This window comes from Parasteatoda tepidariorum, chromosome 8, assembly GCF_043381705.1.
Source record: "Parasteatoda tepidariorum isolate YZ-2023 chromosome 8, CAS_Ptep_4.0, whole genome shotgun sequence".
NCBI classification, from domain to species: Eukaryota; Metazoa; Arthropoda; class Arachnida; order Araneae; family Theridiidae; genus Parasteatoda; species Parasteatoda tepidariorum.
Genome location: NC_092211.1, coordinates 11,572,411 through 11,644,499, shown reverse-complemented (window position 1 = coordinate 11,644,499; position 72,089 = coordinate 11,572,411). Strand labels below are relative to the sequence as shown.

The 72,089-nt window shown below is 30.5% G+C and overlaps 3 protein-coding genes across 5 annotated transcripts in view; all 3 read left to right on the top strand.

Moving 5' to 3' along the window:
* Positions 1-4,207, top strand: part of LOC122269681 (neurotrimin-like) — a 340,405-nt gene extending 336,198 nt beyond the window's left edge. Inside the window, exon 10 of the mRNA XM_071184496.1 lies at positions 1-4,207. This exon is cut by the window's left edge and continues 1,091 nt beyond it. The gene's annotated coding sequence lies outside the window, so the exon portion shown is untranslated.
* A 23,628-nt stretch (positions 4,208-27,835) lies between these two features.
* On the top strand, positions 27,836-56,024 carry LOC107453935 (FAST kinase domain-containing protein 2, mitochondrial). Of its 3 annotated transcripts, none has more exons than XM_043043865.2 (9): positions 27,836-28,119; positions 31,844-32,024; positions 33,300-33,429; positions 36,563-36,962; positions 41,442-42,078; positions 44,183-44,413; positions 47,258-47,390; positions 51,802-51,916; positions 55,854-56,024. In XM_043043865.2, exons 2-9 carry the CDS (start codon positions 31,853-31,855, stop codon positions 55,959-55,961), a joined length of 1,926 nt encoding a protein of 641 aa, XP_042899799.1. In that variant the 5' UTR covers positions 27,836-28,119; positions 31,844-31,852; the 3' UTR covers positions 55,962-56,024. The 3 variants fall into 3 exon arrangements, with proteins under 3 accessions (XP_042899799.1, XP_042899798.1, XP_071040824.1); XM_043043864.2 differs by lacking the exon at positions 27,836-28,119 and adding an exon at positions 28,400-28,723; XM_071184723.1 differs by lacking the exon at positions 27,836-28,119 and adding an exon at positions 28,913-28,990.
* An 8,444-nt stretch (positions 56,025-64,468) lies between these two features.
* Positions 64,469-72,089, top strand: part of LOC107453929 (uncharacterized) — a 13,911-nt gene continuing 6,290 nt past the window's right edge. The window contains exons 1-2 of the mRNA XM_071184495.1: positions 64,469-64,730; positions 67,651-67,920. Of these exons, the coding sequence (XP_071040596.1) occupies positions 64,469-64,730; positions 67,651-67,920 (532 nt within the window). The remainder of the gene's footprint in view (positions 64,731-67,650; positions 67,921-72,089) is intronic.

Below are 72,089 nucleotides of genomic sequence, written 5' to 3'. Positions count from 1 at the left end.
TTCTGTGAGAATTATATTCAAATCTGTGAAAAAATATATTAAAGAATTGAAATTTAACAAGCAAAAAATTATTATAAAGATTTAAAACTGCAATAAGTATAATTTTTTTAAAAAACGAAACTCATTATTTACGGACACCAGTAACAAATTCATGCCTCTTAAAATAAATTGCATACATACAGCAATCTAATAAATAAAATTACGTTAGAAACTTAAAATAATCCGCATGCTTCACCCGTAAAAAAAACGCTTCTAAATAATAAAAAAATGAGCATTTTTAATAAATTAGAAAAAAAATAATCATATTTTAAGCTACAAATCCTTTTTTTCCCAGTTAACTTATCGCTTTTGAATTTTTAAATTAAACATTATAAAGATTTAATTCCCTAATTGGATTAGTGATTCTTAAAAATGTAAAAAGCATGATAATTTGTAAGCAAACTAAATTCTTAATTAGTTCAAAGAATGAAAGTACGCGAAATTAAAACCCAAACAATAGTTTTTTTAAGCAAGAATTATAAGTTAATTCTGCTTTAATGCCATCGTTGTGAAAAATATATGTATATTTGCATTGAAAATTTGTTTTTGAATTTAAAAAAAAATGTCTTATGTACATTCTTATTCATTTTATTGACTTACTCTAATCTAGTAAATTACAAAACACACATTCTCAAATTTATTCAAACTTTAAAATTTGAAGGAATCTTGTTATCTAATAATGACTGCATAATTCCTATAAACACTCATTGAGAACTTTTTACGTATTCATTGCTCGCAGTTACGCTTATTTCTCGGAAATAAAACTTTATTCCTTTGCAGGTTTTTTTTTATGGCGAAACAACATCGAAGAACCCATTTAAAACTAATGGCCAAAAGGCACAAAGACGAAATATTCTCAGAGAAAAAGAAAAACATTAATTTGACATTTCTGAGAAAGCTATTACAGCGTTTATTACAAATTCAAGAGCTTTCGCTAAATTTAATACTATTTTTTTTTCCTATTCCCCCCCCCCCCAATATCAAATTTTTATTTTCTTCTCAATTATTAAAAACATTTTTTTATATTCCCCGTTCAAGTGGTACAAGGAAAATCTTCAATTGAAAGTGACGAACTATTTTCAGATCTTTTTTCTTTACTACTTTAATTCTCGAGAACAGTTTTCGCAAATTTATTACGAAAAAAGAAAGTAATTGAACGCTTTTTTTTTCTTCTTAATTTCACGAAGCTATTACTCATTTCAATAGATGCTTTTTCAAAAAATTCGTATTTAAATATTCTAAAACCGAAAGTTGTTTCATGCAAAATTTAAATCAATACTTTTTTTCTAATTTAATTATACATTTCAATAAATCCAATTTTTATTAAATTTGAGAGTATTCCTTGCAGTTAACCAAATAAAATACGACTTTTATTCATCAATGAAATTCTTCCTTTTTTTTATCAAAAAAATAATTCTAATTTTAAGATTTTTATAAACGGAAAAAAGGATTTAACTCTGAACTAAAATAATATGTAATTCATTGAAATGTGTTCTTACTTCGATCTAGAACAGTAATTTGTAAGAATGTATTTTGAACGAAAACAATTATAATGATAATACTGTTACGTTTAACAAAAACAAATATTTGAAATAATATTAAATTAAGAAACATTTATAATAATTTAAAAGTATATAAATGTACAGATTTATTGCAAATATTTTAAGTATTTATACTCAAAAGTACGAGAGACGATCTAGAACAGTTATATGCAAGAATAATGCATGTACTCTGAACGATCATAACAATAATACTGTTACGTTTAACAAAAACAATAATTTGAAATAATGCTAATTTAAGAAGCATTTTTAATAATTTAAAAGTTTAACAATGTACAGAACTATTTAAAATATTTTGAGTATTTAATTGCCACACGAAATCAAAAATTATGTAATATGCCACCGAACAGCCTTTTCTTACTGTACTGGTGGCAGCTCGTGTTCATATGATCTAGTACTTTCATCTGTCTAAATTGTTATAATTTTATGTTTTCTTTTGTTTCTATTATTGTTATTATCATTATTATTATGTTTATCTTTTTTTTAACGAAACTTACGTAAAAATAGACACAACAAAACTAGCTGTTTTGTCGAGCTTGACAGACTCGGCAAACGGGTCGCCAAATCCTAAAGTATACTGAGTACGTCTAAGTAAGTATCCTTAAATAATAGCCAATGTGTGCCGATTTAGAGGGGGGCAAAAGATGTTAAGTATCCTTAGATTTTTAAGTAACCTTAAATAATAGCCGATAAGCTTCAATTTAGAGGGGGTAAAAGATTTTAAGTATCCTTTGATTTTTTAAGTACCCTTAAATAAATAGTATGCCGATTAAAGTGGGCAAATGATTTTAAGTATCCTTAGATTCTTTAAGTATCCTTAAATAATGTCCAATTTAGAAGGTGATGCATTCTTTTGTCAGCGGGATAATTCAACGCGAGCTCTATGTAAAGAGGATGACCTTGCAATATGTAAAAATGACTTGTAACAAATGATGTATCAATATTTAGCAAAACTGTAATTAATCTTCTATGTGAGCTGATATTTTATGGAAACGACCGATTGTGTCCTCCCCCCTTCTCCTGCGGATGGTTGACTGAATGTAAACAATAACAAGCTTCCTAAAAACCAGAAGAAATTTAGAAAAACTTCCGGTGTATCCCTCCGCTCGTGTTAGGCTTAGGAGGTGATGTGTGAACAGGCTTAGCGTTCTAGGACGATTTATTTTTTGTAATTTGGATTTAAATTTACGCGTAATTTTATCATTCATAAGGATTTTCTGTAATTATTAAAGTCTAACAGTTAGTGAGCCTACAACAAATTTAACAAAATTAATATCACGGCATAAATAAAGTGTAGCCATGTTGTGAGTTTTATTGGCTATGTTTGTGTAAAATAACACCGTTTGTTATTTTTTAGGTAGCATTATAGTAAGTTCGCGGAATCTTCCAAATTTATTACCCATTGGCAAAATGGGTCTCGTTTTGAGTTTGTTGGTGTTATCACACTTTTCAACTGTGAGTTGAAACAGCGTGAGTTTGATGGTTTGGACATAATCACACTGTGTTCAAGAGTAATAGTAGACAGCGCTCATGCGTCATCATTGCATGCGCTGCTATGGCAACCGCTGCTGTTTGATAGAATTATTTTTTTCACTTTTAATTTTATTATGCATTAAGTTGATGAGTTTATTTTTGAGATATGGGACCAGAGAGATCCCATAAATACTTCTTGAGTTGTGAATAAAAGAGAATTTCATCATTTGAACGATATTTTTGTTTTTATCGTTTTAATGAAGAATCAGAAATTCTAACGTACAGTTCAAACTGGATCGTGTTCAATACTAATTCAGGCGAACATCACAAATAAAGAGGGTCCCAAATTGATTGACCCGGTCCCAAACGTTAGAGTTGAAACAAGAAGAAAATATCGATGCCAAGACCTTAACTTTCCGGAACTGAAAAAGCTAAAGCCAAAGAACGTAAACAGAATTCTTACTGGAAAAAAAATTAGACAACAACCATTTTGCCATTGGGTAACCTGTAATCGCATTTCGGCGATCAATTATTTTTATTTTTCATAATGAATCTAGTTATGATTTCCTGGACAAAGAAAGACTGTTGAAAGAAAGTGTAATTGAAATCTTTACAAGTATAATAATATTGTTATGATCCCTTTTTTAAGCTTAGGCTTAAGAATCATTCGAAAGTAGTAACCGGGATGTCTTAACCTCTAGCGCCATCTGCGCTGAGCTTTACACAGTCAACCATCCATACTACTTACATATATATCACAAGTTAAAAACCTTTTGAATACCTCTATCTTCCTCCTTCCTGTGCATATTTTTTAAAACTTTTTACTTACATTGTGATACCTATAACCATAATCGTATCTTTCTGTAGAATAAACTTTTTAAGCTTTTTTAAAACGTTCGATTTCCCTCTTCCCTTCATATCCTCTATACTTCATGTTTGTTCTATATCATCAACTTGTTCTGAAAACGACCTTCTTTCTTGTGATAAATAATTAAGAAAACCTTCATGTACAATAAATAATCAGAATTTTATGTTTCTGTCTTTTTCTTTTTGTGTTCGATCAAAGGTGCTACTGTAATAATAAACGAACATTTGCTTGTGCTGTAATAAATGCTGCATATGCTGACGCAAACAAACTTTATTGACTGTATCCTTTCATTCATAATTCCAATACATCTTGGATAAGTCAGAACAATGTGTAAAGGGTGTCGCATATATGTTACGATTCATTTCTAGGGTAGGTAGAACACATTAAAGAACAAAGGTTCAGTGCCTGCTGTTATTTGAAAAAAAGTCTAAGCTTTCTTTTGAATTTGAACTGTAACTTCTGCTTTTATTATACATAATACAGTCAAACCCCGCTATAGTGAACACGGTTTATAGTGAACGAAATGTTCGGCCCCGTGCCTTGTTATACACGTATAACGTTATTTTTTGTGGATATAGTGAACCAAAAAAGTGAGGAAGTTGGATATAAGAACTTTTTTCTGTCTTCGACTGACTTTTTCTTCGTTTTTTTTTGTAATAATTTTAAAATTTCTATTTCAAAATAAATACATATACCGATTTTTAAAATCATCTATAGCGCGGAATGTAGCGATAAGCATTTTTTCTTGTTTGCTTCTTTTATCTCACTTTCCCATCCCTAAACAAACCATGCAGATGTTTCCAACCCTTGGACACTAATATGTGTTGATAAGGCCCCCATTTCAACTCCTTTTTGTTATGTCCGTTAAAAAAATCCTGCAAACAAGAGTCTCAAATTTAACTATGGCGAGCTGTAAACGTAAAACGTTCTTCATTGATGATAAAATGGGCATAATCAGAAAAATTGAAAATGGATGCAATCAAGCTGATATTTTCAGAGAATATTAACTATCCAAATCTGTAGTTTGTAACATATGAAAAAATAGGCAGTTAATAATTTCTTCTCATGAAAAAAATACAGATGCCAGAAAAAAGTTGAGAAAAGCAGATCACAAGATCTTGAAGAAGCATTACTGAAGTGGTTCAGCATTAGAAGAAACAGCAATCTCTCAGTATCTAAACAAATGTCGATGAATTTGCTTAGCGATTTTATGAGACTACTTTGATGTGCTAAAATAGCAGTAGGCAGGTTTGAAAAACGGAATAACAGAAATTCAGGAAAAATTATCTGAGAGTCGGGAAGTGTTTCCATATCTGATGTTGAGGATTGCTCATCAGCTAAAGATTACTAATTTTTATTTGTACGCAAGACGAAGAATAATGAAAAAAATAACACATTTTCTGTATAATATTTTTAAGTCATTTATTTGAATAATGTGTAATAAAAGGGAGGATTTAAGGTACCTTAGTTAAATTGTTTGTGTAACGGATATAGTGAACTCCCGGTTATATTGAACCAAAATGTCGGTCCCTTGAAGGTTCACTATAGCGGGGTTTGACTGTATCATCATTATTCTTATCATTTCTAACTCGATTACTTTTTATTCAAAAATCTCACTTTTAAATAATTTTACATGTTTTCTTTTATTTTTTGAAAGAATATATAAATCGCCAAAATAAGAGTGGCACTCAATTGTAAACTTATACCTTATTTATTTTCTATCTCTAAAATCCGTATTTGTAGGCGGTGTCTGCAGATCACAATGCATAATAAATTAACGAACAATCACACGTACTGAGTGTTTCATAAGGATCAATTGTTGTTGACAATTTCATTCTCAGACAGTTGATAAGCGTCGATGATTATAAGCAATTGATTTGTACACAATTGATAACCATCACCACCCAGTTTGGAAATGGATTTTCAGCTTCTTCTTCAATCTGAAAATTTAGCTGTGTCCCACAGTGGACTGATCGTTAAGACACGGTTCCCAGCAGGTCACCGAAGTCAAGTATCACTGGCTGCGGTCAGTGTGCGGTTGGGTGACCACTTGGATCAGCCTGCGTAGGGACCGAGGGTGTGCGGTATTGGTCCTCGTTAAACTGTTCTATCGTAAAGTGCTCGACTTCGCGTACAGGTCGTTGNTAAAGAGTGTCGCATATATGTTACGACTAATTTCTAGGGTAGGTAGAACACATTAAAGAACAAAAGTTCAGTGCCTGCTGTTATTTGAAAAAAAGTCTAAGCTTTCTTTTGAATTTGAACTGTAACTTCTGCTTTTATTGTATATAAAATCATCATTATTCTTATCATATCTAACTCGATTACTTTTTATTCAAAAATCTCACCTTTTAAGTAACTTTACATGTTTTTTTTTATTTTATTTTTTGAAAGAATATATAAATCGCCAAAATAAGAGGGGCACTGAATTGTAAACTTTTACCATATTTATTTTCTAACTCTAAAATCTGTATTTGTAGGCGGTGTCTGCAGATCTCAGTGCATAATAAATTAACGAACAATCACACCTACTGAGTGTTCCATAAGGATCAATTGTTGTTGACAATTCATTCTCAGACAATTGATAAACATCATCACCCAGTTTGGGAATGAATTTTCAGCTTCTCCTTCAATCTGTAAATTTAGCTGTAAAACCACCGAATCAAATGTTGTCTTATTGGCAGGTAAATAAGTCTTATATTTGCTAGAAATGTTGCTCAACAAAGCGCATACGTGAAAATGTTTTTATCGCCAAGCTTCGGAGACTCGCCAAGGGGATCCCAGCGCACGATGATTTCTAAATACGCTGACCTGAAATATCACATTAAAGTCCTATTATAAACTGTATATACGTGTGCCTTTGAACACGTGCTTTTATCTATCTAAAATTACATTATTTCATGTTGAGTTCATGTTCTCTAATAATTGATATCGAAAATTTTAGTTCAAATAGATTCAAAAGTATTTCATTTTCGTAATTGAATTATTTGGTGAGCTTGACAAATCATTAAATTACAATAAAACAATTAATATCGAACGTTTTTGACGCTAAATGTTAGGAAACATAAAAATTAAGATAATTTAGATAAATGAAAGTACCTGATCAAGTTTAATGCGATATTTTTGGGTTACACTGTATATTTTTGAGAATATATCTTATGCATAGCAATCAATAATAAGAGCAACGTAATTATAAATTCCAACACAAGGTAAACGTTGAAATAAGTAGAGTAAAATTTTTAAAATTACATTTTAAGTTCCTAAATTACTTTGTTATTATTGTTAATAAAAGGGATTAATTATTATTTTCAAGTACAATGGAGAGCAAATAAAAAACTGCATCACTTGTGGAAAAGTGATTAAGTATTGTTTTTTAGGAATATATGCTGTTGTTTCTTTAAGATTATCTGTATATTGTTATGATAAACTAAAGTTGTGGGTAAGCTAGTTGTGATAAAACTTGTGGAGCAGTTATGGATCTCAGCGGAATTTATTTAGTCCTTTTCGATTGCAGCCAATTTTATTAAGCAATCACTAATGCTGACTAACTAAACCAAGAGTTGTACAATTTCTTTCCATGCGGAATCAACTTTTTAATTGTTTTAAAGAACGAGACAATTATTTAGTTTTTTAGACTAAGCCAAAAACTTACAGCTTGCCCTATATCGATATAGCACCTCCTATCTAAGTGGAATTAAGTTACGTAACACGGGTAGTAAAAAAAAAATTATGAATAAGATTTTTTAACGAAACTTAGATACTTTCACATCGCTGATTTCAAATCAGCAATCGATTTTTCACTTTAGGCTACAGATCTTATACCGTTTTTAATTATATAATCTGAATCAGCTTGTGCGACTATTTAGTATCCTCACTTCTTTTCTACGTAGGTTATGGCAGGAAAAAGGAGACAATGCTTTTCAGTTTATGATGAAACACGCTGTCACTTTTTTGTCTTATGTGTCAAAACAATAGACAATTGTACATGTATGAATATAAACCTAGCTGTTCTACGAAACCTCGTACATCCGAGCTATAATGGCTCCGGAGATAGAGCGTTCGGCTTCCAATGAAGTGAAACGGGTTCGAATCCCACCGATGGCTGGTCTATACGAATCCGCATCCAGCTTGCTCTAACCACAGTGCTGAATTGAACTATCGTCAGTGATAAGACGGATCATAGGTTTGAGTCCCTTTGCCGTCTGGCTAACAGTTGGAGATTCTGGTGGTCATCCTCCCCATGTAACACAAATAAGGTTTGGTTCCATCAAAAAGTCCTCCACGAAGGCAAATTGCTCCCAATACTTGATCCTGGAAAACCCTTTGTCTTCTGGATTGGGTTCAAAATGACAAGGCTACGGAGTTGAACATTAGTAGTCGTAAACCTGAATATTGGGTCGGCTGTTCATCGATGGTTATAAAATAAAATATAACTTGAAAGTGGGTGTAAAAATGTACAAGGAGTACGATGTACGAAACCAAGTACGGATACCAAGACGTGTGCTTCTAAATGTTGAAAATCAAAAACAAATTTAGCAACAATTTTATTTTATTTTATAAACGTCCTGGAACAGTCTACCCAATTCTGAGTTCACATTAGCCTTAAAATTTTGAAACCAACCTAGAAGACAAGGGTAATCCTGGATTTAGGCAAACTAGCCTTTGAAGAGGACTTTTTGATGGAACTACTCAACATGGAGAGGAGGACAACGAAAACCTTTCAGGATTAGCCGGATAACAAGAAGATTCTCACCCATCAACCACTGAGGACATTTTAACTCATCACTTAGGGCAGTGAGAGCCGCGGGCAAAATTCGTACCAACCAGCAACTGCTGGGATTTGAACTTGGGTCTCCTCAATGGAAGGCAAACGTCACGTAAGTCACTGCGGCTCATATTACAGCAATTATAGAAAATATTCAATCATTTTAACGCTCATTATCTCAAAACTTTGCATTTGTGAAAATCATATCAGTATAAATCAAAATACGGCTATATTTCTGTTTATTCAAACAATCTAAAAATATTCATTTAATAAAAAAAAAACACTAGCGTCTCTACTTTCAAACAATTTAAAACGAGAATTGGATTTATTTACATATTTTTTTCTTTAAGTTATCTCTCAGAATTTAAAATACTTTTACTTACTTAAAACGTTAATGAAAGACCCCAGACAGAATATCAGAGGAAAATACAGGAAATATTCGATACGTAACATTTGATTTCCTTATTACAATTGCATTATAACTCTGATTCATTAATATATTCTCAATATATTCAATTGGTACTGAATAAAAAAATTTTCATATATATTTTTGAATACCTTAGACCAGTGGTTTCCAATATTTTTTTCTATTATTATACGGCATGGTACTTACGTCACACTAGAGCAGAGCAATGGACTACTGGCCAAGGTCTGAGAAACATCCCTGAGGATAATCTGGAGACAAAATACGTACGTCACCTCCCGTTTTGCAAGGAAAACACATCCATCCGTAATTTTGATCTGAAAAAGAACACGATCCATCATCCCCAGAGGTATTAATTTGTTACGGGAACATGGATGAATTTGTGACCCCGTTAGATTTAGTGTCATCATTTTGTACATGGAGGCTATCGAACTCACAACCTCTCCAACAAGGGCCCAACGCCTTACCAGGTTATCCCGGCCCTTTCAGCTTCAGAATCTTTCGATGGAGTACCGGCTTTATAACTAATACAAAGACAATCGAGAACGTATTTACCAATAGAACATTTTTAGTTGTTTTAAATATATATAATGAGAAGAATGAAAATATTTTTTATATTTTATAATTTATTTTATATCCGGTTGTTGAACTCGTAAGTCTAGTCTAGTGTATTTATTTGACTTTAAGAGTATGCGTTAGCTGAAAAATGAATGAAATAAGCCGCAATGTCGTTTTTATTGAAATAAAGAAAAATTATTTTTAACATTGAAAATGGATATTTTAAGAACATATTTCTTCAGTGACAAATTTATTTATTTTATTTGGATTTGAGAAGTGCGAAAGTAATTTTGTATAAATGTTTTGTTGTCGTCGGCCATTAAGGCAGAAGGGCTACAATGTTCTTGTTTTCCAGTGACGCCGTCTATAGTCAAGAATTCAACTTGTGCCACACCCGTTTTATAGGGTGGACCCATTCATTCAACCACAATTCGCAATTTTGACCTGAACCGGAGAAAGATCAGTCTCCAATTCAGTACCCCCGGAGGTATAATTTGTTATGGGAATATGGAGTACTTTGTGACCCGACAGATTTAACAATCCCCAGTCCCCATTTACTACAAGAAGAGTCTTCGGCCATCTGGATTTAAACTCCCATTCTCATGAACGTGAGTACTGCGCCCTGCCAACCAAGCTATCCCGATCACAATAACAGGTAGTCGAATTGTTTATTTTTTAGGAGATAGAGCGCTAGCCGCCCAGGTGACTCAGATTCAAATATTAGCACTGGCTGCATGATTAAATTTATCACGTAAAGTATGCCCTTTCTTTGAAGTAATGGATGTCAATCCCCTCCCCTTGGATGAGTATCGAGTTTAAAAACTGAAAATAAAATAAAGAATTTAATCTATATCAGTTTTTTTCAATGATTCCCATTAGACTAACATTACGTAAGATCATATACATCAACTCATGGTTTTCATAAGTTTAAATGCAATTTTAAACCAATGTTAACTCTATAAAAGCTGAAGAAAGCTTTTATGTCTGGCGTGTAATGCCTTAACCAGAAACCAGCATCGATTTTAGGTTAACCCTTCAATTCTGAATTACTGCCCTAGGGGAAGTTTTTTAAAAAAAAGGGAAATTAGGAATCGCTAACACGGCTGCTGGTTTTTAGAAAGACACAACAGACAAAACTTATTTTAAATTTCTTAATTTATAAATTGAAAATAAACATTTATTTTTTAATATTGAAATGCACTCAAAAGTAAAACTGGCGTATTCTGTAAAGATTTTTTTTTATTTAATATGATTGCATATATTCGTTCAGTTTTTAAGTAGTCGAGATATTTTTTAGGTACTAGCTCTTAATTTTTATTTTAAAAAAAAGAACATTAGTGTTGGATAAACCAGGAAGCCTAACTCCAAACTGTATAATTTACGATGCACTGGGCATCTTTAATGGAGCAAAATTTTGCCTGCAGGTTATTTGGCGAAGATATTTGACTCGCGCAAGCATAACAGCTATCAAAACAAAGATGACGATTAACTAAAAGTAATTGAACAGAATCTTAGCGTCTAAGTGTACACGAAAACTAACAATTTGTGAACAAAATATGTAATAAATGAATTCATTTTATTTAGCTTTATACGCATATCATACTTCTATTTAAAGAGATTATGGCGACAGAAATATCTAAACAACAAAATTGGGATATGCACGATGACAAGTACGTTTTTTTATTTTTACTTTATTCTTATTTTACATTTATTTTAATATTAACAGTTTATTTTTAATATTAATGGAAAGTTCGTTAGTACGTTAATATTAATAGATTCATTTTAACTTAGCTTTTATTAGTATTGTGGGGGCGGAGTTATCGACCATGCCAACCTTCATCTATCAAAAGGTACATCATGATTGAATCAAGTTAGCATGTCTTATATACCAGTTAATTTATGTTTAATTTTCGTAGTGGTAGTTACACCCCAATACTCCCCCACCAGAATTTTATCAGGGACAGAATTCGATGAAATGATACCACTAGTTGCTGTACTTGTGAAAGACCGGGAGAGCTGGTTTTAAGGTCACCGGGTTTTTGAGTGCTGAATGTGAGAGGTGTATTAACTTCACAGTCGTAGTCGCTCTTGTATTGCCATTAGCAGTCGAGTGTATGCAGGCAGACGTTGGGTTTAATCGAGACGAGACTGAGTAGCAACAGCGTGAGGAGGTGGATAAGGTCGCAGTCACAAGTTGCAAGTCAACTGTTCAATGCGGACCATCCAACGAAGTAGGCGTTACCAGATTGAAGTGGGCATTACTGCGTGTTCAAATCACGTCCGAAGGTCACCAATGTGGGGGGGCGGAGTTATTCGACCATGCCAACCGTCATCTATCAAAAGGTACCTCATGATTGAATCAAGTCTTGTCTTGTCTTGTTGGTTGGCCGGGGTGCCTGAGGCCGGAACGGCCCTTTACCCCTTCATCATGAGATGAGTTCCTGGAGGTGTTTCCTTCTGGTACTGTGAATCTAAAATTGAAAGTAGATTGAATTAAGTTAGCATGTCTTATATACCAGTGAATTGATGTTTAATTTTCGTAGTGGTAGTTATGCCACAGTATTACTGTTAAACAATCTAGCTTTCCAATAAAATGCAAGTAAAGTGTAAACTATTAAATGTGTTTTGTGTATAAATTGATAGTTTGAATTTGATATGTAATTTATTTTTATATATTTCTTAAATTTCATCAGCTTCTAAGCTCTGTTTTTTTTTCTTGAAAATTAAAAAATGAAAACAGTTTATAAGCATGTGAGAAAATTTTTCATTATGAATATCATTTTTGTTTAATACCCCTAAATAAGTATCATTTCTTTCATTTTAATAAAAATATGAATATAGCATTGCATATCAAATATTACTGCATGTGTAGTTTTAGTTAAAATAAAAAAAATCCTTATAATATTTGTACTGATATCCAAATTATATAAAAGTTGTGTTTTTGGAAAATAAAATGAGAGCTAAGATTTTTATGGGAATGAATAATTTTGAAAAGCCCAGCATTTTACGTAAGATTAAACTATCTGAATTATTCCTTAATTTTAAATGTTTATAATTTTTTTTTTCAAATGCATCCAAATATCCGTAAAAAGGATATATAAATAAAGCTTAAATCTTTCTTAAACTGAAGTGCTACGAATATCCTGACAAATTTATTGTGCATAAACAACTTAATATGGTGTTCTGTTTCACTAATTTATGCATCGCAATTCAAAAGATGTGATACGTTTCTCCAAGTCATATATTTGACTCCTAAACCTGACCCAAGTGACTCCTAAAATGATACATTTCTCCTAGAGATTTGACCCAACTTTTATTCAACGTCGACTTCCAAAAGCGGCAAAACGGTGAAGACCCACTTTTTTTTTGGACTGAGGACTTCTCACATAGTCTCGCTTGTTTTCTTTCACTTTTGTTTGGGGGTTAGAAAGCATTTATCAAACATTTACCCTTTGGAATGCATTTTCTTCCAACACCCATTCAATATTTTCCCTTTTAAGACATAAATAAAGTGCAACGCAAACACAGGAAGTAACAGAATGTTTTCGAACCTATCAAGTCCAAAGTTTATGATCAAAAAATATTTCCTTTTCTGACATCAGAAATATGCCTTTTGACCGAAAAGGCTTTTCGGCGAAACTTAACAAATCGGCGAGCAGTTTAGCTTCCTTTACAATGATATCCGTCCTCCCATTGGCGAATCAATGAAAACTAGTTTTCATATATATTTTTTGTCGCCAACTTTTTTCTTTATCGGTTGCTCCCAATGGAGATCTGAAACATCTTTCATCCCCGGCCAGAGAACGTTTCATACCAGTCTGCGGACATTTTCTTCGATCCATTCAAGAAGCTTCTTTTTTTTTTTCTTTATCCCGTTTTTTTTTCCCTCTCCCTTTGTGTTATTATCCTTCTTCATTCAATTTTTGCCGAATTTCACTCCCGCTCCTCCCTTTATCCCGTTTTTTCTCTGTTCCGGAGTTCCATTTTTCTACCTTTCAAGACGTGGAATATCCTGCAATTATTCTCACAGGACTTGAAAAGTTGGGTAGAAGTGAGCTTTCCGTTTCCCTATGAGCCATGTGGAGGGGTGTGGGAGTGTAGACAAATCAAACTTTCCATTTCTCTTTTCATCCTTTCTTGTGTCATTCCAATCTCGCTGTTTGGGACTCAAAGTATCTTCACACGCTGAGGAATCAGAAAGTGTTACATCAGTGAGAAAAGTTTAGAAAAAAAAAGGGTTCGAAATGTCTGTCAGTTCAGTGCTGTTACCTACAGATTTGTTCATACATTCGTCTAAAAGAAAATTCAATTTTTTTTTGTCTGTTTGATTTGATTTTTCGGTCTTCGATTTGTTTAAGAAAGAGAAACTTTTTGAGTGGGGTGAGTTTACGATAAGCAAATGGGCGAGATGGGTGTGTATACAGTACCTGGCCAAATTATAAGAGCCACTCTAAGATTCTATGTATAATCTTTATTATCACGTGATACTATACAGCTTTATTGTTTTTATGTAACTGGAATCGATTTACACTTGTTTGCGTTCGTGTATCATTTGGTTCAATTAGATGATACATAATATAAATTCGATGATTCGATATATTAAACGATATACAGGGTGTTTATAAAGTCCCGAACCCATTTTGATGTTTAATAACTCATAAAATAATAAAGATAGATTAAAATTAATAACATAAATGGTTAGATAGACTCAAAAAGTTTCATGACCCTTGTCAATGACGTGTGCCCCCTTCGTCGCATGGAGAATATCAAGTCGATAGTCAATTTCGCGCCAGGTAGCGGCAAGCATGAGTTTATTAAACATCAAAATGGTTCCGGGACTTTATAAACACTCTGTATTTTATAACTAATCAAGAATTATATTAGTATATTGTAGTAATTATACCAGATTATTAGACGCATTGTAGGTTTTTAATGATGACATGTTTTGCACGATTTTATAGGCCATACAAAAACAAACATGTAAGGATATTTAAACAAGGGAATTTTATAGGATATTAAGTAATGGTAAGGATATTTTATAGGATATTTAAACAAACATGTAATGGGTTTTTATTCAGGAAATCTTTTTATATGCTTCCCATTTGTGTTTATTTTTAACGTAAAGCATTATTATGTTAACCAATTGATACACCAACCTAAACAAGTGAAAAGCGGTTTGAGTCACGTAAAAACAATAAAGCTGTATAGTATTACATAAAATCTATACTGCGTCTAATAATTTGGCCAGAGACTGTACCTCCATATTTACCATTTCACATTTTGAGAAGTAGCATAGTGGTCTAAACAGTGAAAACACTTGCATAGACTGACAGGCAGAAGAAAAAAAACTTCATGAGAAACAAAACATGACTGTTCTGAACGAAATTGCGAAATTCTTATGAATTCCATATCAATTTATTTTGTTGCAGTGAAATTCGGTAGTGTACAAACAACAAAGTGTAGTTGGATTTTCAGACTGCTAATTGGGGAAATATGCCGCGTGGAAATCTAATTCTGTTTTAGCAGGCAATCACATATTCATTGATTTTTTTTTTAATAACCGTTGTTGAACAGCTGACCCAATTTTAGGGTTTATGACTACTGATGTTCAACTCCATTGCCTTGAACCCAAGCAGGAAGATAAAGGAACTCCTAGATCAAGTATTGCAAGAAATTTGCCTTCTTGAAGGACTTCTTGATAGAATTAACCAGCATTTGCGTCACATGGAGAGGAAAACCTCCCACAGTTAGCCTGACGGCAAGGGGACTGTAACCCATGATCCGTCTACCACTGAGGATGTTGTGCGTCAGCACTGTGGTCGGTGCAAGCCAGTTGCAAAATTCGTATCGACCAGCCATCGATGGGATTCGAACCCGGTTCACCTGATTGGAAAGCGAACTCTCTATCCCCTGAGCCATCACGGCTCCAAAGCCCAACGGATTACTAAAAACGAGAAATTCGATCCTTTATTTGTCCAAACGAAAAGTTTTGTCTACGATAAGGACTCCTCCCGTTACAAAGTGTGAGTCCGGCATTCTGTTGCTATGGAAACAAGAATAGCTCTCCCGATCCGAGTCAAACCTTGTCCTAAACAGTGACCCCACACCCCTACTTGAAATAGTTATGCTTCATTTCTATATTTTATTTTATCTTATGTCGATCGTTGAATAGCCGACCCAGTTTTTTTGGGTTTACGACTACTAATGTTCAACTCCGTAGCCTTGTAATTTTGAATCAATCCAGAAGACAAGGAAATTCTTGGATCAGTATCCCCAGAGGTATTGATTTTTTATGGGAACATGGAGGACTTTGTGAATCGACAGATTTAACGTGCATCAGTCACCATTTAGTACACGGGGAGTCTTCGGGCGGCGAGGATCGAACCCATGACCTCTTTGACAAGGGCCCAGTGCCCTACCAACCACTCTATCCCGGCCCTTTCGTTACTATATTCACCGTCACGGGTCTAGACGAATGGCTAGGGGAGTTCTAACTGTAGACAAGCTATAATGATATCTTTCGTGTTATTCCCCCACTACGCAGCTTAATAGCCCAAACGTGGTGACATCTTTCTTAAAACCAGCACTGCTCAGTTTATGTTCGTAATTTTGAAATACTTTCTTCTTGGAGGTGTTGGCACAAGCCTAAATAAACAGAATTCTTCTGAGTACAAACATACTTTAAGTTAATATTTTCAACTTATATAGAAAAAACTGTATTATGCCAATAAACAACCTCAAAGCAGTCATCTGAATTGATTTATTTTTATTTTAATATTATAATACTAATTTTAATGTAATATTTATTTAAATAATATAATATTTAAGATTTTTAAACTAGCAAATGCGCTTTTTTAAGTTAAACGCCTTTTACGAGGTTCGTGTAAATAATCGAAACTTAAAATAATAAACAACTACGAAACACTGCATTTATATCTTAATTGCTCAAAAATTTGAGTTTCAGTGGAAAAATTAAAATCAAGCCACGTTTTGGAAAATAATGTGTTTATTAATGATTATGCAACAATATATTAATTGGATGCAATATAAATATTTTACTGCAATATAGTGCAAATGAGTAGCTGAATCGAACCTAGTTCTCATATAAAATGCTGCTATAGCACTTTAACACTTCAAATGTAGAAAAAACAGCCTCTAGAAAAAGGACGAAATTGATTTTATTTTTTAAAAAAATCATACACAGGTGCTATTTATTTACAATTTGAAATAAATTTTTTTCCTGAATAAATGTATGCGAATGAATACCTATTTATAAGTATCTTCTTCGTTTCTTGCCATTTTATAGATAATAAAATATGGCATTGAAAAAAATGCAAATATCATTCTAAAGCGAATCAGTTTTATTTATTTTATTCTTTGACTGCTTGTTTTTTTAATATAACGTAACTAAATTTCTTTAAAAAGCAACAACTCTATTCTCTCAAACTAATTTTACGTAAAAACGCTATATTTATTTATTTAAAAAAGGTTTTAGCAGCTGTTATTAGTTACTCCCAGCAGGCAAAATAAAAAGATAATTTTAACAAGAAGTCTTCAGTTAAAACCGTTTGCTTGAAAATCTTTAGTGTCGACATCTAGTGACAAGAAAGGTTATTAAAAGTATCTAAAGTTGTTTAAGTACACATTTTTGAAAATTTTGCGGGTCCAATTTTTGGCAGGAGATACAAGGGGTAATTCCACTCTCAATATCTATGTATACCTACGCATAATAAAGAATTTGCATGCGCGTACATGAATATCACGTAAACCGTAGGTTTTAAGAATACAAGATTCAACATGAAGCTAAATGAGTACAATTGGGTATAATATGAAAAAAACACAACTACTTCCACTCCGAAAATTTTACTAGGAACAATATTTACCTTTTAGCTTAATTAATAAGCTGAGTTTTAAATATGTTTACTAAATTTATAAACTTAGATAAAACAACAAAATAAATTATTTCAAAGGGAACTAGACTATTACATTTCCAACCTGACGAGTAGCGACTTATAACAACACACTTCGTTTAATGTTTACTTTTTGCTAGAAATCAGGTTAGCAGAAAATTCTGTTTACTAGTTAAAATTTAGTAGGAATAACACGACCTGTGACGTAGGCTATAGTATACCCCATTGTAAACAAATTACAATTGTTATTGTTGTTACTTTACATCGCACTAGAGCTGCACAATGGGCTATTGGCGACGGTCTGGGAAACATCCCGGAGGATGATCCGAAGACATGCCATCACAATTTTGATCCTCTGCGGAAGGGATGGCACCCCCGCTTCGGTAGCCCGACGACCTGCGCGCGAAGTCGAGCACTTTACGGTAGCACAGTTTAACGAGGACCAATACCGCACACCCTCGGTCCCTACGTAGACTGATCCAAGTGGTCACCCACCCGCACACTGACCGTAGCCAGTGATGCTTGACTTCGGTGATCTGCTGAAACAAATTACAAAGCCCGAATGTCAACTCTTTAATTGTATTCTATCTATGGAGACTTTTATTTATTTACATAGAGATATTTATTTTTTATACAGAGACAAGAAATTTTCTGATTTGTTAAGTGGAAACTATTGTTTTAAAGTCTACTATAAACGATTTAGTTTCGCGAAATTTTTTTGAAGATAACATCAGAAGATATTTGCTAGCTTATAGCTCTAATCAGAAATGTTGTTTATTGAGTGATTTGTATTCCCTAATTATTTTTTTATCCGTTATCAGGTTATCTAAATGATCAACGTGAACGTTGATGCATTGGCGGGCCGCGTGATCAAATTATTATTCCTTAAGCTGCCTTAAACCACGTGTTTATTTTTTTTTACTGTTATGTTTTTAAAGCGTCTTACTATAAAATTAAATAATTTGAAATCAACGGTAAACAAACAAAAAAAATTGCACTGAAACGCATAATTTATAGAGAAAAGATACTAATTCGTTGATGATTAACGTAAAAATAAAACAACAATGCTATGATTACGACCAATGATAATTAATTTTGATAATATTTACTAATTGAAGTAAAATTATAAGCTCAGTAGTAAACGGTAGTATTAATGGAGAAACGATACTAATTCGCTTAAGACCACGTAAAAAATCGGTCAACTGTTATTTTATATCTTATAACAAGGGAGCTCCTATATCAGTACCCCCAGAGGTTTTGATTTGTTATGGGAACTTATGAATACGACAGATTTAACGTGCATCAGTCACCAATTACTACACGATTGGTTTGTTATGGGAACTTGGAGGACTTTGTGATAAGACAGATTTAACGAATTAATTACGATTAACTTTCCCGAATTTATTTGTTTTATCATTGTTATTAGTTATTCATTGAAAAATGAGTCTCAGTCGTGCTGTTACGCTTTAAGATTTTATACTATAGCACATTTCTAATAGGTTTAACGAATTACATGTCATTTATTTGAATTCAAATTTATTTTAATCACTTAGTATTTACTAAAAAGATGTAATTTTTTTTTTTATAAAAAAAAAGTTGTTATATGAATTTGAATAATTGTTTTGAATTCTTAGAATTTTGNATCGAAACTCAAAATAATAAAACAACTACGAAAGACTAGCATTTATATCTTAATTGCTCAAAAATTTGAGTTTTAGTGGAAAAATTAAAATCAAGCCACGTTTTGGAAAATAATTTGTTTATTAATGATTTTGCAACAATATATTAATTGGATGCAATATAAATATTTTACTGCAATATAGTGGAAATAAATAGCTGAATTGAACCTAGTTCTCATATAAAACGCTGCTATAGCACTTTAACACTTCAAATGTAGAAAAAACAGCCTCTAGAAAAAGGACGAAATTGATTTTATTTTTTGAAAAAATCATACACAAGTGTTATTTATTTATTTATTTTCAATTTGAAATAAAATTTTATCCTGAATAAATGTATGCGAATGAATACCTATTCATAAGTATCTTCTTCACATCTTGCCATTTCATTCATAATAAAATATGGATCATGCGTGCATTGGAAAAATGCAAATATCATTCTAAAGCGAATCAATTTTTTTTTCTTTTATTCTTTAACTGCTTGTTTTCTTTAATATAACATAACTAAATTTTTTTTAAAAGCAACAACTCTATTCTTTTAAACTAATTTTACGTAAAAACACTATATTTATTTACTTATTTAAAAAAAAAAAAAAAAGGTTTTAGTAGTTGTTATTAGTTATGTTAACAGACAAATTAAAGAGATAATTTTAACATGAAATCTTCAGTTAAAACTCTTTTCGCGAAAATCTTTAGTGTCGTCATCTAGTGACAAGAAAGGTTATTAAAAGTATCTAAAGATGTTTAAGTACACATTTTTGAAAATTTTGCGGGTCCAATTCCACTCTCAATATCTATGTATACCTACGCATAATAAAGAATTTGCGTGAGCGCACATGGATATCGCGTAAACCGTAGGTTTTAAGAATACAAGATTCAACATGAAGCTAAATGAGTACAATTGTAAACAAATTACGAAGCCCGATTTTCAATTCTTTAATTATATTTTTTCTATGGAGGCTTTTATTTTTTTGTATAGAGATATTTATTTTTTATGCCGAGACAAGAAATTTTCTGATTGGTATAGCGGAAACTAAACTATTGTTTTAAAGTCTACTATAAACGATTTAGTTTCGTGAGATTTTTTTTAAGATAACATCAGTGATTTGCTATCTTATAGCTCTAATCAAAAAAGTTGTTTATTGAGGGATTTGTGTTCCTTAATTATTTTTTTATTCGTTATCAGGTTATCTAAATGATCAACGGGAACGTTGATGCATATGCGGGCCACGTGACCAAATTATTATTCCTTAAGCTACCTTAAACCACATGTTTATTTTGTTTACTGTTATGATTTTAATACGTGTTACTATAAAATTAAAAAATTTAAAATCAACGGTAAACAGAAAAAAAAAATTTACTGAAAAGCGTAATTCATAGATGATAAACGTAAAAATAAAACAACAATGCTATGATTACCGCCAATGATAATTAAATTTGATAATATTTACTATTTGAAGTAAAATTATAAGCTCTGTACTAAACAGTAGTATTAATGGAGAAACGATACTAATTCGCTTAAGACCATTTAAAAAATTGGTCGTTGAACAGCCTGCCCAATTCTAGGTTTACGACTACCGATGTTTTTGATCCAAATCTAGAAGTCAAGGGAACTTCTATATCAGTACCCCCAGAGGTATTGATTTGTTACGGGAACTTTGTGAACACGACAGATTTAACGTGCATCAGTCACCATTTACTACACGATTGATTTGTTATGGGAACTTGGAGGACTTTGTGATCCGACAGATTTAACGCGCACCAGTCAACATTTACTACACGGGGTCAACTGTTATTGACATCAATGATGCCTAATTTTGGTTATTGGCCCTACTGGCATCATGGTGCAATTTTAATTGGTACCAAATATACCCTTTTTACTGACACAAAGTATTTTATAATAAATTTGAGTAAATTTGATGCCAATTACAGCTGTACCAATACTGTACATTAGTATAATGGATTGCTTACAGCCACTCGGGGGTATAAGAGCAGGATGAAATAGCTTTTTTTCCCCAATGCCCACCTGGAGAATGACCTTTCGTTCGAAGGGCAGATTAGTTGACCACTCTTTCAGGGGCACCATATTAGGTGGGCCAACGTTGCTCCCACAGTAAGGACAGATAGTACAAAGAATGAAAGAGCATGCATGACTTGCCCGGGATTTAAACGTAGAACCTTTTTGATCCAGGGCCATTTCCCTTACACCTACACAGGCTAGCCGGCTGGGTAAAAAAGCTTGATGAGGGTAAAGTTTAAATATCGTGAATTGCCCGGAGAAACAGCATTATACCAGAATACAGTTAATTTCGATTTTGGTCATTACAGTTATTCTCTATCACCACTAAATATGTGTTTTGCTTAATGTAATAACGTAAAATCACTGAGAAGGGCAACAAATAATAATAAATGAAAAAAACGTAGGAATTATTTATTATTTATGTCTGTATTTGCCTTACAGTTTTCTGCACGATGTTAGATTGCTGTTCAGTGATTATTTTGACCTTTTATTGATGATTTTTTGACCCTGTAATGAAGAACGGGTATTCAGCTATTTACTTGTTGAACCTTTATATAGCAGAGTCTGACATTCTGTTCGAGCCACTAGTAATAGTCACCAATTTCTTACTTAGAAAACTTGAACTTAAACAGAACTAAGCATTAAGATCATATAAAATGAGCTGTGAGATTTACGCCTATTATTACAAAGGCCTGTTTCTAAAAAAAAACTAACTGATATAAAGTATTTTACAAAAAAGAGCTTGAATACTATACAAAAAATTAATAAGATTTGTAAACGATTAGTGGGGGAATTATCAGCACGAAAATAAAAACCTCAAAACCCATAGAGAAATCTTTAAATTTCACAAGGAAATACAACTATTAGCAAAACTCAAAAATATCATGGAATCGTTAAGCGACGATAAAGCACCTGAATTTAACTGAAATCGTATCAGACAAAGGCGTTTACCCTATGTACTGTAAAGCATCGCGTTACAGACTATAAATCCTTAAAATTAGCGGGTGTAAATTCACATGGATTAATCAGCTTTCAAGAGATCAGGACGTTGGAGAAACCCAAAACTATTTCCTTTTGTATGCATCTTTTAGAAAGAGAAGTAGTACTTCCTTTTACGTATAATTAAACAGGTCATTCGCCATCCTTATCAAATTAAAAATATAGTACTATCTAGTACTACTGTCAGATTCACAGGCCGTCATTAAATACATGAGTTTGATTCAGGCTCGTCAATCAAAAGAAATCTATTCAGGCTCGTCATCAACAGTTTTTAGTGAAGACTCGTCAAAAGCACGTTGCTTTTATAATGGATCTCTGACCATTGTAATTTAAATGTAAATTAAATTAGTCTTGGCAAGAAAGACTGCTTGTTCATTATCATACAATAATTGTATGATAATGAACAGGCAGACTTTCTTGCCAAGACTATGCTGACAGACTAAACAAAACGAAAATACAAATTATGCAGTCGACGCATCGGGATGAGCACTTTTCTATAAAGTAGGAACCAAATATGAGAGACATTGTATTTCTAGATGGGGGGCAGTAGGCAGTGGTCACTCTTTGTCCATTTACTGGGCATGATTGCCTTGCTGCGCATCTGTAACGACTGCTGACATTCTTACACAGTGTGATGAACGAAACTGACATGTAGAAAAATATCCCTTATGAACTTGTAGAGATCTTCATGAAGATACGGAAGTTGGAATTATTTTTAATTGAAATAAATAGAGATGGCGCGCAGTAGATTTAAAGCGTAGGCGTAGCCTAAGTGTTGAACATAGAATAATTTTAAAGGGCAGATGCGTAATAGCAATCATGTCGATAAGATTGTTTCATGTTGTACATAATCGTTTTTTTTGTTATAGTTTAATTTCTTCATAAATAAATGATGAAAATAGATATCATTCTGAATATTATTAAATTGAGTTGTTCGAGACAATGATAGGCAATATCAAAAGAGACATCTCCACCATCTCCACCATCTCCACCTCTGAGAAAAGGTGAGAAGATTATTTATTTTCTTGCTTGTGTGTGAATACGAACTTTTTTAGAAATTTTGTGTTAGACTTGATTTAACGGAATCATCAAGATAGAAAACTTATAGGGAAAACTTATAGAAGAAGCTAGAGAACTTATCACATCGTCATGCACATAAATTCATGGAAATACATATAAATTTAAGATTTCGTCCCAGGATAAATAGCATATATGCTCTATTTTTTTTAGAATTTCCATTTAAAAGGACATGGAATTTACTATCATACACAGAACGCTAAGCTGAAATGCACGAGCACCCAACTACCGAACAATGCAAGCTCAAAATGTTAAGCAATCCGAAGTAAGTGGAAGGGTTGAAAATTGCAGTGAATAAGAAATGGAATAATCTAGTTTTATTTTATTTTATTTACTCTAGATTGCCATTTCGACTGCTTTTTCATTTGCAAAAAATGTTTTTAAAAAAAATAATGCATAAATTATTTTTTTCCCACGTGGAATAAATGTTTTTCTTTGTTAATATTTACTAATAACTTGTTATATAACTGTAAATAATGTAAAAAATATGAAAAATTAATGAAGCAAATTTCCTTACACATCAGTTATTGTTTCACAATGCAGTCATTTTGACTGCTTTTGGGCAATATAGGTATATACTAAGTTTCAATCCTTCTCGTGTTAAGATCAGTGACGGGACTGTGAGAAGCCACGCCTAATTTTTCAAACTTTATTAACAGTAAAAAAATTTATAAGTTTTTCATTGTTAACGCATTGTTAAGGGGCGTAAAACTAGCATACTAAATAAATATGAAATAATTTTAGTAATTTCTTAAAACTTGAAATCCAATAAATGAAAGTTTTTATTTATTTATTTTTTCTTTTTTTAGCTGTCGGTCGAAATAAAAAGCCATAAATCCGAATTTACTTTCAATTTTTTTTTTCGATCAAGATGTTACAATATTCATTTTCATCTCCGAGTAAATTACTTTACAAATCACTCAACACGTCTTTTGTTCTTTTTTTTTTCTCGTGAACAAAATTTTCGCTTTGTTCACATTTTTATTCATGAAGAGTCTCTTGGATATTTTGGCTACTCTAAGTAAAGAAACTTTCAAAGAAAAGTAGATGAAGTAATAAAAGAAATAAGTTCAATAGCAATGGAAAGTCATCTTCCCCTTTGAAATGTTATTCACACAAATCTTCCAACTGCATTAGCTTTTAGTCAATCCAAGTCTCACAACGACCCCTTTCTCCTCCTCCCCCCCTTAAACATTTTTCTTCATTTTTGACAAAAGAGTCACCAAATTTGTATGTCTTTACATTTCATACTTTTTCATTGCGTTACTAGATTTTTTTTGTTAAAGATGCCGTAAAAGATAAATGATTCCCGTCTTTTATTTAATGCACGTTGAAAAACCTAAAAATTAGAAGAGCTTAAATATATTGTCTCAGCTAACGGGAGCAAATCATAGACCAAATTCGTAGCCATAATTTTTTTTTTCCATTACGATATTAAAATTATTTGAGTTACATAAATCGTTCTAATTTTTATGTTTCATTTTTCCGGGTATGAAAAAATATATTGGATATTTTATAATGAAGATTTTAAAAAAAAAAAATTTCTGACAACATTTTTAACATTTAAAATTTATAAAATAAAATGGATTTAAAAATCAATAACTCTTTTTCCAATGAAGAAATAAAAAGTGAAAAAGAGCATGATGATTAGTTCTTTCATTATTATACTGCATTATTTTATTATTGAATATTGCATATTGATTCAAAAAAATTTTAATTAATTGCAGCATAATTTTAATAATGTATTAATTTCTGCAATCTCTTAAGTTACGCTGCGTTATAGGATAAAGTGGGGCAAATCGGAGCACCAAGTTTGAAATATGTTCTAAAAATAAAATAGTTAGAGCTGCTAATGCTTGTAAGAACACATTATACTTTCATATATCAAAAACTAGAATGATGTTTTAATGCAGTAACCAAGTGACAATGATACATTGAAAGTCATTAAACGCTCAAAAGGAAGGGGTCACACTTATTTCAGAAACACGGTCTTTCCTAAGGTCTTGGAAAACCACAAAATCCTATTTATTTAGTAATAGAAACATTATTAAAATCATCAAGCTCTTTATATATTCTATACATTTGTATAGATATTTGTTCTATACATATTGTTTAAATTAAATAATATTTACTTAATGTAGTAATATTAAATGACTTGAATTTGCAACGGCATTCGAAAATTATAAATGTCAAAAAGGCTTGATTTTAGTAATTCATTTAAAATAATAATAATAACCTTTTTTTTTTCATTTTGAGAAAACTATTTTATCAACAAATAATCAAAAGAAAGATTTTTTTTTTCTGGAATAATGTGCATATGTTTTGTATGATATAAAAAAAAATATTTGTTTTAAGAATAAATGCCCTTAAACCAAAAATAAATTTTTATAAAAAAAAGCAGATGAAAAAAAGTTTAAAAAAACTCTCATTATTTACTTCTTTCGCGTTTTTGAATATTTGACCAGAAAAGCATTTTATTGGAAGAAAAATTTAAAAAATGTTCGCAGACAAATTATTAGTTCAGTTTGAATGACAGAAAGTTTCTCTAACGAGTAAAACATTCCTTTGAATTATTAGCGACATGAAGATATTTGCGTACTTGTGAAGCAAATGACCAAATAGAACCTCCAATAATGTATAGTTTCATTCATGATATTTTCCCTTCTGAAAAATTAAATTTACAATCGATAGAATGGTAGATTTCCATCTACTTGGATCGTTAAAAGAGTTAAAACAATGACCATAATTCATCAAAAAATTCTGACAAGCTAGGAAAATTCTAGTTCAAGTACAACACTTTAACTTTTGCCAAATAAGCAAATTTTTTGTTGCAAATTGTAGATTTGTTTCAAGGCTAAACATAGTATAACCGATCAAAAAACCGGTTAATGTATATTATATAGTAAAGATATTTGTATGCTTAGTGTTAACATCATTCTAATTTTTATTTAGGTTGTCTATTCTATCGGATAGTTTTCTCTTATCGCTTTTGCGACGTATTAAAGTTAATGGCTAAAAAGTAAATATTTGTCTCACTTTCAATATCAAAAGACAAACAGGGACTGGAAGTTTCGCTATAATAACTGAACTAACGGAAATGTTGAATAATAATGTACTTTCAGAAACTGAACTATATCGGAGTCACTTTCTAGATTGCAGCTACCTCAATATTTTTACTGACAAAAACTCATTCCGTTCAACAAAAAAAAGGAATGTTTATTCTAGAGATGCAAAGAAACGCACAGTTTTTATGAATACACCCGAAATTTTGCAGTACGATGGGGAATTTGAAAGTAAACAAAACTAGCCACTTCCGTGATGAATTTGAGATTAACTTATACAAAATAATAACTGAAGTATAAAGAAGTAGCATTTAAACTGCTTTATAAACATTAATTAAATTGTAATTGTTTTCAATGCATTCTATTTCAAGAAATTCGTTTAAATATTCATGCAAAATTTTATTAGAAGTTGTTATCAGATAGTCGCCAATAGCCCATTGTGCAGCTCTAATGCGACGTAAATTAACAACCAACCAACCTAGAAGTTGTTGTTGTTGTTGTTCATTTACGTCGCACTAGAGCTGCACAATGGGCTATTGGCGACTGTCTGGGAAACATCCTTGAGGATGATCCGAAGACATGCCATCACAGTTTTGATCCTCTGCAGAGGGGATGTCCCCCCCCCGCTTTGGTAGCCCGATGACCTGCACGCGAATTATTGGAAGTTAATTTTAAATACAATATTTTTAAAAATCTACAAATTATTCTCAAAATACTACTGAATATATATATTTTTAAATTCATTTATTTTTGAATACAAGAGTAAATAGATTATGGTTATTAAAAATAGGTCTGGTTATAAGGTCACCGGACTAGGTCAAGAATCACTTGCAGCGGTCAGTGGGTTACGTGAGTGACCCGCGTGATCAGTCTGCCAAAGGACGGAGGCTATTAATCCTCGCTAAACTGCTCAATCGTAATGTGCTCAGCTTTGTGCGCAGATTGTCGGGCTAACAAAACAAGGGATAGCCATCCCTGGAGGATTATAATTGTGATGTCACGACTTTTTCCTCACTTTTGCAACGCTTGCTCATTCAAAACATTCCAGTTTCGTAACTTAGGAACCATTCTCTTTGAATGTAAGAAAGTCGCATATGCGATAATACTAATAAGGTTCTTCCTCGCATCTCCAAATTTGCATTTGTTAATTTTTTCTTTGCTGATTGCATATTGTGTGAATGCTCCGGAAGACAAACTTCTCGTGTATATGTGAATTACATTGACGGGGAATCACTTATGCGAATTGTATGAAAGGAGAATGCTCCATTGGCTACGCAGCTACGAATTCGTAGCCAGAAACTTTTTCAAGCCAGTCAGAATGACTCTTCCTTTTTTAATAAAATAGAAACTAGTATGAACTTTTGGATTTTCAACGCAGCAGAAACAAACAGTCAACAACTTTTCTCTAACAGAAGAAAACATTGATTTGCATCATGTTTTAGTCGGGTTTTCAAATTTAGTTCACAAAGTATCTATTTTCGTATAACCTATCTCAAAGCTTTCAACTATTGTAGAATTAAGAGTGTGTTCAGTTGAGAAAATTTAATTCATCTTACCGCAATATATATAAATTTTGTTACATGTGTAAATATAAATATTATTGAAATCAGAGTGTCATTAAATCACTTATTATCACTGTAAGTTAAATTAATAAGTGAAAGTATTATTAAAGGATCGTCGGTCTATTGCGTAAGTGAAAATTATCTTATTACGCATTCATTGTAAGATTACATAACATGATGATTGCTTNACTGCTTCACGAGAGGGCAGTGAGAACGTTTCCAATCATGGTGTCACGACAAAAGAGCAGTGAGAATCGAGGCTTGAGACTATTTATTGTGTCGTTTTGCGTTTCCAATTTTATTTTGCAAGGGTCACGGTGCTCAGCTATTTTTTCGAGTGACTGTAAGTTAATTCACCTTCTGATCCATACTTACTACTTACTACACGAATTTACAAGCTTTTAGATTTTCAGCGCAGCAGAAACAAACAGTCAACAACTCTTCTCTAACAGATGAAAGCGTTGAATTGCATCATGTTTTAGTCGGTTTTTCAAATTTAGTTCACAAAGTACCTATTTCCTTCTAACCTATCTCAAAGCTTTCAACTATTATAGAATTAAGAGTGTGTTCAGTTGAGAAAATTTAATTCATCTAACCGCAATATATATATAAATTTTGTTACATGTGTAAACATAAATATTATTGAAATCAGAGTGTCATTAAATCACTTATTATCACTGTTAGTTAAATTAATAAGTGAAAGTATTATTAAAGGATCGCCGGTCTAGTGCGTAAGTGAAAATTATCTTATTACGCATTCATTGTAAGATTACATAACATGATGATCGCTTTAAAAACCATTTGTCGAAATTTTCTAATCTTTTTTTTTTATGATAACTATGCATGGCTTTTAAATATATTATGAACCACACCTGTAGAATTAGTAGCAATGTAAAAATTCACTTATATAAATATTTGCTGTAAATGTGTTCTTAATGTTTGTAAGCAAATGCAGTGAAAGAATTCACTGGTTTTTTAAACTCCTGAAGTTCCTCATGGTACTTATTAGAATTTCCCTTGTATAAACCGGAAACAAAAGTTTACTAATTTTTATGTAAATCAAGGTTGTATACAGTTAATTTATGCACAAAATAAAATTGACAGTTATGACCTTTATTTAAGGATAAAAGAAGTATGTGTGTTTACTCATTAATCTATTACTCTTATTTAAATTAATTGGTCATTAAATTTGTAAATTATTTTAGCTTTTTGACTAAACAAATAAATTTGTTAATCATAATAGACCAAAGTTCTGCTAATTGCTTATTTCTCAAATGAATTTCTTTCAGTTGCTTACTGTTTTTTTTAAAGATTTATTTTATTTTTTTAAATTTGGTAGTTCTTTAGGATACTAAATCTTGAATTATCTGATTTTTAAAGTTCAAGAGTGGAAAATTTATCTGGTGACCACTGGAGGTAAATTTATTGGTGGCCACTTCTTGGCCTCAATAATAATTTTGCCTCTAAATTATTATGTAAAGAAAATCTTAATTTTTTATCTTGAAAAAAAAATTTATTATTAGCAATTAATAGCATTAGTGTATGGATAGTTGACTGACTGTAAACAATAACAAGCTTCTTAAAAATTTAGAAAACTTCAGGTGTATCCCTCCACTTATGAGGCGATGCGTGAACAGGCTTAATCTAGAAAGTTTTATTATTGTTTGTAAATTTATGCATAATTTTACCATTCATAAGCATTTTCGGTAATTTATAAATTCTAACAAGTCGTGAGTCTTAACGAATTTAAGAAAATTAATATCACAACGTAAATAAAGCGGTTGCTACCCACTTGGAAAACCTGGAAGTGTCTGACAATATTTTTGTTCTGGAAAAGTCAGTAAAATTTTTTTACTTAATTTAAATTATTTTGCCATCTATTATACCTCCTTCTTTTAGATGGAACAGTTGAAACATCGTCATAGCAATACCTCTCTTGTATTAAATTTTTTTTCATAATAACTCTGTTAAACTAAAATGTTATCTGAAACTCTCCTATGGTTGCTAAATGAATAAAGAAATTGTTTTCTGGAAAATTTTAAAAAAAACTTTCACCTTTAGGGAAATTGTTGTTATGAAAGGCAAAGATTGCAGTGGAGGTAGAAGAAGGGGTTAGGATATTTTCTGTTTACAAAAGTAGTTTTTTTTCCTCTTCTTGTCCATGGGCGGAATTCATCTATCCTTCAAATTTGTTCCGATGCTTTGACTTTTTTTTTTCTTCTTTTGACAAAATGATTCAAAATGTTTTAGTATTTTCAACTTTATAAAATTCTCCAAATATTAGTTGGTTATAATTTAATAATATATTTAGATTGCACTCTTTCTTTTTGAAAACCTTTGACCCTCCCATCCTCTGAAATCAGTGAATTATTTTTTTTTCCCTTCAAAACCAATTAAATACTCATTTTCGTACAATCCCTAACAGCAATGTCTGTTGACAAATCTTTACAGCTATTGTTGTATTGATACTAATTTTCTAGATTTCATTTCAACTTTTTATAAAATATTTTATTTTAGAAAAGATTCGTTTACGAACCAACTGTATGGTAACAGTTAATTTTATTGTTTAATCAAGATTTCTATTTCAGTTGTCTTTAAGAGATCAAAATCAAACAAGATTGAGACTTATTTTTTGCAAATTGAGAATTTGCGCGTCCCAAAGGATTAGTCAGCAACCTTGTCCTCAACTAATTTTTTCTATATTTGGTGTGCTATACTGCTTAGCAAGAATTACTGGATGCTCAAAGTTTATGTTAAATCTCAAAATGCCGCAGTTCACTTTTTATTACGGTGATTAGGGATTATCCCTTTGAATTGTCAAAGTTCTCGAAAATGCACTAATCCTTTGGCACCATCATTATGAAAAACAATTTTTAAAATAAATATTCTAAACTCATTAAATTTATCAAATAATAATGCCAAAAATAATGTGAGTGTAAAAATATGTAATAAAAAGAATCAAATCAAAGTAAAAACCTTTATTTTTTTATAATTACACATTGAGTTATTCTTAAGTCTTATCTTATATATTATAAATCATTATTAGATATGCCACTGCACTCTCTTCACATCCCAAATTTGATTCATTTCATTGCAGAGTAAAAAAAAAAACAATATATTTCTGCAGCACGTTCAGGAAAACAACGCAGGTAGGCAAGGATTATACAGTAAATATGATAAAATTCGTGGTAATTGGCGCAGAAGTTACCTTTTAACGATAATTGTTAGATTAATAAATGCTAAAAGCTTTTATTTGAATTAAATAGCATAAAAATAATGAGCATAGATTCAATCTCATGCATTCAACTTGAGTTAGTAACGTCATGGTCTGCGGGGATCGGCTAGTTTCTTTTAATTTGCTGTTGGTCATTCTCGCATGAACCATGATGTCATCCGTTTAAGGAAAATTTAAGCTCCTGTTGAAGCATTATTATTTGTATTCGTTCTTTCTTTTCGTTACTCATTTCTCACTATGTTTGTGAGAGTATGTCTACCAGTTTAATATGTTTTTAAAATAAGTTTATTGAATTGGAAACTTCGTTTTCTTACTTTTTTTGTTGATAAGCACATACAATGATATTCTGTGACAATCTTGGATGTCAATAATATCCGGTTTGGCAAAAATGGTCGACGAAATAATCCCAAAGTACGAAAATGGTTGGCCGGATTATTCCAAAATACCTTTATTTTAAATGACATAAAAATATTTTATTATTTGCATTCTGTACTGTTTTTTATCATGGGTAGAGGCTCATGTCTATTTGGGCTGTAGGAAATGTGTTTTGATGAATATACATTTCAGTATTTATTATTTAATGCCTATATTTTAATCATAATGATTTTATTTAAAGATCTATATTATGCTAAGAAGAAGTCTCCGTTTCTTACATCCACCAGCAGAATGGCTTTGCTGCTGCTATAAAATACGACCAAATTTTCATTCTGCTAAAGTTCTGTGTTCTGCAAATGATCGACACTTACCAAATCCTTCACTGCCTACTCCTGCAAGTAAACTTTACAGTCATGACGCAGGTAATTTTTGTTATCTAGCCAATTTAGGTTATTCTTTTTTGGTAATTTCATGGTAAGAGGGGTATGCTAATAAGGTAAGAGAGCAAGATTTTTTTTTTAAAGAAAAAAGAATTAGATTTTTTAGATTCAGATATGATTAAGATTTTATTCTTTAGATAAAATAGCATCTCTGGCTGACAGACTGTTTAAAATGTATGCTTAATTTGATTATAACTGGCATGGGGATTTTTTTTAATTCGGCAGACAATAACAGGGGTGATTGTCTTTTGTATGAAAATCCTCTGGGTATAAAAATTCAGAACGTGGCATATGGTTTTTTAAGCGAATATTGTGGAATTCTGCATTTTTTAGGTTCGTTGGTTGTTGGACTTACGCTAATCAAAAACTTATCCAAAATTTCATGGGATTCTAAAATTTAAGTTTTGGCATTTTCGCTAAATCCTGTTAACGAGACGTTTACGTACATGTGATTTTGGTGATTCGGTGGATTTTCGCAATTTTTCGGTAATTCAAAAGCTACTCATCGTGATTCATATTCACTTGTTTTTAAGACCAATGTCTCAATTCATATTGGATTTTAATATTCAATGACGCGATTTCTATTCATGCGATGGTAAAATCCAATATCACAACTTATATTCACACAATTTTAAAATCCAATTTTGTGATTCTAAGAATTAAGATTTTTCTTAACTCTTTTAGTGTTCTTCATTTCTATTGTACTGTTACCTCTCAAATTTAGATTTATATTATCTTGTGATCAATATAGTAACTTTGGCAACAGTGTTACCCAGGTTCGAAAAAAAAATAAATCAAGGAATTATTTGCAACATTGAAGATCTAAAATAATTTTATTGATACTAAATATTTAGAAAAACAAAAAGAAACTCACATCATTTCCAAATGCCTCAGGTTTAAAATTTAGCAATACAAAATTATATTTTCAATAAAATGCAATTAAAAATATAAGGCACAATATCTCTAAATCCAGTAGGAACAAATAAAAGTAAAAGGCACACTTATCGTAAAATCTACTAAAAACAATTAAAAATAAAAATCTAAAACCAAACTTAGGTTTAAGGAATGTTTGATAACTTTTTAAAGCATATAGCATTGTTACACATTGCTAAAAAATTTTTTTAATTGTTAAAGTGGACCTCTGTACCCTATCCTCCCCTACAGCATAGGGCATGGAAGACTCTTTTTCATCTAATTTCTGTATGTCTTTTCATTTTTAGTTCATTCAATTAATTTTTTTAAAACTATATTTTTCAGACATCTTATTTGAGCAAATACGAAAAACCAAAAGTATTGAGAGGTTGCTAGATTTAGTTTCCATGCATTTAGATGTTATGAATACTAAACATATTGTAGAATCAATGCAGATAGTCAATGATTTTTCTAAGTAAGTATAAAATTATGTAAGTAATTACCTAAGTAAGTAATTACGATAAATTATGAAAAATGTATGATCTTACTTGTAATTGACTTTATTTCAAAATAATTAGTGTATTATAAATTTGTGTATTTCAAGGCAGATGCCAAAAATTTAACTGCTATTTTATTAATATTCTTTAAGCTTTCTTAAATTTCTTAATGCTTATAATCTGCACTTATATTTTAATTTTCAATTACTAATGTCAGTTTTAGTTAGAGTATGTCAAAACATAACATAGTAACATATCAATGTTCTGGAAAGACTTTTAATACAAGCTATTTGTTTCTTATGTCAGTAAATTTTCAGAAATACTGTGAATAATTATTTAGAAAATATAATCCTATTATTTTATGAAATTGCACCAAAAGGTTGAAAAATCATTATACAGTGAAACATTGATTAAATGGGCACTCCTGGGGCTGAAAAAATTGTCTGCTTATAATAGTTGTCCTTTTACAACAGAGAGGTAGACTAATAATGAAGTTTAATGCCATAAATTATTTTTAGAATAATTGCAATAATATGGAAATATTTAAATCTATTATAACTATTCACATTGATATTTATTTAAACTTTATAAAATACTTTTTTCAATCCAAAAAGAATATATAAAAAGGTTTAATATATACATACACAGTTCTGGAAATAGCAGAGAAATGAATATGATTTTCTGAAACACAGACATTCAAGTTCAGGGGTCTGTCCAAACATTTTGTGAAAGGTCCTGTGTTTGTAAAATTGTGAAAGAACTGTTCATAATTTGTGAATATAAAATAGGCGTTAAGTCACATTCTTTCTACCAGGGTCCTGCTTTTGTGAATTTGTGCAAATAGGGCCCTGTTAGCTCAAAAATTCCTAAAAACCTTTTCAAGAAGTTTTTAAATTGTAAATAGATACAAGATTCTGTTCAACAATCGCTGCAACATACAAATATTTGGTATTTAGCCTATACTGCTCAACATAGAATATTCATTTCGAACGAATAATGGAAACAAAATCACTCACATTTTTAAAAATTTCAATTGACATATTTTATATAACACAACTTAGTAATGTATCTATTTTAATGTGTTACGCATTAAACAATTCTTAAATTTATAATATTTTTTTTTTAAAAATTGGCATAAGTTAATTTTTATTTGCATAATATTTTATTCAATTAATTTTATGAATAATATATTCATCAATTATTTATCTGCAAAAAAAAATCATTTAATATCAATAAGACTGTACACACGATGTTTGTAGAAATATTTTTTTAGAATACTACATTTGGAATTTATAATTTTTTTTTTGATTTTGAGGAGGTTAAGGTACATAATATAAACAGGGCTTAATCCAGGGTGATTTTGGTACCGTTTTTCGGTACCTTCACAAAATTAAAAAAAAAAAATCGGTACCTTCACAAAATTAAAAAAAAAAAAATCGGTACCTTCACAAAAAGAAATCAATACTTCAACAAACTTTGAAAAAAAAAACGCATCTTCACGAAAATAAAAAAGAAAGTTAGAAGGAATTAAAGTGCTGAATAGTTTTCCGAGCGGTTCACGGAAAAGTGAATTCACAGTGAACGCCGTATGGTACGCCATCGGACGGCGTTCCGCGCAACCGCACTAGCTCGAAAACAGACTTGATATGCTGACGTCACTTCTCCTAAATACGCCATTCAATCGAAGTGAGTGGTGAAGTTTTTATACTAGGCAACCGGCTAAATTGAGCCAGCGCGTAAACAACTCAACTCATTTTCCCAGACAAGTGTTTTTTNTAAATTTATAATATTTTTTTTTAAAAATTGACATAAGTTAATTTTTATTTACATAATATTTTGTTCAATTAATTTTATGAATAATATATTCATCAATTATTTATTTGCAAAAAAAGAAAAAATAAATAAATCATTTAATATCAATAAGACTCTACACACGATATTTTTTTAGAATACTACATTTGGAATTTATAATTTTTTTTTTTGACTTTGAGGAGTTTAAGGTTCATGATATGAATGAAATGATCAAACTTAGTCTTAGAATTAAAGCAGAGAAACATGATTAACAAAATATTAGAGCAATATACGTCGATTGCCAGTAGATTTGAAAATAGCACTCAGCATCAATTTTTCTCGCCCATTTACAATAATACTCAAATGCCTCTTGTGAAGGGTCCGATTAAAAGAATTGTTAAATTTATATTAATTTATTTAAAAAATTGTCAGAAATTAATTTTTATTTACATATTATGCAATTAATTAATTTTATGAATAAATATAAATTGATCAGTTATTTATTTACAAAAAAAAATTATGATTTAATATTAATAAGAATGCACACACAATGTTTGTAAAAGTAGAAATATTTTCTTAAAATACTAAATTTGGAATTTAAACTTAGGGAAACTTAGTTTGTCTTGAACCGGCTTCCCCCCTACTCCTGAAAAGGTTAATTCGACTAACAGAACAATAATGAAGATAAACAAATTTGTGAAGGGTCCCATTAAAAGATAAATTATTTTGTGAAGGGTCCGTTTTTATGAAAAGACATTTTATGAAAGGGCCCGTTAACGGACCCAAATTTCTTCTACACAGACCCCTTAAATTAGTCATATATGATACTGAATATGAGATTTTTGTCCAATGTCACTTGCTCAATCAGTTTAATTATTAGGTTCACACCCCCTAACACCTCCCCATCACTTAGGAAATGTGATAATACCTCCTCCTATTATGGGACCTACATTTACATCTATTCATTCTGATTTTGAATTCACATTTATATCTATGCTTATAGCTACGCTATATATTATTTACATATATTTCCTATTAAAAACCATTTTGATCACTTTTCCATTCCATAAATTATTTACCACTTTTGTTTTTCAAACGAATGAAGTTTAATTTTATTATTTTACTTGAAAAAAGCTGTCCTGGTACATTTTTTATTGACACATCTGCATTTTGTAATTTAAATTTTATAATTTGGTTGTTTTCTCAACAAAAAAGGAATTAAAGCAATTTTTTAATTAAAATTTTGCAAATTATGTAGTTTCTTGACTATTATTAGCTTTATTTTTCCTACATTAACAGCAGTGTATTTTTTTTATACAGAAAACCTGATTTTAAAGACCAGAATCTCATGGAAAATGAAATATTTCAAGGTCTTTGTTCACGTTTGATGAAGTCCGTTCGATTGCTCGGACCTCAGGATATCATTACTGTCTACAAGACACTGTCGTCCATTGGGGTCCGAAACAACACTTACGTGATGCAGTCTATCCTGAAGATGATGGGGGCACAGCTCAATCACATGTCTTTGGGTCAACTGATATTCTTACACTTTCTACTCTCTAGGCAGAGGGCCAATTCTTTGGTGGATGGTCTGAAATTAGCCCTGCCTCTTGTTCTGCAAGTGCAAATAGAACAGCAGCTTGATTCAGATAATCTTGACGAAGTTGTTAACTGCTTGCAGTTGGCCTGTAGGTCCAGACTAAAACCTTCTATCATTGAGGTCAATTGCTTGCAAAAATTTTTTTCTCTCTCTTTTTTTGCATGAAACACAGAGATTTAATTTTATAGTTAATTTTTTTACTTTCCTACTCTCTTAAGGATATTTTCTTTTATGCTATCTTTCACTCCACATTCTATCTTCTGCATAATTGGAAAATGATATACAGTAGAGAACCAATTATCCGGGATGCTCGGGACCATCGCTATCCCGGATGTCTGAATTTCCCTGTTTTCTGGATCGACCAAAAAGTGTCGTTAATCGATGTTTTATCGAACCCGAATTACAAGGAAAAAGTGTAATGCATAAAGTAAGAGAAAAAAAGAAAGGTACTCCTAACTTTAAAAAGAAGTAAAAAATGGTAGAAAAATGACATTTAAAAGAATAAAAAAATTTGTAAGTTTAGACAAGAAAAACAAGATTAAAAAATACAAAATTCTCGTATTTATTTTTTTAAAAATAATTACAATTCCTAAATTAACTAATATAAACAAAACCAATGGTTAAATAACGCAATATATTTCATACCTAATTATACGGGGGAAACGATAAAATAAAAGGAAAACTTATTAATCTAAATAAAAACACTTGAAAATTATCGAACCGAAACAATATTTAAAAAAGGCATAGCATAAATATTGAAACCCGGAACAAGGCAAGATCAATAGAATTTTAAAATAAACCTAATGATAAAATTTATGAATAAAAAGAATTAATTTATTGAGTGCGAAATTTATCGTGAAAAGAAGAAAAAAAACAAATGTAGTGGAATCAGAAAAACAAAGCTGCAATCTGCTTCATAAAATAATCCTATGTTTAAATTAATAAACAATTCTCCTTTTATTTATTTCTTTTGTTGTTGATAAAAACACGATATTTAATTACAGCAGATGTGATTCCACATTTATTCAGAAGAAAAAGATTTTATTTTTATTAATCGATGTCAAATAGATAAATATATTTTTCTCTTTCATCTTCTGTTCACTGATATGCATGCAATGCATTTTCCCCACCCCCCTCGTAAATTAAATAAAAAGCGAAATCAGCATGCCACACCCTTGAGCTTCATTGACGGCCTAAAGGAGAAAATAAAACATTCCTCCCTTCCCTGCCTTCAAGGTCACGGAGGAAATGACGTTTCTCTGGGTAACCGGGGAAAAATTCTCCCCTTCTTTACATTTTCCTCTACTCAACTTCAAGGATGAGTTCATTTCCGCTTTTTTTCATAATCGTTCTAGTTTAAAATGGCGAGAAAACCGATCAAAATTTTTCCCGGTTATCTGGATACTGGATAAATTTTTCTCTACTGTATTAGCATAAGATTCATTTCTTTTATGAATAATTTGTAATTTATGAAAGTATTATTAATTTTAAAAATAAATATGTGTATATGAAGTTTTCTACTTCATTGACCAGTTCAGAAATGATTGGGCTCTGGAAGAAATTCAGATCCTCAACCTATTCTTTTAGGTGCTCTGGTCCTTGGAACTAACAGAGGCTGCAATTTTTCCCCATCCATGGATAGTACACATTATTTCTCTAATACTGCATCGGTCGTTGCACATTCAAAAAAGGCCCATGTTCGATAAATAAACCACAGTCTCCAAATAATTTAAAGATCTTGCAATTCAATATCAATGGCTTTCCATTTCGCATCAGATTCATCAGCAGTGGATTCCTTTCCACGTCAATCTTGAAGGAAACAAGATTGCGGACTCTTCGGCTAAAACTGGTGCTTGTGAGGCCTCTGTGCCGTCGACACTCCTTACCTTTTTGGAAATCTTCTAAAAAATAAAACACAAAAACAAGACCACTTGGAATGTCCTCCCAAAGCACCCATGGTATCGGTGTTCACGACCTGGAGGCTCCCTGGCCCAAGGTTTTAATAGACAGGAACAAACTTCTCTTGCCTGCTTTCAAAGTGGTCACCTTAAATCAATGAAATTTTTGGAAGGATCCAAGAACTTTGAAATTTTGTTCAGACCAGGCTTCGCCTCACCACATCGTCGCATGCCTGGGGCTCACCAAACAGGATTTTGCAGATGATCCATTGTCGGTGTTGGATTTTTTGAGGGTGTAGAACGTCATGGACCTGCTCTAGCACTGCTGGCCAATGGGGTCGTGCAACAACAACAGAAATTCAGATTTTTTGCTAACCGCAATCCAAAAATTTCCAATCAGGTCCAGAAGTTTCAAGAAATCATTGTTCACATTTATGTTTAAGAGTTCTTATATATTTTATTTAAAAATAGTAGAACTAGAATTTGTACTTGGCATGATGTAAATATTTTTTCTGGTAGAATAGTAAATGAGATTAGGCTCGTACATAATTATTCATTTAAATTATGCTGCATATAATTTATTTAGAATTTCATGTCGTGAAAATATCAATGATTTAAATTTATAAAGACATAAATTTTTTGAATTGCATCATTAATGATTTTACTGAAGAAATTTTCGGGATTTTTGAGTTGGGCTCACAATTATCCCTGCCAGTTTTTTTAAAAAAAGATTATGTTTATATTAAGAAGTGTGTTTAAAGAAAAATCTTTACAACTGAAATTGGTAACTTACAAAAATTTTTTTTGAAAATTATTTGTGAAAATTTTTAGTTTTAAAAAAATCATATACCATTTGAGAAATTACTTTGTGTTGTTACTTTTTTATTTATTTTCATTCACTTTTTTTTTTGTTGCCTACCTCTCATATTCTTGACCTCTGTTCCTCCTTTAAACCTATAAAACATATTATCCAGAAAGCAGAGAATGGAAACCATTTTTAGAATAGTTTGAAATTAGGAAATGGTTTATGATTAGAATATTAATTATGATGCCCCTATGATTAAGAAATATTTTCAATCAGAATTGTTTTATTGTCAAGAAATTTTTATGACTGCCTTAACTGTTTGTTATCTTGCAAAATATCTTTGTTACCAGGTTTTATTATATACTTTTATTTAGTACAGTATTGAAAATCAAAAGATGTAAACATTTACAGATTTTGTTGAACATGAATATTTGTAAATGACTATTTTTTAGTGATACAGATGATCGGATATCTGTATCAAGTATTTCATAAAGTTTTGTATTTCATTCTTTATCATAACTTACTTTACTTCTTTATGACCATTTGCATAATCAGCATAGAAAACACTTGAAAGAGATGTGCAAAACTTAACAGACATGCAATGTAACAGTTATTTCTAGTAAATAATGTTTTTCCCCTTGTAAAACTTTTTTGATTCGATGATACAAAAGCATAAATGAAGTAAATAATAGTTATTTAATTTTTTTTCTCATATCTAAACTAAAACTACTTTTCCTGAGAAAATAATAACAAAAAAATATGTAAAAAACTAGCAATTTAAAGATGTGTGCAACACTTATACATGAAATATCGCTTTGCTTGAAACAAAAGTTTGGTCCCATGAGTCAACAATCAATTATTGTATTTTACATGTTAACATGAAATTTTTAAGCTGATTATTGCTCAACATGAAGGGAAAATGCAGAGATATTAAGCATGTGAATAAAATCCTAATCATTCATTTTGAGGAATGCTATTTCTATTTTCTTTCTTTGTTAAACGTAGCAGATTGGCAAATAAATAAAATAGTAAAAATAAAATAGTTTAATAAAGTAGTTAGAACTTCTTATTAATTTGTTTGGTTTATAATAGTATTGTTTGATTATATTAATGTAGTACATAACATGTATTAAAAGTGTGTAATAAATTGTTTTCATGATGTAATGAAATTCGTTTAACATGAAATAATTATGTTAGTCCCATTGATTTTGCGTTTGACTGTACATGAAACACATATTGCATACTGTATAATTTATATATTTAATGTGCTTTACTTTTTGCCATACAATTTCTTAAAACAAATTATTTTTATAAAGAAGATGGAATACTTTATTATTTGGCATAACAACTGAATTCAAGAAAACCTCAGACAGATTATTTTATCCAGTAACCTAAGAGGTTGATAACCTTAAATTTTCAACAAGTGCTAATTCTGGGACCAACTTATTGGTGAACATGCATGCACAAAAATAGATATTTTAGATAGATTTTTCATGATTTTACAGTCAAATATAATGGGGCAACTGACATATGGTATCTGAACTAAAATTACTTTTCCAGTGAGTAAAGTAAAAAAAAATAAATAATAATAATTGGAAGAAAAATGATATTTTAAAACACAGTAAGTGAGTTGTTTATTAATACTTAAAATTTGTTTTAACGCTGTATCATTAACTTTGTATATTTTTCGGATGATTATGTCAGTTTGTATTTTGCCTGCATCAATTACATTTGTTTTGTTTTCAAATTTAAAAAATAAAAATAATTTATTATTTACTAAATATAACAAATTTAATAATTACTAAATTTATTATTTTATTAAAAATTAACTTATTTTATGCTGTTTTTTTACTTCTTTTTCTATTCTGAGACATTAATTGATATAATTTTTTTCAGAGAGTCATGTCTGTGGTCCTACAAAAAGCAAAACTTCTCTCTGCATCGAATGCAGTTTCAATTGCATTTGCTCTGCTTAACTTGGAAACCCCCGTGGATGGTTACAAAGAACTTATAGGTTACAGTTTTGAAATTTTATCGAAGAACAGCGATTCTCTGAATCAGAAGCAGACTCTCTCCATTCTACGCCTCTGCCGGGGCCAGGGTTATTACAACAGCAGATTCCTGTTTGCAGTGGCAGACAAGGCCATTTCTGAGAAGTGGAACTTTGAATCCACTTACGAAACTGTTTCTTACTTCTACAAGATGAATTTTGCTCCCCAATACTTCATCGATTATTTTGTGGACGTTATATGTTCCGAAGCCGATACCTTAAGAACTAAATTGATCTACTCCCCCCTGAATTGTTTAGAATATCTCTCCTTAACTGCCTACCCTCCACCTAGATTAGACGAAGCGCTAGAGATACTCTGTTCTTTAGATCAAAAGATATCCAACCTAACAGAAAAATCAACGAGCCTTCTTGTCAAATTAATCGGCTGTTCTGCCACATGTGGACATTTTCCTAGAAAATATATTGAATTAGTTTTAAATTCTGACTACTTGTTCAGTGCGTGGTCACAAAGTAAGAAACAAGGTAATTGTTTTTTTTTATTGGAATATAATTAGGTCAANTTTAAATCATGATTTAAATCGTGATTTAAATCAAGCTGATTTAAATCAACGAACCCTGAATATAATTAGATCAATAGTCAATTATTTTGCATGTATTTTTTATTATTTAACAGAACATAGAATGCGCATTTCTTTTAATGTAGTTTATTATTTCTAATTTAAACTTAAAAGGGGGCAAAGCAAATGTAATCCTTAACTTAAAGTTAGAAAAATATGTAAATTGTTAAAGAAAAGATAAATTTTACATTTGAATTTATTTATTTGAATTAGATATTATTTATTAGATTATATGAATTAGATTAGATTATTTTGTTGTCCAGGATGTGATATTGTGAATGATACAAAGTTTATTTCATGGTTGTTCTTGATCTCACAAATGTTTAAAGCTCTACTGAATCGTAATGACAGAAAATAGTTTTAAAATTTTATTTTGTTTGAAGCCTTGATTAAATTATAAACTCTTGCTAAAACTTGTGTTGTTACATACAAATACCATATTTTGAATAATAGTTCTTTATGTAACCATCTCTTTTTGATATGTTAAGATCAACTCTAAGTGAAAAAATAACACTGCAGCAAACTAAATGCAAAATAAGTTTAAAATTAAAATAATGTTAAAGTGAGTAATGAAGAGAATTTAACTCAAAATTTTTTGGATCCTTTCAAAAGTTGAAATGATTTTTTAACTATTCCAAAACATTTTAGTGGCTTAAATTAATGATAGTCAATTTGAACCTATATCAAAACATTCACATTTACTCTGATAGTTGTAAATATAAACTTCAAATTGGCATAAATGAACATTCTGGAAACTCTTAATTTAAAAATACAAAGAGGCTATGAGTAAAAATAATGTTGACGGATGGTTTATTAAGAGAACGTCACACCGCGGAAGAAAATTTCTGTTGTAAATTCTATTTCTCCTTCATTCCTAATTTAAAAGAAAGAAAAGTAAGTTCAGGCAAAACTAGAGTAAGTCATGAAGTTTCAATTGCTGAAAAAAATACTTCAAAAGATTAAAATATAAACAGATTATTAGAAGAGAACTTAACCTTTGCGTAATCCTAAGTTGGAGGCCTTAACAATTTTGAATAAATACAAATGGATGTGCTTTGTTTATAAAAGTATGCATGTTAAATTTAGTTTTGATTCATTTGCAATGAAAGAGGGATATTTTTGCAGTCATTAGAATTTCTTTGGATTAGTTTAGTAAAAAAAACATCTTTACAAAATCCTTTACATATCCATCCAAAACAGCTTTGCAAAATCCATTTTGCTCTAAGAAATTTAATTTTTTAAAAAACAATTTTTTTAAAACAAGAAAATTGCCGATTTTTATTTGTACGTTGAGTCTTAAAGCATTATGCTTAAGAATCTATATTCAAAAGAAAAGATTTAAAATTTTTAAAATCTGCAGCCATTTTTTTTTATATGTTAAAATTATTAAAAGGAATTTTATCCCCCAGTCGGGCAGTTTATCTTGTAAAAATTATCTTTTCTATAACTTACGATCCCCAAAAATATGATTAAAAAAATATGGTAATGGTTTTATAAATAGATGGTTTTTAATATGCTTTAAAATTGTAACTGTTCTGCATTTGCAGATTAGAAAATTAAACTGTAATCTGCTTCTTTTATTTATTTTCATAGTAATTTCCATGTTTCTGCAAAACTAGTCTGTGTTTTAAATTATTGTTTTCTAAATTACTCAACAATGATTAACTGTTATATAACAAAAAACAAGTAAAAGTAAAAGGTGAGTATTAAAAATTGACAGAAAATCTCATATGTATTGTGAAAATATTTTATAATTATGCCACATTAAGATTTTTTTTATTTTTATCATTCATAAGAACTTGATTATTTTAAATATAAATGACTTTTTTAACTTCAAAACAATAATTTAACTTGGATCATTTTTAGAATGGTTTGGTCCCTAGAACAGTGATTGCCAAAAGTTTCTGTTACAAAAATGTTATAAGATCATAATTATTTATTAGATAATTTTAATGTGTACTTAAATTTCATTTTTTCTCCACTTTTATGTTTTCTATTTGTGTTTTTAGGAAGGGGGAGAGATTTTGAAATTAGCATTTCAGTTTTAGCTTGGAGTTTAGAGGTCTATGAACAATCTGAGTCTTATAAATTTCCACCAACTGTATTACAAAAACTTTTGTCTGCTGCAGCTCAAAAGTATGAAGACTATCAAAGCCCTATTGAAAGCTTCATTCAGCATGGAATAGGAGGTGCTCAATTTCTGCAATCTGGGCTTTTCACTCAAGATGGAATTTTCATAGGTTTGCTATTTAACTGAAAATTGTGATTATGTGTGTTGTTTCCTTGCAATGTTTTATTTAATACAAGCCAGAAAAAATATGGTTTAGCAGTTTTGTAGTAAATGAACTTTTGCTTCATATCTGCTCATGCTTGCCAAGTCTCCTGTGTTTTAACGAAGACTCCTTTACTTTATGCCTATCGCCTGTTTAACCCTATATTCTCAAATTTTTCCGCATTTATTGAAGAAATTTAAAAAAATATAAAAATTTGGCAATAAAATATCATTGATGACAAAAATACTTCTCTTATTCCTCAACAGATGGTGCTATTGCCAGTTCTGCAGTATGTTGAGTGTTAACAGGTTAAGTAGAGCCGTGGTGACTCAAGGAATAGTGCCTTCACTTTCCAATTAGTCGAACCGGGTTTGAATCCCAGCGACAACTGGTCGATTCCAATTCAGCATCCGGCTTGCACTAGTAATTGTAGTGCTAATGTAAAATATTCTCAGTGGTAGACGGATGTTGGGTCAGAGTCTCCTTTCCTTCAGGCTAACCGTGGAAGGTTTTCTTTTCCATGTAACGCAAATGCAGGTTGGTTCCATCAAAAAGTCTACCATGAAGGCAAATTTTTCCTAATACTTGATCCAGGAGTTCCCTTGTCTTCTGGATTGGGTTCAAAATTACAAGGCTGTGAAGTTGAACGTTAGTAGTTGTAAACTCAAAATTGGGTTATAAAATAGTATAATAAGTATATAATAAAATAGTCAGTTATAAAATAAAGCATTTACCTTGATTAAAATGACAAGTTCTGATAGTAGAAAATTGAGTTACCAAGATTAATTATAAGTAATTTATAGTAATCATAAATAATTGTTTTAAGAAGAACTTCTTTAGATTTATATGCATATTTTTTACTGTGCTACATGTAAGTGCTTATATTATTTCCAATTTTGAATTTCTCTTTTTGACTTACATTATTATGCCTGATATATTGAAACTTCACGCGTTCCTTAAAAATTGTCGCTAGTAAAATCTCCGTTATTTTATTTCTGCAATGTTGGCAAGTATGCCTTTATTCCTGATTTTTTTTCTTTGAACAATTTACCTATGTTAATAATTCAATTTAATGTTACATTTTCATTTTCAATAACAATTATTAGTTATTGGTTCTTTAAACCTGATCTTTGTGGTACAGAGATCTTAAAGTTTCAGATTTAAAATATAATAGATTCTGTGCTCTTAAGTTTAACACCAATCTATTATAGTAACTGGTTTAGTCTGATTTCATTTTATATCCTAATATAATGTGTGCAAATCCATCAAAATTTAAGGCTCTTACAAATTATTTTTTTCCAGTGGTAGTGAGCTGAAATTAACATTTTCAAAACAACTTTTACAAAATATTAGTTATATTTTAAGAACATGCCTCTTTATCGATACTTTTTAAATTATTTGCATGCTTTGATGGACAAATTTCTTTTAATTCTGATTTAAATTACTTTTTTAGCCAACTGGAAAAATATTTTCTGAGACTACAGAAATCTTATAGTTGATAGAATGTATGTGAGGGAGAAATTTTTTTTTCTTACTTTTTTAAAATCTTCACATTTTTAAGTTCAGAATCCCTTCAAAAGCAAGTACTTTAATCCTTAAACAATTTTCCTTAATTATTCCTTAGCAAATTAGTTTAATAATTGTGTGGAACTTGCTTCAGTAGTTCTTAGAGATAAAAAAGAAAGAAAGTAAAATTAACATTTAAGGGGGATCAACTTTCTAACATCTCTACTAAACTATTGGAGCCCTATTTCCCAACTAGTGGCTGCCTTTTATTTTAAGATTCAAAATCTTAATCCCATAAAACAGGGTTCCCACTCCTGCATTGAAGCAAAAATTAAGGAGTTTTAAGCACTTTTATTGAAAAAATTAAGGACTTTTATGTAAACAATTAAGGACGTAACTTCCTAATTTTTAAAAATAGTATAATAATTATTTATTATCAAAAACACATGAAAGTGCAAAGTATTTACTTTTCAAAAAAATTATGTTGCAAGTATTGATATAATTTTTATTATGTTAGTACAATTATAAATTTTAAAATTTTTTATTGCTTTTAAAAAAACATGGTTATTTATAACTCATTGAAATATCATACACATTTATTGAATTCGTCACGTTTTTAAGAAATAGTTGTTTCTTATTTTGACTCGAGTTTAAAAATATTTTTGTGTTAAGCTACTAGTAGAATTTAATTTCTTGAACTCTGATGATATCGAAGATCAATGTGGGTGCCTCAGAAATGACTAAAAATTTTTTTATAAATAATCGCTCCAACATGCGGTATCTTGTTCCCCCATACTGTTCTTTTCTTTCTGTAGTGCTGCATTCTGACATAGGCAGAAGGAAGAATATTTTAATAACACTACCACAGCAAGGGCATGTCTTCTTTAGCCCTGGTCGCACATCCCTTTCTAGTCTCTCAATATGTTCTATCCCCGCTGCAGGGTCTCCTTCGAGGTGAAAGAGAGACTGACTTTTAATTTCAAATATTCTTGCAAGTCTAAAAATGTTCTAAAGCCTCTTATTTTTCCAAAATAAAAATTAAACAGTTTTTAAGGACTGTGAGAACCCTGATAAAAACATAAGTTTGTTTGCAGAAGGGAAGACTTTTTCTTCTTTTTTTTTGCAGAAAGAAACTTTTTTTCAGAAAGTTTTTTTGTGTTAGGTTTCTTAACCTTATTATTTGTCTTCACTGATCAGTTAACATATTTAGGGTGCTATTTGATCAGTGCAGATTAGCCCTATCATTTATTACCTCTTTATTTTCTGGTCTGTACATTAGTATACCTTTGTATTTTGAAATTTCAGATCATGTCCTTGGAATGCGTAGTGGAAATTATCCTGTTTCATTGCAGACTTCAAGCTTCAGTGATAAGCATCCACTGACGTCAAGCAGCATAAAATTTGTAGAAGACATTATATTACCCGAAGATGCAAAAATGTGAGATATGTTTGAAATAGTTTTTTTTTTTCCTAATGAGTTGCTTTGTTTATATTATCTAGTAGATATATGAAAGATATGACAGCAGCTCACAATTTTTTCTTTTACCTATTGAACCCTAAATTCTGGAGGACCCTGACATCATAAAGTCTATTAACAATTATGATCATTATTAAACAAAGTAAAGCTACTAATCATTTTGAAAATATTTAAAGAATGAAATTTCTTCATCATTTTATTAATAATTGTTCATTAATTGGATTTTATGACAAACAATTAAATTAGTAGAACTTGAGTGTCATCTTGTCTAGTTTTGAAGTATGTTGTACGCAAAAGCTGTAAATGAAGTTAGTATAACTATAGTTATAACTATAGAATTATATAGAATAACTATAGTTTCTGATGAAATAAAAACAAAAAAATTTTTTTATTGAGAATCTGGAAAATTTTGAACTGAACTTAATGTAATTTTTTATGTTTGATAATTATATTGATGCAAATACGATATGTTAATTAAATTTTAGGGATAGTGATTAGATATAAACATAATTTCAGGCTTCAAAGAACACAATTGGTTAAAATCTCTTGGTATCCCTGCATCTTCTGCTGAACCACTGATACAGAGGATTTCCTTGGCAGATGTCTACATTAGTCAAATAAACTGCAGGATGTGTAGCGTTTTTAAAAAGTGCTAATTTCTGTTTTTTCAAAGCTCTTAAAAGAGTCCTTAAAGGTGCTTTTTTCATTGGGTATTTTTATAAAATGCGTAATTTTCCCTTTCCAAAATGAGATTTTTTCTTTATCACCATGTCTATTTGCAACACAAATTAAGCAAAAAGCGTTTTCATATGTTTTTATTCAGCGTTTTTACAGTTCATTAAACCGCAATCCATTTCCGTCAGTCTGTAGCGTATGAAAGTGCCAATCATTTTACATGTTTGATGAAATGCTTGCAAGTCTGCATGTGCATATACAGGACTGGATTCTAGCACTCTGCTGCATTTTACAAGAGATTCTTAATTTCAGGTTGCGTTTTCACCCTCTGAAACCAAACTGATTTTTTGCTGATCACAGGGCCCAATTAAACATTGCCATTTTTTTCCCTAATAGCAAAAGAACATTTATTTCTCTTATTAATTTCATAGCTGGTGAAGTGCCATCGTGTTCGTCATTGGCCTCTTTTCGCACTCTTCAAATTATAGATCAGTACTTGACATTTACGTACTTTCATGTGGGACCCCCACATATTCAAGAATCGCAAAACTTTGTTGCCTCAAAATTCCCATCTCCCATATATTCATCTAATTTCCATAAAGATAATTATTGAGATTTTTAATGCTACGATTTTTAACTGTGGGACTGTGCAATAATTGCATAGTATTTTTTAAACTTTTATTGTACTTTATTACTCTTTGATTAGTATTTACTTATTAAATTTTCAGTATTCTTCCTTTGTTTTATAAAAAAAGTAAACAACATTTAGAGGCAAGATTTTAAAAAAGTGAGGGTCTTTCCCTACTTTAAATGCAGCAAAAAACTTATGTTATTCTCAGATTTGTCATTTCAAAAATTTTTTGATTGATTTAAAAACAATTGATATAAATTCCATTATCACAGATTTGTTAAATATTAGTGTAGGGACCATATAATAATATATTTCTGACAAATATGTGTAGCTTCAATTCTTACTGTATTTACATTTTAAAATCATTTTAAAAATTTTTTTTAACTAATTCATTAAAGAAAGGCTAAAAAAATTTTAACTAAAATTTATTAAGAGCCATTCACTAATTTACATTTGTTATATGATTAAAGTTTTTTTTTATTTGGTTTATTTCTTTACAAATTTGGTACGAGTAATATTATTCTTGTTAATGTTTTTATAAATAACTTTTATTTAAATCTAAAAAATACTCACATTAACCTTTTTTAAATTATAGTTAAATAAATTATAATTTTAACTTAATTTTTTTACATAATTAAATAAAGTAATTATTTTAAAAATTAGAATGAGTCACTCAATGTTGAATATATTTAAAATTCTACATAAATTGTTTTTATGGTGGCTAATGTAATCAAGAAAAAAGTTTTTTATTAGAAAATAGTAATTTTATCATGATCTTTCAAACTTTAAACAATAGGAAGAGAAAACTTTTTATTAGACTGCATATCCTAATTATGATATTTTTTGAGTGCTTAAAAAGTGCATATTTTTTGTTGAAAAATTTGACAATGCAATCTGAACTGGTATTAGATTATGTTATTACTTATTTTACTCTTTCAAGCTGAATAGTTATTTGTTAGAGTTGGATTTTTTTTTATCAGTCAAATATTAATTTACAATTCCTGACGCATGCAAAATTTATCTTAAATTTTTTTTACAGTAGTTTAAAATTGTGTATGAGAAGAAAAAAAATTTGCATCATCAATAATCAGTCAATAAATTTTAACAGAATTAGTAAAAAATTAGGGAAAATTATATTTTTAAAATTTTTTTAATTTGAAATAAAGCTGTTTACAAATTTCCTCAAAGTGTACATACATACATTACATCTTACCTTATTTAAAATAAATCATTTATGCAGGTCTGTCTCGTTTTTGATTTCACTTTTCAAACAATGTTTTCTTGATTTTTTAACTTCTAAAAATGTTCCTCAGCTCCCTCATGGTTTGTATAAAAATTTCGTATGACATTTATTGCATTAAAGGCTTCCGCTTGGGTTACAGCTACAGTCTCAGGATCACTGTCACTGTCCTCACGATTAAACAATTTCAGAAATTGTAGCTTGTTTGCTGGTTGCAACATTTTCCTAGAACACGAGAGGAGTTCCTTGAAAAGAAGTTAAATAGGCTTTTGTTAGAAAAGAGCTCCCTTCGCCTCAGATAAAAATGACCTTATAAGCGATAACGATTTTTAAAACTTGACCATATATCTGATAATCTGTAACAAAGAATTCCTAAACAGTGAGCCGGGACTTTGGAAAAGTGACCTTATATGCGGGGTATTTTATTGATTTTTGATTTTAAAGTTACAAAAATGGCGCAGTTCTTTTTATTAAATATACTATTTTTGCAATCTAAAATTTATCTATCAAAAATAAAATAATTTTCTCTTGCCTTCTTTATGATGTCCACGGAGTATACATTGAGAACTTTGCCAAACCCCAGTTGAACACAACAATCCAAACTTGACACCAAAGAGAACAAAAAACAACTGATAGTTAACTTTAGAAAATAAAATGGCTACCTTTCCCACCAGCTGTCTTATAGGGATTTTGCATGTACTGCCCTTTATTGCATATTTACCGAACAATATTAATTGTCCATGAAGAGAGATTTCATTTATGATGGACAAAGTTTACTAGTCATTTATTTTATAAAAATTAATTTTTTTTGAAAAAATATTAAATAAAAAGTTACTATAAACATTCAACTAGTTAAAACTATAAAAATCAATAAAATAACATTTAAATTGTTTAACAGCCATTAAAAAAAAATTTGTGTCACAGGCGTAGGGACGTCCACGGAGGGGATTTTGAACTTATGTTTATTAAAAAATTAGAATGAAATATTAAATACATTTAGCAGAAATGCATATGATTGGTTAGTTAGAACTTGACAAAAAATGATGAAGAAAAATATTAAGAAATCTGCTGTATTTCCTAATATTTAATACAAAGGGACTTAAAAAATCCCCTTTTTGTGAGAATGACCCATATATATATATATAAATGTAAATGCCTTGGTTACCATTAATAAAGTCAATCAAGACATTTAATGATGATGCTTATTCTTTAATAATAACATGAGTCACACAGACTCTTAAAACAATTAAGATTGAACCACACAGGTTTTCAGTTTCACACAGAAACGTTTAGTTACACAGGATCGAACCACACAGGTTCCAAGTTTCACACAGAAACAAACTTCAATTAACTAATAATATAGTCATCTAGACTCTTAACCACTAAGCTTACCCGTTTCACTTAGAAAACATTATCAACTGACTCTCTTCATTTACATCAAGAAAGTTCTATACATTTCCTTCAGACGAGCGACATCTGGCGGGATAACATAGAGGTTGTTGTCTCGCTTATTACATATATATATATACCGAGTAGCCATTACGTTATGACCACCCTGCTAATAACATGTAGGACCACCTTTAACCCTCAAAACTGCTAGCACCCAATGTGGCATTGATTCCACAAGGTGCTGATAGGTAGTCTGAGATATCTGGTACCAAGCGCTCAACAACTGGTCCTGCAATTCCCTCACATTGCGAGGGGGTNTATATATATATATAATACAAAGACTTCATTCTTTGAAATTTGATGATTTCAGTGTCTCTTTTCTATGTTTAAATTTACATCAAAGATATTTGTCTAAAATATTTCTTTGTTTATTGCAGAGTAGCAATAATTGTAGCCCAAGAAGATCAATATTGTAGAGATCCAAATGTTCTGAAAGGATGGGCGAATCTAAGAGTTAGATGCTTAATGAAAAAGAAATACTGTCCTGTTGTGGTAAGATTTACTATTCGACTTGGATGATTTTATTGATATACATATATTTATCTTTTCATATGGTACAAAAATTCATTCTGAAAAAACTTCATAAAATACATTATACTAAAATTGCATTGTTAATCATTTATTTCTTACTTAAAATTATTCAGTAATATAACAACATTTTTAAGAAACAAATAATTAATTAGAAAAATGACATTTCTAAAAAAATTTTAATTTTCAGCTGCTTCTCAGAATTACTATTCAAAATATGTAGGCATTTTTTAATTCCCAAATATTTATAGTTATTTTATAAAAAATATCCTATTTTTCTTTATGGAAAATTTAAACGTTTGCTTACTTTGAAACAAAATAAATAGCAATATTTATATCTATTCATCAAAATACTACTTCAAAAAAATATAAAAGCTTATAAAAAAATATTAAAGTTTCATGGCCGGGAAGTTTTTAATAATTCCATAATCTGTTGATCTAATCTGCTAACCATCTACAAATGCTAAGTCAACTTCTTTTTCAAAAGGTGTTTTCTTGTTATTATTATAGTTTACACTTTTGCTTTTAACATGTGTGCAATCTTATTACATGGATGACCATTTAGTAAGAAATGTGACTAAAATTTATCAAGAAATAAAATTAAGCATTGTTAACAAGAGTGAAGTAACTAAAGCAAAATTCTAATAGGTTGGAGAAAAAAAATTATTGCAGCAGATTATTCGTGTAGATAACACTATGATTTAAAAGATATTTCCATGTTTGAAAATACTAGAATTTGAGACTATGTTACAGAATTTTATAAATAAGTTTCGTTTGTATAATTCTGTTATTTTTGAAAAGAAAAGAGCTATATAGAGCAGGGGAGAGTGGCTCATCTTGGGACACTTTTTTACTTTCTTTTTTTATCAATTGTCAAAATTTTACCTGGTATTTTTTTAACATTTGAAAGCATTTTTTAAGTAGGTTTTGATTTTATATCTGTCATAGAAAAAATTTTAGAAAGTTATTAGTTACCTTGTTATTTTTTGCAAGGTGTACCTCCTAGTGGGACAACTTTCAACAGTTAAAAAGAAGTAAAAAGTTAATTAGAAATTTTCTAAATAAATTTACAGTCTCTAATTTTGTTAGTTTTAAGTTCTTGTATGTAAATTCAATTGTTCAGAATCAAATACCAAACCTAAAGAACGTTCAGTGCTTTGCTCTGGTTTTAACGAAATGTCATTTGAATCTATGTATGATTTGTCTTCTTTTTCGGGATAAATAAATGTTAAAAATTGATTCACTCTTCTCAAAAATGATAACCCGTACTCAGCTCCATCAACTCTGTCAACGCAACCTTCACATTGTTAAACTTTAATGGTACTTTGAGGCTTGTAACATATAGTCTAACAAATTTATTTGTTCTTCAACTGTGACTATTTTGCGACTCTGTATATTTGAAATATATTTAAAGTTAGAATTATGCTGTTCTCTTTTTTTAACGTAAATAATATGGCGGTTCAGTGTGGTCTTACTAATACTGTAGAATTCAGCAGCTTTCTTACAAGTCATTCCCCCTGATAAAATTTGCAGCAGCTTTTTGAACATTGTTAGCATAAACTGCTGCATTATTTTTATACCCTTTGCTTCCAATTCTTGTCATTAGTTAAGTCTAATGAGTTCCTAAAATAAGAATTAATAATAAACGCAAATTATTTAAATAAAAAGATATTTCGCATACACAATATCTTTTTGTTGAAAATCTATTTTTAATAATGATTAATAATGTATATTTAATGTCTCAAGTTGTACTACATACTTAATATGAAATTTTAAAATATACTTTTAGGTTTCGCATTGGAACAATTAAATTTGATGACTTCTAAAGGGATAGCTGTACTTCATTATATTATCCATTATTAAAAATAATTTCATTAAAATTTTTTTCTACAACTAATTAAACTTTTATATGTAAGTAAGTAACATGCTTTAAAAATAAAAATATTAATAAATTCTTACCTGCTTAATCAAAATGCTTTCTAATCTTAAATTAATGTATTTCATTTCAATATTTTTTATTTTCAGCTTTATTTTAAATTAATAACTTCTATATCTCTCTTAATAAACACAACCAATTACTTTAAAAAATAAAGTTATGAAAGAAGAGAAGAAATATTTTAGTTCATACAAAATTCAAAAAAGTACTTACTTTTGATGCTTTTTTTTAATTTGAAAAAAAGCAAATAAATTATGGAAAAGTAACTAACTAATAGAAAAAAAACTGATTTATTGCACAAATTAGATAGGATTACTAACAAAATAATCACATTTAATTGTCGCATAGTAATTGCTCACTGTTTTGGTTTCTTATTCGCACTTGCTATCCTAAAGTCTTGCATATCAACCGTATCCAAAAAATTATTTGAATTTTCATTTTACCTTGCAAAAGAAACAATAGTTTGAATTGCTTTATAATCCTCTATCAGAGGAAAGTAAACTGAAAAAGTTTTGTCTCCAGACCTCGTTACCTGTAGAAATGCAATTTTGTAATACCAATTTCTTAGAATAACCAACAAGAGTGTTGACTAAGGATCAATATGGTGGTCATTTTTTACATTCACGCCCATGGTGAAAGAAAACTCTATTCAAATTAGAGTACAAAGTGTTTATGGTGTTTCATGTAATGCACCCTCCCCCTCCATGATTCAATTCATAGGACTCATTCATTTCTCTGTTGTAATTTTGCTATTATCAATACTATAACAAAGCAATAAAAAAACCTACTCTTATTTAGAATTATGAATGATTAGCTATCATACCTGTCTGAGGGGAAATAAATTTTCTGTCCACATTAAAAAAAAAAAATTACCAAGATTAATAAAATTCAAGTTTACCTTAAAAGAGTATAAAAAGTAAAGTATATATATACACAGAGAAAGAGGATACATTTTTTTTAAACAAATTGCTTGTTTAAAGTAAAATTTAAAGAAAAAAATTATAAATAATGTTTGTACCTACTAGATTATAGAAAAATTAATAATTTGAATAAAATTTTAAAGGATATCTTTGTTACCAAACTTGCTTTCTTGCAGTTCAAATTTTCTTTACCTTCAAAATTTATTTATTAAATATTTTTCCTTTCATTTCTTGAGTTTTTATAATCTAAGTAAATTATATTTTATTTTATAACCATTGTTGAACAGTCAAACCAATTTTTTGGCTTTATGACTACTAATGTTAAATTCCGTAGCCTTGTAATTTTGAACCTAGTCCAGAAGATAAGGGAACTCCTGTATCAAGTATTGGGAGAAATTTGCCTTCTTGAAGTGATGTCATTTCTGCTTACATGATCCTTGGCACAAAACCGCTCTTAACAAATTTCACATTATTTTATTCCATCTATGCTTTAAGTTTCTGAAGAATTAGCATTTCACAAAATATTTTTTATCTGTGACTAAATTTGTATTATCCATATACTTATGCTGTGTTAACCTCTTATTTATCTTAATACTATTTGCTAGTCTATCATGCAAGCAATACAAAGTACAGAATGATACATAAATAAAACAAAACAAGATGAAATAGAAAGGCTAAACAGTGACACAATATTATGTCAAAAGCTGGTAACAGGAAAAAAAAACCTCCTTCTCATAGTTCCAAGTAAATCAAATATTGCTAAAAACAATCTCAAAGTCAAAAGCTGATGCTTAAAACTTTCTGTAAGAGGAATCATATGGAATTTGACTATTCAATTATTATCAGTATAAATTTAAGAATAATGAAAATAATAATACTTAAGTCTATTCTCAATGCAATCAGACATCACAAAGACAATATTTTTTTTAATCCTTCATTTCCCTAAGAGATCTTTAAAATTCCCTATGTAAGAAACATTTTAGGAATTGTTCCTTAGTTTTCATAAAATATCTACACCATAATTTTATTTGATTTTTTTTTTCAGATAAATTTTAACACCTTCAAAGAAATGCCAGACAGAGAAAAAATTCCATACTTGATGCGAGAAATAAAACAAGCTACTGAAGGACTTAGTGCTGTTAATGTACAATGAAGAAAAATCACACTCCTGTATAAAAAAATAGCTTATTGAATAAATTTAGATTATTTCTTTTAATTTGTTCATATGAAATCAAATTTTTCTTATTATGCTTATCAAAAAATATATAAATAACTGACTATATTAAGTTGTTTTCAGTATTTTCAAGAAGAAAAAAAAACAAACTCTGAATATAGCTTTCAATAAAAAAAAATGGATATAGATGAACAAAGAAATCTATTTAGTCATGTTGAATATCTAACACTTTGTATAAATTATTATGTTTATACCTCTAAGATATTATGTAAATTATATCTAAAAATTTCATTATCTTAAAAAATTAATTGTGTGGAATTTACAATGAATCTTTCTATAGTTGGAGTACAAAGCTCTAGTTATTATGAAACAGGGATACTTTGCCGGTTGATCAAAATATGATTTCTGGCACCTTGATAATTCTTATACATATCAATGAAGTGTAAAGCTTTTGAGGTTTGACAGACCGACAATAAATAACAATCGGGGGAAAAAATGGTTTTAACACTCTATGCAAAGAAATGTAGCTATTAATTTGTAACTTAAAAGTGGTTATTACATGCAATAATTGCACAAAATTTTATAAACCTTGCTTCAATATTTAGAAATATGGAAATGAAAGTTTTTGTCGCTACAATTTTTAAAATATTTAACAAAATTAAACAAACTTTTGGATTAATTTAAAATTGATTAAAAATTATTGCTTTAAAATTTGAGAAAGATTCGTTAAAAAGTGTGCAAGATATGAGTAATTAAATAAATTCTTTTATACTGCCCAGGGGCAGAAAAAATTTCTTAATTTTATAATGAATTGTATTTTGCAACTATTTGAATGTCTCAAAAATTTAAAAAGCTTCTTAGTTTTCTTACTTTTTCAAAGAAAGCTCAAAATTATAAGAGATTTTCTGCTCATTTCATTATGCACTGTTAAACATAATTTATTAAAAATGACACTGGCATTGTTTAGGGTCATCCCCCATAAAAGTATCTTTTCTTTCGTATGTTTTATTTCCTTATACCATCACACTTTGTTGTTATTAATATTTTTGTAACCAATTTTGAATTGATTAAAAGTTTAAACTTCATTGATATGTATGAGAAATTGCATGTTTTAAACATTTCTAAATTTATAATCTGATTTTAAATATTTTTTGAGAAATATCAAAAGATGTGTTAGTGTTTTCATTGTTTTATTTTATTTTATATATGTGTATATATACTACATAAACTATTCTTGAATCCCAGGAAAATGTTGGCTATGAGGGATTTGCGCTTTTTCTAACCTTAAAAGAATAATTAAAACAAATAAGGTTATATGTCAAAAATCTTTGAAAAATTATTTTCAGTGTTAAATGTATGTTTAAAAAATGTTAAATAGACGTATGTGGTATAATTAATTTAGAGAAATGCCTATATTTTCCCACTAAAGCACTTTTAATAGAATTTCTTAATTAAATGTAATTTTTTTAAAGTACCTGTATAACTCAAAACCTCTCTATTTCAAATTTTTCGCCTTTCCCGTGAGATTCGAGATAAACAGGTTAGACTGCGTTTAATTTGGCTATATTGATACAATATTAGAAAGCACTCCCTTATGCCGATATAATCGTGTGAGCTGATGAAGAGATTATATTTTTCTTTCTTTTTTCTGGCTTTTTATTAGGTTATATATTTTTTAAGAATACTTTATTTCAATATTTTTTCTTCTTTTCTTTTCATTGATCTCTGTTGTTTTCAATGTTTCCTCTGTATTTTTAATTATATATATTAGGTAGTTGAAAACAGAAAATAATAATTAAATATCAACTGTAACAGAAAATAAGGCTTTAGCCTCTGCTGATGCTTTGGATTTCAAAATGAGAGTGTTTCTCTTATTCTGTGTCCAAGAGAGCAGACTTTAGTGGTCATCTGATTAGTAAGAACAACCCTCAATCTGGAAAGGCAGATGATGGAAATTTTAACGAAAAAAGTGCAGCAATTATTTCAAAAATAGCAGATATTAAATCGTTATCAGGGCAGTATATTAATTTAATGCAATCTGTTTAAGTGTATGACTTAACTATTGAAACTTTTTACCAGGATCTAAAAACACCTTCCAGTTGTCTTATTTTTTAATAAAATAATTTAAGTAAAAGAAAGACTTGATAAATACGTAGCCCAACATTTAAGTGATTTGCAATTTTAACTAAGCTTTGCATTATGCAATTTATGAGTCTATTTCTCAAAGTATTTCTCAATACTATAACGAAAATGAAAAGTAATACTATCCACAACAGTTAATGAGACCTAAAATTATGAAAAAATAGGTTCATTTAAAAATATATAGTAGTTCTTAGAGAGAACTATATAATATGCATAGATTATATTTCGGAATAAATTAAATAAAGGTAAAAAAAATACTTGGAAAATAAGGAATGCATAAGAGAAAAAAAATGATAAATAAAATTTGCAAGAGTATTAGAGTATTATAAAATATGTTAAATACGTTCAAAAGATAATATGGTGGTAATAAATAATTATAAATAAAACTAAGCGGCATTTACAGTTTTACGTTTTCACTAAAAAAAGGGGGAAAGAAATTTATTGAAATAATAAAAATGTTAAAAACACATTTCTTTTAAGCCATCTGAAAAAAGATAGTTTTCAAGATCAGGTTGTGTTTTTTTTTTTTAAATTAAAATTGTTCTCTCTTTTGTGAAATGATAAAAATCCATTAATGAAAACTTTTTTTTATCTACGCAAAATAAAGAATACCAAACTGCAAATTTTGGAATTTACCCGATATCTATAGAGATAACAAGTTAGAACTATAGAGATAACAAGTTAGAACTATAGATGTAACAAGTTAGAACTATAGAGATAACAAGTTAGAACTATAGAGATAACAAGTTGAGAACTAAATATACTCTAAAAAGTAGAGTCATGAAACAGAAGAATAATTACTAATAAATATGCGTGTAATGATAGTTGACTTTAAGTCTAAATCAGCAGTGATAACTTTTTTTGAATGTAAGACAAAAATAATTATCCATTAAATAGAAAAGAATTTGTTTACAATAAACTCACACTGTGATTTTTCGGCACAAAATTCATATTCCAATTCACAAAATTCATATTCCAATTCATATTCCAATTCACTCATATTCCAATTCTTCTCAAAGGTTTTGAGAAGAAACCCTTCAACATAGGAATTCAAACTGACATTAAGTGGATATGTATTGTCAAGGTAAAAATATTTTTGCCATACAACAAGGGTTTCGAGATATTGAGAGTATACTGTATATACATCATCAAGGGTGACGACCTGGGGTAGGATTAAGCATTTTCTTTTCAAATTTTTAAGCAGCACCAGAGCTAAGAAAAAAGCTGTGAAAAATATTTTTAAAATACTTAAAACCTTAAGAATAAGTATGTAGTAATTATGTTCTATAAAATACATTTTTAAGAATAAAATGAAATGAAAATAGTTAAAAAGAAATATTTACTAGAGACCAAAAGAAAATAGGTAATTGATATCCACATAATTCTCCCTAGATAAATAATGGAAAGAGAATCTGGCTCTAGAACAGTGGTTTCCAACTGGTGGCCCGGGGGCCGCATCCGGCCAGCGAAGCCTTTTTTTGTGGCCCGCGAACTAAAATATATTAGTTGTCATTTTTGGGGACCAGTTTCGTAAAAAATCTATATGGGTTTAAAATACTTTTCTCGTTAATAAAAACCTAATTTCTTCGTTTCTGCGAAATTAATCATATCAACGGTGCAAAAAAAAAAATATTTCTTAGGTTTTGCATCCAAGAAAATGTTTATTCAAATACAAAAATAATCGTGTATGTTGCTCTTTTTTATTTCATTTTTTTGTATTTTGTGAATATAATTTAGCATGTGTGTATCAGAAATTTTCTCTAACAAATACTCCGATTAAACTTTTTGAAACCACTAATTTTGGACGAAAATATTTACACACACATTTGTAAATTTAAAATGTAAATATCTATTCCCTGGTGGTTGCAGCAGACAAACCTCAATTTGTCATGAACATTTTGTGTGCTACTATGTAAGTTTTAATACCAACCTTTTTAAAGTTTTATATCTTAACAATTAGATATCTGTTGCACATTAATTAATTAATACATGGGTGCAATGATAATTAATGTTATTAAATATTTTTAAAAATCTACTTCTTATTTTAATTTGTAATTCAATACTTTTGTTTTGCAGTCTGACAGTAATATTTAATGTTCCTTCAAGCATTAAAGTGTCCTACATGAAATTTTGATAAAGTTGCGGCCCGCCATCTGATTTGTGTTTTTAATTGCGGCCCCCGGCCTCAATTAAAAACACAAGTTGGAAACTCCTGCTCTAGAACACCCTTAAATATCCATAGATTACAACTACAAAAAAAAGGTGAGAGATCTTAGGCTCAGAATTACAAGAACTACTTGAGCTCTATTATATTAAGTGAGAACTACCTCGCTTCTAATGAGTATCTTGGTTTTAAAAAAACATAAAAGAAATTAAATACATTCGCTGCAGCAGAGTTCCCTTGATGTTAATGGCTCAACTTCAATGGACACATTCGGGGTATCTGCTACACTCTAAATTTTCAAATCCATGACTTTCCGTGAATAATTCCAGGAATTTTTCAAGACTTATCGAGGTTACTATTTTCTCCGACAAAAACACAACAATAAAGCATTATAATAACATTAATTGAAATGGTATAGGTATAACTAAAACTCTTATACTCCGCATCTTCATTTTTATTGATTTTAAACTTTAAAAAGTAAAGAATGAGTTGAAGCAATGGAATAGCTGAAAAAATACAAAAGAATGTAATTAAATACAGTATGTAGGTATTGAAAGCTGTTTTATTTCTTCTTAAAATTAAGTAATATAAAAAGTCTAAACTAGAATTTTATATTGATGAAATAAAATAGAAATAATTTTTTCTCTCCTTCCAATGCCCACCTGTGTTGACATCCGTCAATTCAGGCATATACAGGGCGATTTTGTGGGTCTCTCTTTCAGGGGCACCCACATTGAGGACAGATAGTACAGAGAAGAAAAGAACATTCAATGCCTTGCCCGGGATTCGAACCCAGAACCTTTCTGATGCAAGGACTGTTCCCTGCCCCCTACACAGGCCGGTCGGCATAGAAATAGATAAAAAAAAATCTGAAATCATTGAAGTTTAAAAGATAATTCGCTCTAGAAATTATGTTGAAAGAACACCTAATTTTTAAAGAGCAGGATACAAACATTTTTAAAAAATAAAATATGACTGTGAGTGAGGATTTTGTTACAAATTCAGATAGTCAGAACATCGGAGCATTGTGAATTGGGGGGAGGGGTAAATTCCATTTTAAAAATTGATTTTTCGGCAACCTGAATCCATGACTTCCCATGATTTTTTTTTTAAAATAGTTAAAATCACAACATTTCATGACAAATTTTGTTCAATACCGAAATCCGTGATTTTCCAGGTGTGCAGATACCCTGCACATTTCACAAAGAAAATCATTGGAAAAGGATGCATAATTTAAATTTACTAGGAAAGAAAATATTATAATAAATTAATATAATAAATAAAATATAATAAATTTCTCTTCTTGCTGTAAAAATTTAAATGCTCAGCAAAAACATATTTTTATTATTTTTGTCCAATACTTTCGATTAAAATTTCTTATTTCAGTCAGTTTTATTAAATTTGAGTTACATGTTGAATCAACCACTAACGAATATAATATTTTAAATACTAAGTATCAAGTAACATCGAAATCAAATTAAGCTATTTTGCAATTTCCAAATTAATATCAACAATAAAGCATGAAAATTTTTTAACTCATAAACAAATATATTTTAAAAAACAACAAAAATTAAAATTTCTACTTTTTTTTTAAATGACTATGTCAAATTGAATCAACTAATTCTGTGCAACAAACGAGTTTTTCTGTTATTAAATGGCAAAAAAGTCAAAAAGCAACAAAAACTATGTCGACATTTAAAAGGTTAAATTAAGATAAAATATATTCAACTAAATTTCTTATCTAAATCCATACTTTCAAATGAAAAATTTTAAACCTATTTTAAATAACAGTGAAAGTAACTTGCTAGGAGGAAATAGCCTGGTTGGTAGAGCGTTGGGTTCAGGTCCAAGAGGTCGTGAGTTCAATACTCCCGTGTAGTAAATGGCGACTAGTGCATGTTTAATCCGTCGGATCACTAAGTCCCCCATGTTCACGTAATAAATTACATCATTGGGGGTACTGAATTTAACAGTAATTGTTCTCTGGTTCAGGTCAAAATTATGTTCTGTGGATGAATGAATGGATGTGGGTTCGCCCTATAAACGGGTTGTGATGTGACGTATTCGTGGCAGAAGCCAAGTTCTTGGCCAAAGATGGAACCACTGGAAGCGCACCCCCTTGCCTCACGGGCATCCGTCAACATTAACAAGCTAATATGTTAACAATAGTAAGAAATATCTTAAGATATTAAATTTAGGAATAAAACTTCAAAGTTTTACATGTATGTAAAATTTTGAGAATAATATAAATTTCTAGCTTGGTATCTTCAATTTGACCTTAGAGCATATCAGTTTTTCGATTAGTTGAGAGATAAACAGCAAACATTTTGAAGATTTAAAAATGTACTTGATACCTAACATGTTAGATAAACAAACTAAACTGTTTGATTATAAAAATTCTGAAAAAACAATTGAAAATGCGTAGTTTAGAAACCACAGTATACAAAGTAATTATAAAGCCTCAGCGCATTTCGGAAATATCATTTTTAGTTTAATTTGTGTTAATAAATTTCTTAGTTTAAGATGTTTTATGTCACTTTTCACCTCTTTTCAGTTTACCCCAACAATGAAAGGAGTTTTTATTATGAAAATTCGAAATTTCGCCCAAATCGTTGCATATTGTAACCGGTGCATATTTAATGAGAATTAAAAATTTTTAAAAATATTATTTCCATTATAATTAAATTATATTCCATTAATAATAGATTCGCCAAGAATAAATAGATTTTGAAAGTTCCGCATTAAATATCACTTCCGGCTGCCTTATTTTACTATACTAAAAGTCTAAGCTCTGATGCTTATTTAGCTTGAAAGCCATTCATACTAGCTAAAAAAAATTAGAAACTGAAATTTAATCTCTAGTTGAAAATGAAATAAATAATTTAATTTCATTGTACAAAAACTTTTCGGGCCTTTTTTTAATTTATTGGACAGATTTTTGTTTGTAAAATAAATAGTATAAATCTAATCTGTAACTGATGACCAAAATCATTGCGTTCTCTTAATGAGAAATCCATTTCAGAGAAAAGTAACCAATGATTATTTAATGAATAAATAACATTTCAAAAAGGAGAAGGGAAAAGAAAAAAAAAGGTAAAACAAACACTAAATGGCTTGTACAGTTGAGAATACGTTAGTTAAATTGGAGACAAACTTGAAAAATTGTGACAGCGCTTAATTCTCGACGGAAGAAACTTTTGGATAGCAACCTTGGCCTTCAGCAGGCTATAGAGCTAGAGAAGAGAAGAAGAAATAATCAAAATACTACTGACTTAAAAATAATGAACCATATTGTCAAATCTTCCTAATGTTTCATTCAATAAAATTAAGGAAATATAGTTCTTGTTGGGATTGTCGCTTTTGGCGCAAGCGCAGCAGTTCTTGATCACGTGACCAAGAAAGTGTAGTAGTAGGATAAAATGATGGCGATTGAAAGTGCATGACGTACATGCAAAACGTTCCATGTAAAATCATTGATGTTCGACCCTTGCTGGTCAATGTTATTGCTTGCTATAAATTAAATATTAAGTTTATCGTTAGTTACAGTCCTCTGTTTTTATTTTGGAATATACACTTGAATGGCCAAATTATTATGACCACCCCTTCAGTACGTTGTTGGGCCACCTTTTGCGCGTATTGCTGCCTTAATTCGTCTGGGCATGGATTCTATGAGATGTTGGTAGGTGGTAGAAGGTATTCCAGACCATGCTCGCTGAACTGCACTTGCCAATTCCTGCAAATTTGATGGTACTGGATCCATCTGTTTGAGCGCCCGTTCAATTTTATCCCACAAATTCTCAATTGGATTGAGATCTGGGGATTGTGCTGGCCAACGAAGCAAGTTAAATTCTCCGTCATGCTCTTCGAACCATCTGAGGACAATGCCAGCTTTATAACTAGGAGCGTTGTCCTGCTGGAAGTATCCATCCCCGCCAGAGACATAAACGGATGTACTTGATCTGCGATGATACTTAAATACCCTTAGGCATTAAGGCGTTGTGGTACAGGAATTAAAGGATCCATACATTACCAAGAGAACATTCCCCATATCACAACGTTGCCACCACTAGCTGAAAGTGTCGTGGCAATGCAGTTGGGGTCCATGCTTTCGTGCTGTTTTCTCAATATTGTCATCCTGCCATCTGCGCGATGCATTTGAAATCGTGATTCATCGGACCACATGACCCTCTTCTTGTCATCTACTGTCCAATGTTTGTGCTCCTTTGAAAATTGGAGACGTCTGCGCTTATTTAAGGCAGACAGTAGAGGCTTACGAACAGGTCGTCTGCTTCCATACCCTATACGGCGCAATGTGCGTCGAACAGTCCGTTCAGAGACGTTCACAGTTGCTCCTCGATTAAGATCACTTGCACTTTGTCACATTGTTGCTCTGCTGCTGCGCTGCACAACCCTGGCCAGCCTTCTCTCTGATCGAGCATTCAGTACCCTGTGACGACCACAAGTCTGACGTTGAGACCCGGTTTTTTGCTTGATTGTCCATTCTTTGTACACGTTAACAACTGCTGCTCTGGAACACTTCACAAGTGCAGCCGTTTTGCTGATACTCGTTGCGACACATCTCGCACCCACAATCATTCCACGTTAAAATTCAGTTAAATCACTTTTCTTTCCCATATCTGAGCAAGCAACACAGTATAACTGATGACTCACTTGTCCTGCATTCCCGTGTTATAGTTATCTTGCCCAATAGCGGCAGCGCTGTGACGCAATAACTCATCAAAACTCTGAGGTGGTCATAATAATTTGGCCACTCAGTGTATATCACACACTGACTCCATTTCGAAGTTATCGAATGCGCACAGTTCTTTTTAAACTTCGGCTAGCATTAGTATTACATCAAGGATATTTTTATTTATTCGTAATTGAACATTTAAATGAACAGCGAGAAACAAAAACATAACCATGCTTTTAATGATGCTTCTGTTTATTTTCTCCTTATTTTGCTCGGCCATTAAAATACAAAGTAAGGGAAAAAAATTTGGATTCGTAAGAGTTAAATACAACTGAAATCAAATGCAATTGAGATGATAATATTCAGAGGCCTCTTCTCTCGCCAGTTTGAATTGATTATTATTTTTTATTTGCTTTTTCTTAATGTTTCTTTTTTTGCACTTAATAAACTTTTAATCCGTGTTATTCTAAACCACTATGAGGAACTGAATGTAAACAATGCGTGGTTGACCGTGTAAAGATCAGAGCAGATGGCGCTAGGTGTGAAAATTCGTCGTAAGACTTTCGGGTTACTACGTTCGACAAATTTGTAATCCTAATCTAATGTTTCGGAAATGTTTGGGTAGATGATATTTGAGGGTGCCCCTTGATTCTCGCCATTTGTGATCGCGGTTGATCGCCAAGCTGGGCGATGTTGAAACCCAATCGTGATTCTGATTAGTTTAGATTTTAGCGTTATTTTTAAATGTTCAACGGTATATGTAATTTCAGAGGTCCGTTAGTTCTACGGTGGATACCGGCTGGTAAGGTTACTTTTGCTTCTGGTCAATAAAATCGAAGGTATGTGGGCAGGCATAAAAAGGGACTTAAGAAAAAATTGTCACCGCCAGTCCGGTACCACAGACGCCATTTTCGATTCGCATTTCGCCGAATTTATGTGGCGATGGAGGTACACAGATTCTATTCATGATAAATTTAAACAGTTTTAGAGTATCCTGTGGGTCTAACTTTGAGGACATTCAAGCTTAATGAAGAAGTGAGTCGTTTTTTTCTCTGCTTTCTGTGCTTACTCCATTAGTTTTTTTTTTCCGATTCAAAATGCATTTTATTGGGTTTATTAATTTTGCTTATATTAGATTCATTGCAATTTTATAAAGTTTTGGCCGATGTTTTGTTGAAATTTTCCAATATTGTATTGAAATATCATTATGTTTTGGCAGCCATTCCTGTTACCACGGTGTTCCACGCAGACAGAAATGGCGCCAAACATAAGTCGCCAATTTCGCCAAGGGGCAACATTAAGTATATTTTTACCAAAATGTTTTCTGTATAAGTTCCTCTATACGTGTCCTCTTAATTCGCATACTTATTTTAAATTAATTTTAACTCATTACTAATTCAAACTTATTACTTTTTTTTTATTCAAAATGCATTATTTTATTTAAAATTCATTACTTTATTTAAAATGTATTATTATATTAATAAACTTATTTTTTTATTAATGATCTGTTTAGGATTAAATTATTTTCAGGGTTCAATGAGATAAAAGAGAAATAGAAATTAAATAAGACAAATAAAATTTAATAAAAATATAATAAATAAAAATAAATTAAATTAAAATTAACTAAAATAAAATAAAGAAACTATTGTTAATACTTTTTGATCAAATGATTTGAGCTCTAAAATGCAATGCATAATACAAAACACAATATAACGCATTTAATATGCTAAATAATTAGTTATATTTGTATCATAATATTAAAATAAGATTTAAAACGTATTTTCTTTGAATAATCATACGTTCATTTTCGACTGATTTATATCCTAATTACAGTAACTATGTAATTTTCAACCCAGCAGGCAAGGGAATTCCTTGATCAAGTACTAAGTAAAAATTCCTCAGTGACAGACTGAGTGAAACATACCTACATAGCGTTACACGGAGATGCAAATCAGGTTAGCATGATGGCACGTTGTTTCTATCGGACTTAACAGAAGAAAGTATTTTTGTTTTATCAAACACAAAACAAAAAAAGTGAAAGGGGTGCGTCAGATTTTTAAGACATTTCTAAAATAATCCTGCCTCTCCCTGTCTTTCAAAAGTAATGCGTCCGATATTCTAAGTTTGACAAAAATAGATTTTCAATCATTTACAATCAATCATTTCAATCATTAATCTTAGGAATCATTTACATAGCCTTGTTGGTAAGGCACTGGGCTCATGTCTAAGAGGTCGTGGGTTCGATCCCCGGCGGCCGAAGACTCCCTGTGTAGTAAATGGTGGCTGATGCACTTTAAGGTGGCTGTCGAGTCTCAAAGTCCTCCATGTTCCCATAAAAAATCATACCTCTGGGGGTATTGATCCAGAAGTTTCCTTGTCTTCTGTATTAGGTTCAAAATTACAAGGCTACGGGGAAAGTAGTCGTAAATCCGTAATTGGGTCTGCTGTTCAACGACGGTTATAAAATAAAATAAAATGTAGGTGGGAATGTGAATTCAGAGATGTGAAAGAGAACTTGATTGGTGGAATATTTCATTTAATCACGAAAACTCGCCAATCAGGGTTCGTATAGGCGATATTTTACGCTTGCAGTGAGCATAGATCCGTTTGAAAAACGTTGCTTTCAGTATTTTTTTATTTTAATTTACTTTATTGTTTAAAAATTTCAGTTATAGGATCACCGTTTTTTCCGGGAAAGAAATTGTCCAAACCTCATGCGGAAATAACGGAAGGAACTGCCGAAGGAACAGAAAGAATAGTCGAAGCCAAGACGGCAGTTCCCATCGAGAAAGAGATTCGATTCTATGAGGCTGTGGATAAAATAGACCCGATTGTTCTGAAAGTTCTGATGGGTAACGCGACAGAGGGGCCCAGAGTACCGAGCACGCCCAGCCCACATTGTTGTTTCAATGGGGGTACTTGTCATGTGCACACAATGAGTATGTCAAGAATTCTTTATTTGCACAAGATTTTCTTTATTATCGTGTGTAAATAAAGAATATCACTTCTGTATTCTTTATTTACACAAGATATTTCTACTCTAAAAAAATTTACTCTTTTGTGTTCCATAAAGACTACATTAACCAAAACTGTCAAATTTTACCATTACCGTCTTACCATTACCACCAAATAACTATATCGGTATTATTGACGGGTACAATACCAACCTCAAGATGTGAAATGAATTTTTAATAATCGAAAATTTGAACCTTTCTGAAGCCTCGGCATTGTATTCAATACCGTATGACAAATAGGCAAAGTATGAAAGGTGATTTTTGCATAAGTTCAAAATGAAGATAAAACAAAAGAAAATTACAGACATATGAAAAAAGAGGGGGGGGGGAAGAAAAATAATAATAAAAAAATAACAAACAACTGGGGGAAAAAAAGGATAAAATTTTTTAAAATATCCGGAAAATAAAAGATATAATTTTTTCATCAGCTCACACGATTATATCCGCAAAAAAGAGTGCTTTCTGATGTTATATCAATATAGCCAAAGCAAAATATATTAATACAACAGTTTGAGGAGCACTCAAAAATTTTTTTTACAAAAACTTATTGTTTTTCTTTATTTTTTTCGTGTTTTTTGTATTTATTTATTCTGTTATATATATATATATATATATATATATTGAAAANTAATTTGTTGACATATAATTTTTTTTTTTGTCTATTTCTTTTAAACTTAGATTTATTATCACCATACTATTTTGTTTTTGTTTTGTGTTGTATTGGCATCTTCGATGCATAATTAGCTTGACTATGTTCTACATAGATTCATGCTTATCTTTGCGTAAATACATAGTGGAAGAATTGATCTCTTAGGGAAAGAATCTTTGTGAAAGAATATAGAATGTGTTACTTAAGAGAATTGATGCCTAAAGGGCTTGGCTTACTCTAAATAGAATGAAAAAAAAGAGTTACTGACGTAAACAAACGCCATGTTTTAAACAACCTTACTTTGAGCGGAGGATAAACAAATAACTACAGTTCCTGGCCAAATTTTTCGACGCACTATAAATTTCTGTGTAAAAATTTAATTATCAGGTGATACTATAGAGCTTTATTGTTTTTACACGATTGAAACCGGTTTGCACTTGTTAACGTTCGTGTATCAATTGGTTAAATGAGACGATATATAATATAAATTTTACGATTGAATAAATTAGACGATATATTATTTAAATAAAGAATATTTAATCTATCAGCTATTATATTAGTATATTATAATAATTACACCAAATCACTAGACGCACCGTAGTGTTTTAATAATTGCATGTTTTGTACGAGTACATATGCAATACTCTTATACACTATCTGCCAATAAGTTTTTGGACACGTGTGATTGAAAAGAAAAACAAACTTTATTCATAATCAATAGTTGGTAGAGCCTCCACTAGAGGCAATTACAGCGTGAACCTTCCGCTAGTTCTTGCTTGACGGTATTTTCTTCCACTCGGCTTGGAGAAGACATGCAAGTTCCTTCACCGATTTGGATGGGTAGTACACCCCTTAAGTCGGCGATCCAACTCGTCGCGGAGGTTCTCGGTAGGGTTCAGGTCTCGGCTCTGGGCAGGCCAGCCATTCGATTAACACTATTGGCACCGTACCAAGCCTTGGTGACTCTTGCGATATGACCGCTGGCATTGTCGTCCTGGAAGTAACAGGGGTCCACCCCGTAAAACAGCCACAACGCAAGAAGCATACTGTCATCCAAAATAGTGCAGTAGGCATATTGCATGGGACTAATGCCGATGTTGTTCCCTACTAGCAGTATTTTCATTACAGAAAAAAAATGGGAGAGAATTTCTCACCCTTTCTCAAAAACAGGGTGAGATTTCAAAAAGTTAAGTGAGATTTCTACAAATTAAAAAAACACAAATAGACTTTTAAAAAAAATTATTTCTTTAATAATAATACATTTTTCACATTTTCTAATTGAATATTTTTGCTGCATCATCATATGGAAAATGTTCTATATCTACTTTTTCATCAGCTATTATATTTATTTGGCCGAAAAATATCCGTATTTGTTTCGTTTTGACCGTTTTGTTTTCGTATCGACGTTTGTTTCATTTTCATTTGTCCGTTGCGGAGTGGAAGATGTCGCCTTAACAAGTTTTTTGTACATCTTACATTCATGCACAAAAAATGTAAACGTCTTACATGAAGAAACCTTACCTACGGTGAACACTTGATCCCAGAGAAATGTGTTCTGAAAGGGGTTCTGTGGTTCGGGAGGGGGGTGTTCTGCTGTTTGCACCGGTTCTGAACAATACTGGTAAATAGGGAAGCTAGATAAGACCGATGTTCGAAACAATGAAAGATCAAGGAAGAAAAGTGAAACGGATTTTATTCAAAATGGCAAAAGAAATTTTTTTCTTCCAAAATTCGAGCATTTTGAAAATGATTAATAGAGTGCGCGAACTTCTCGGGGTTATCATTTTTTATTGCGAGAAAAGAAAAAAATATGCGAGATTCTCGCGTTCTCGCACTGTAGTGAAAACGCTGATGGGCGTGACGTATCTCAGGACCGCAGATATAGTCATCTGCATAGGTGTTCAAATACTTATTGGCATATAGTGTATTTAAACATACATGTAATGGGTTTTTATTCAGGATATTTTTTATATGCTTCCCATTTGTATTTATTTTTAAAGTATTGCATTATACAATGTTAACCAATTAATACACAAACGTAAACAAGTGCAAACCAGTTTCAGTCGCTAAAAAACAATAAAGCTGTATAGTATCACCTGATAATTAAGATTTTACCTAAAACCTTATAGTGCGTCTAATTATTTGGCTAGGGACTGTACATGCTAACTTTAAATTAGATATATGAAATATTTTACAGATAAATTAGTTTTCAGTTATTAATATTACGCTGATGACGAGCAAAGAAATCTGTATATTCATTTAAGAAAACTATATAATACGATGTGATTTTATTGCCAATAACAACGCAAAAACACCAAGAGGAAATGGTTTGTACCATTACGTTTTTATGTTAAAAAAGAAAAATATATTCTAAGGGCAGTCATTATGGAACATCATGCATTTATTTTCTTAAATATTTAATAAGATTTCAAAATGTAAGGTACATAAAGAAGTCAAGGCGACATTTCTTGCAAATTGAATTTTTACTTTTGTCACACTACATGTAAGCAATTAGGGCAAAGAAAAATAGAAATGTATATACGAATATAAAATTTACACTGAAAAATAAATGGTTGGGACATTAAATGCAAAAATATTCTAGAAAATTCCAGAGAAACTAAGTTTTTACTTCGTTACAAATAAAACATTTTATTTCTTGTAGGGGAAAAAAAAAAGAAATAAAAGCTAGACGCAAAGTTTGAAATTTTTTAACCCCCTTTTAGAAGTTTTAAAGCATGCGACGTTTTAATCTTGTAGCAGTGGAAGTTTTTATTTTTATTTTTTTTTAAACCGAAGTAAAAAAGTAAAGGATAGAGATTCTCTAGAATATTTTCCTTATTACGCGGTTGCTGAGATTCTAGATTTTTCTAAACTCTGTCGAAGTTCCGAGACAATCTCCACCTTTTTAACTCTAAAAAAATAAAATAAAATACTAAATTTAAAATTTTTTTTCCTTTCCAATACCTATAAAAATCCCACGCTTCAGAACATTTGTCATGAAAAATCTTGACATTTTTTGAAAAATCCCTGCGATCTTTCGAAAACATCCCCCCATTTAGGCGAGTTCTTATTTTCCTTTTTTGGTCAAAATGGGGCCTTTAGTTTGCTCAGTCGCTCACTGTATTATTTGTGGAAGAAGATAGTTCCATATTTTGTAAGAAAATATTCATGCTATTTTTTTGACATGTATGTGAAATAGAGATAGGTGGTTATCTAAATTTTATCTACAGTTTTTACAATCCGGTTCAATTTAAACTTTTCTTGCCAAATAAAATAACATTTATTTCGAACTTTAAAGTTTAATTTATGAAAAACCTGATATTAAATGTTTAAAAACTTTTTTGAAAAACAATGCATGGAAAGTTTTATTTATTTATTTATAAATTTTTTATAAAAAGCTTTTTTGAAAAACAATGCATGGAATGCTTGATTCATTTATTTATTA

Bases quoted from the DNA above. Each gene is read 5' to 3' on its own strand.
- LOC107453935 (XM_071184723.1), top strand. From the start codon at position 28,928: ATGTTTGTAAGCAAATGCAGTGAAAGAATTCACTGGTTTTTTAAACTC. The intron at 42,079-44,182 runs GTAATTGTTTTT...TTGTGTTTTTAG, and splicing joins GTCACAAAGTAAGAAACAAG to GAAGGGGGAGAGATTTTGAA. The intron at 44,414-47,257 runs GTTTGCTATTTA...TTGAAATTTCAG, and splicing joins TCAAGATGGAATTTTCATAG to ATCATGTCCTTGGAATGCGT.